The 71,344-nt window shown below is 44.9% G+C and overlaps 2 protein-coding genes across 3 annotated transcripts; one reads left to right on the top strand and one right to left on the bottom strand.

Moving 5' to 3' along the window:
• Positions 1 to 11,134: 11,134 nt before the first annotated feature.
• On the bottom strand, positions 11,135 to 31,455 carry SUPT7L (SPT7 like, STAGA complex subunit gamma). Its single transcript, XM_009931469.2, has 4 exons — positions 30,963 to 31,455; positions 23,689 to 24,013; positions 21,552 to 21,789; positions 11,135 to 16,340 (listed from the first exon to the last, which is right to left on the bottom strand). The coding sequence occupies exons 1-4, from the start codon at positions 31,373 to 31,375 to the stop codon at positions 16,078 to 16,080; spliced, it is 1,239 nt and encodes a 412-aa protein (XP_009929771.1). The 5' UTR covers positions 31,376 to 31,455; the 3' UTR covers positions 11,135 to 16,077.
• A 61-nt stretch (positions 31,456 to 31,516) lies between these two features.
• On the top strand, positions 31,517 to 49,460 carry SLC4A1AP (solute carrier family 4 member 1 adaptor protein). Of its 2 annotated transcripts, none has more exons than XM_075412823.1 (14): positions 31,517 to 31,657; positions 33,455 to 33,641; positions 34,353 to 34,475; positions 35,317 to 35,377; positions 36,239 to 36,378; positions 36,514 to 36,674; positions 37,436 to 37,505; positions 41,189 to 41,378; positions 42,222 to 42,333; positions 42,924 to 43,158; positions 43,885 to 43,959; positions 45,029 to 45,099; positions 47,287 to 47,359; positions 48,559 to 49,458. In XM_075412823.1, the coding sequence occupies exons 1-14, from the start codon at positions 31,520 to 31,522 to the stop codon at positions 48,606 to 48,608; spliced, it is 1,686 nt and encodes a 561-aa protein (XP_075268938.1). In that variant the 5' UTR covers positions 31,517 to 31,519; the 3' UTR covers positions 48,609 to 49,458. The 2 variants fall into 2 exon arrangements, with proteins under 2 accessions (XP_075268938.1, XP_075268937.1); XM_075412822.1 differs by lacking the exon at positions 31,517 to 31,657 and adding an exon at positions 32,190 to 32,703 and having other exon boundaries at positions 48,559 to 49,460.
• The last annotated feature ends 21,884 nt before the right edge of the window (positions 49,461 to 71,344 follow it).

A 71,344-nucleotide genomic window follows, 5' to 3' on the forward strand; every position in this document is an offset into this window, starting at 1 on the left:
ACATGGGAGGAGAATTCCAGCTCTGGAACACGTGTTGGACACTGACCTGTAAAAGAGGAGAAAATATACCACTGCCTTCCCAAAGCTGGCACGTTCTTTTTCCACACACAGTCTGGCCATGCAGAATCAGCAGGTAGGAAGAGAGAGCTGCCTGAAAGAGGGATGTATGCTCTGCCGGTGGGTTTTCTTCTCCCGGTGATTAAGAGAATCATTAACACCTGCTGAGCATCCGTGGTGCATCTCTGCTCAGCCATTGTGAAGTCCTAGTCACTAGCATGGGGAGGGAAGCTGTTCTTGCAATACCTGTTTGTGCTGCTGTTAGGCTCAATTTTGGTCTTCAGTTCGCAGAGCTAAATGACTACACTCAGGTGCAACTCTTGGTCACGGTTGGGTGAATTTCCCTAGGTGCCTGTCCTGGTTTCAGCTGGGATAGAGTTAATTTTCCTCCCAGTAGCTGCTGTGTTTTGAATTTAGGACAAGAAGAATGTTAGTACAAGTACAGTGTTGATAACACTGATGGTTTTAGTTATTGCTGTGAAGTCAAGGACTTTTTCCAGTTTCCCATATTCTGCTAATGAGCAGGCGTGCAGGAGCTGGCAGGGAGCACAGCCAGGCAGATCGCCAAACCGGCCAATGGAAATCTCCCACACCATGGATGTCATGCCCAGTTTATGAATGGGGGTTGAGCAGGGGGCAGGAATCTTTCTGTTTTTTCACTGCTGTGAATTTGAATCCTCTCTTGTCTGGGTGTTCAAACTTATCTTGGAGTTCAGTATTTTTTGGAAGTTTTGAAAAATTTATGAAATTCGAGAGTTAGAGCTTCTGCGATCGCTGCTCAGGGACTGACTGTGACTCGGCATTGGGTGGTGAGAGAATTGTGTTGTATACAGTTTGTTTTGCATATTCATTATTATCAGTAGTAGTCGTCGTTGTCGTCGTAGTAGTAGTAGTAGTAGTTCCTTTGTTGTCTTATTAAACTGTCTTTATCTCAACCCAGGGTTTTACCTTTTGTCCCTTTCTCCTCCCCATCCTGCTGGGGGTAAAGGGGAGGGGTGAGCGAGCAGCTGTCTAGTGCTCAGTTGCCAGCTGTTGGGTTAAACCATGACAGTGCTTCTGCCAGAAGAGCAGGGTCTGTTCTGATCATGTTCCCTTTCCATTCAACAGCTCAGCTGTTTGGAGTACCACCAATATATTCCCTACATCCCACTTCGCACAGGTCCATGTACTCCACATTCTCCCCATCTCTGTGCATGTTATTTATCAGTTCTTTCCTCATTTTCATTCATTCAAGACTTGGAAAAAGGCTTCCCATCTCTGTGCATGTTATTTACCAGTTCTTTCCTCCTTTTCATTCATTCAATACTTGGGAAAAGGCTTCCAGTCTTCCTTCAGGCAAAGCAACTACAGGTGTCCCCAGGAACTTCGTCCAAAGGTTGCTGCGTCTGCTTCAATGCTAGACATAAATTATGTGACTGTACCCCTGAAAACTGAATGAAGTTACTTTATTACTGTGTCCTACTGCATAGATGTGGCCCTTTTTTCTCACTTGTGAACCAGCTGAGGGAAAATTTAAACTGGTGTCTTACTGATCTGCATTCCCAACACGGAGTTTGTTGCTGTATGTTCCTAAATCTATCTGTCAGCTTCTATTATACATCAGGGCCCTTGCTGGAACAACGGCTCCTCCATTCTTAAATTAGCTTTCCTTGTTGGTGTTTAAATGAAAAGAGACATCTAATTTGTGAGTGAAAACATTTGTCATTTCTTAGGGGGTCCGGACACACAAAATACAATTAAAATCTCTGAAGAACATTGCACAGAGGTTCAGCAGCATCTGACAGGGAAAATGAAATGAAAACAAATAAAATCAGTTGTTCTAATACCATAACTTGAGTGGCAAGCGCAATCTTCTCCTTTTATCTGAGGTCGGAATTGCTTTCCTGCAACAGCTTTCATTATGAAAATGCAGCACTTCTCAGCACCAGAATATTAAGACAACACATGCCCACGGGGGCCCAGATCATTTTAACGAGCAACAAACAATCCAGAATGCAGCTTTTATGTTTTTTTCTGAGCTAACACCTGTTTTGCAGCAAATGAACAATGGTAATGATAAGCACGACAACTCACACATATCTGGGCTGAGATGCGCATTGCCAGCATCTTTCTCTTCCTACCGGCTACAGAAGGGCCTGGTGGCCAGTGTTACTTTTAGGACTGCCAAAACCCCGAGCCTGGGGACAGGCTGGGGACAAGGTCTGTGTTTCATCAAGCTGTCCATCTTGTGGGGTGGTCCTGAACTCCTCAGGAGACTGTAAAAGCAGCCAGACCCCCAAGGCTCTCCAGCTGCATATTTTCCCCCTCTCAGGATGGGAGTAGGAAGACACAGACAAACGAGGAAGCTACCTACTTACCCATAGTTTTCTACAGGTAGTTATTTCAGATACCACTCTTCAGGCCTGAGTGATAGATATCAGCACCCAGGAAAAAAAACATCCTTGTGAATTTACCAATTCTTAAATCCAGCTTTACTTCTTCTCTGAATGAGCAGCTGTCAGCTGTGGCTGTGAAACTTGTGTCAGAGCTCCTCAAAGTGGAATCTCCTATCCAGACCAAATTCGATATCTTGGGGCTGAATCCTGCCAAGGTTTACACCGTGGCACGTTTCCCACCCTCCTGGGAAGACCCCACGTTTTCTCCCACTGCCTCTGTCACTCAGAGAGCAGCGGCCACGCGCTGTCCCAGCTCTGGCAGCTGACCTGGGGCCGGTGCGATGCCTCCTGCACAGAGATGCAGCATGCTTCAGGGAGAGATAAGCCACCTGGATGGAAGGGACCCAAGGGCCGATCCAGGCTATGAGCTGAGCCATGTTGTCCTCTGCAATAACTGAAGAACAGTGAAATGTAATCTAGGGATTGAGATCCAAACGATGTGACAGCTAGTGAAAATATTATTAATAACAAATATCTTTAATTCAAACAGGGATTTCCCAGATAAAGACATCCTGGCACTTACTGGAAAAACGAAAACTATTAGCTTTGAGAATCATATGATTTTCCTTTAGTTATATGCCATTGCTGTTTTTCCAAAACCGTTCTGCATGTCTTGTCTTTGGTTTGCCTCTAGCTATTTTTTTCACCACACGGGATTCCAAGTGGGCCACGGGAGAAGGAGGACTACTCTGTTCATCCAAGCCCTGGGGATAGACAGAGGCTTGAGATCTGGGACAGCCAGGGGCACAATTAACCTTGTAACCACAATGGAATCATTACTGTGGAGCAAGCCTGGTGAAGTTGCCAGTAGCATCTGCAGAGAATCTAAGACTAACTTGACCTAAGGATTGGTTTTCCTCTAGTTTAGGACTGAATCACAGTTTCTGGTATGGCCAGTAAGATGACTGTCATCACTTAGGCAGTGACTTGCACAGGATTTGCAATGCTGTAAAGCCCAGACACTTAGAAAGAATTCATTTTCAGAGGAAACTCGTGTAACTGAGCAGCCAGTCTGTGATCTAGCTCTCCCTCTGCATGTCCCATTCCTAGAGCTTACAGATCTCTTACAGACCTCCTACCTTCAGCTCAGGTTATAAAGCGGGTCATGCTTTTAAGCTCTGGAAGTTGCCCAGTTCAGTCTCCGGTGTTAGCCAGCATAGTAGTCCCTCGAGTCACACTGCTGCTCTATTATTTTTGCTCTGTGGAGGAAAAGAGGATTAAAGTCTTCAGAGCTGACAATCCAGATTCTTTGGTAGCAGTCCACCCATTTATGCAAACAAAACCCGCAAAGCTGGAAGGAGACTGATACATAAGATTTAGCACGGAGTATGGAATAGCGATGCTGTGTTTTGCCAGACAGCAAATCTATGTGCATCTCACCGGAAAACCAATTGAAGACCTTAAAGAACGTGGAGGAGAGCAGAAAGGATGCCACAATTCACCCACACACATTGACAGCAAAAGGATAGGAAGACCCTCAGGGCCTAGAACTGACAAGATAAAGAGAGAATGCAAATAGCTTCAACTGAGAACAGGCTTTGAAAACATGTAAAATTATTTTTGTGCCTTCTAGATACTTCTGTTCCCCTAGGGACTCCACCGGAGTCGGTGGGACAGCATCAGAAGTGATAGAGGACAAAGAGCACTGTGTTTCTGTTGGCAGGACTCTGTTTTCCCTCTCTCATTTTTCTCAGAACAAAATTGTGACACTTCCATTCTCCACAGCCTGCTCCATTTCTGCTTTCTCAGAAGCAGATTTGAAGATTTTCTGGTTATATAAAATAAATAATGGAACCCAATTCAGATGCATGAACTGCAGATGTCAGCTCTGCCTTTCCCCTTCTCCCTCTGTCTTGTCCATATTAAAGTGAGAAGCTCATCACTTCTTTCAGCAAAGGATAGAAAAATTTCTTTGCAAGACAAAGGATGTATTTTTACTTAGTCTTTAAAGAATTACTGTTCAAAAATGAAGATGTGTTTCAGGATTACACACTGAACATCTACATGTAAAACAGGGAATTTCAAGGACAATTAGGGATTTTTCAGAAGGGTCCTGGAAGAGAAGTTTTTGTAAAAAGACCGACTCTTGCATGAGCTTTGTTCAGTCTGCCAAAAAATTACTAGCTTTGTCTTATTCGTCATAAGACATGATACATCAGAAAGCACGACAGACCTTAAATGAAGGGTGGTATTTTGCAGAAGCGACTGACCTCATACCAGCACCCATCTGCATTCCAACTCTGCTCACGTCCCGGATTTGTCTCTGTTGTTCACCAGGGCTGGAACCCACCCAGGGCATCAGACTGCACACACAGGCGTCCGCTAGCAGAAAAATATAATTGAAAGCAGACAACTACTAGTGGCAAGTATGCTTTAACTTCTGCGTGGGCAAACTCAGTCCTGACAGAAAATGATGAGAGTAGCAGCCCTGGCTTTTGAAAGCCTCTCTGTAGCAAGACCAGGGAACAGAATGTGAAAGCAGAAGTTGTTATATATTCACAGGTTGTCCTAGTGCCGTTCTGCGGGGAGATGGGCCTTCAGCTTCCATTCAGACTTTTCATGCTCCTCCGAGGGTACAGCAAGGGAGCCAATTAGCACTAACGATGGCAGAGGTGATTTAGCGATATGGACACTTGTGTATAAGAAAATGACAGGTGCTGTCAGATCAGTGGAATAAAAAATCATTCCTGGAGCAGCCCAGTCGTGCCACTTAGCTAGAGGCATCAGGTGTCCAGAGAGATGAACTGCAGATCCTGACCTAAATTTAGCCTAATGATTTTTTTTTATATATATATAATTTTGCTCATTACTCTGCTGTACTGCTTTTACCCAGCAAAGCATTGAGATATACTCATAATTCAAAGCACATTCACACCCCGTTGTTCATATACTTAAAATTACAGCTGATCTTATCCGAGTTGCTAGACGGAAGACTAGGAGCATTACATGGTTATCTCAAGCACCCAAAACTCTTCTGGTCACACCTCCCATGAAGCCAAGATGCTGGCAGAAGCAGCATGGAAACCACTCACAATCCTTTGGGAACTGTAAATGATGTGATGGTAACCGCATAGCCACACATATAGCTGTCCTGTACATCACTGCATAGATAGACACATATACAAGTACTAACTACATCAGTGTTTTCCAAGTATTTAGCTACATAGACTGCCCTCTCCGTCTCTTCAGCCTTTGCTAGGTCACTTTGAATCACTGAAATCTCACTGATACAGCAGAATTCAGGGCAGGGAGAGAGGGAGGGATCAAGACATGTAATTTTTAACTTTTGCAGTTCCTAGAAGAATTTGTCTCATCTTTCTCTCTTCTCTGCCCTTCCTTTCACTTTTAGATCCTTCATCCCTGTACGAATTTTCAGGAGACACTCCAAGACCTCACGCTTTCCATCTCGATCAGGCTGCTCACAGATTTTCTGCACAGACTGTCGCTGTCTCTTCCATCTGCCTTTCCAAAAAGAAACTTCAGTTCTTTCACAGTCCCACACTGGCGCTCACGGGTATGCATCTACATGCAGCATGACTTTGCAAAATTACCTCTGTGCCTCATTAAAGCACCCTAGAAACTCCCACGAACAGTACTGGAGTCTGCATGTGTAGGTTCTGAAACTACTGACGAGTCTGGAAGATGCCAGACTCATGAAGAATTTATGAAATAGAGTAAACGGAGTCTATGCATAAGGGCCTGTGCCAGGACAACAAGCAATCTCCTTTCTGGCACGCAATTGCAAGACCAGGCACCTTTAATCCCCACTTCCTTCAGGACCATTCAGTAGGACCGGGCGATCAGTTAGTACCTTTCAAGAGGTGATTCTGTCTAAATAGATGCCTTATAAGATAGGCATCTTACAGGGTATCTTTTTAGGTGCTCTGTAAGGAGAAGTACATTCATTCACTGTGGAAGTACATTTTGCACCCAACCCAAGAAGAACACAGCTTGTCAAAAATGAGTGCGCAAACAGAATTGCAAGACACAGAGAGAATAACAGAATCACAGGTTGGAAAAGACCTCTAAGATCATCAAGTCCAACCATCCACCCAACACCATCATGCCTACCAAACCACATCCCAAAGTGCCACATCTACACGTTTTTTGAACACCTCCAGGGATGGGGACTCCACCACCTCCCTGGGCAGCCTGTTCCAATGCCTGACCACTCTTTCAGTAAAGAAATCTTTCCTAATATCCAATCTAAACCTCCCCTGATGCAACTTGAGGCCATTGCCTCTCATCCTATTGCTTGTTAGTTAGAAGAAGAGACCAACACCCACCTCACTACAACCTCCTTTCAGGTAGTTGTAGAGAGCAGTAAGGTCTCCCCTCTGCCTCCTCTTCTCCAGACTAAACAGCCCCAGTTCCCTCAGCTGCTCCTCGTAAGACTTGTTCTCTAGACCCCTCACCAGCCTTGTTCTCTGGACACGCTCCAGCACCTCAATGTCTTTCTTGTAGTGAGGGGCCCAAAACCAAACACAGTACTCGAGGTGTGGCCTCACCAGTGCCGAGTACAGGGGCACGATCACCTCCCTACTCCTGCTGGTCACACTGTTCCTGATACAAGTCAGGATGCCCTTGGCCTTCTTGGCCACCTGGGCACACTGCTGGCTCATGTTCAGCCAGCTGTCAACCAACATCCCCAGGTCCTTTTCAACCAGGCGGCTTTCCAGCCACTCTTCCCCAAGCCTGTAGTGTTGCATGGGGTTGTTGTAACCCAAGTGCAGGACCAGGCACTTGGCCTTGTTGAAACTCATACAGTTGGTCTCGGTCCATCGATCCAGTCTGTCCAGGTCCCTCTGCAAAGCCTTCCTACCCTCAAGCAGATTGACACTCCCACAGAGCTTGGTGTCGTCTGCAAAGTTGCTGAGGGAGCACTCAGTCCCCTCATCCAGATCATTGATAAAGATGTTAAACAAGACTGGCCCCAAAACTGAGCCCTGGGGAACACCACTTGTGACCGGCCACCAGCTGGATTTAACTCCATTCACCACCACTCTCTGAGCTCGGCCATTCAGCCAGTTTACCAGCAAAGCGTACACCCATGCAAACCATGGGCAGCTGGTTTCTCCAGGAGGATACTGTGGGGAGCAGTGTCAAAGGCCTCACTAAAGTCCAGGTAGATGGCATCCACAGCCTTTCCTTCATCCCCTAGGTGGGTCACCTGGTCATAGAAGATCAGGTTGGTCAAGCAGGACCTGCCTTTCATGCACACATGCTGGCTGGGCCTGATCCCGTGGTTGTCCTTCACATATCCAGTGAGCGCACTCAGGATGAATCGCTCCATAATCTCCCCTGGCACTGAGGTCAGGCTGACAGGCCTGTAGTTCCTGGGATCCTGCTTCCAGCCCTTCTTGTAGATGGAACAGAAATCACTACTGAGAGCTGCAGAGTTCCACCTGTCCTGTTGTGGAAAGCCCATTTTTTTAAAGACTGGAAATTAGTGCAGGAAAGTCTCTGAGCTTTAGGCTGGAGGATCTGAATATAAGAAGCAGCGTGCCTTTTTATTCTTTTAATTTCTCTGGTTTCTTTGAAGTCATGGTGGAAGATTTGGATATACTGAGGTGTAACTGGTTCACTCACTCTTTCCCACAGAAAAAATCCATTCAGTAGAGAAACAATTACATTTTACCCTACCTGCCAGTTGAAAAATACACTCTATTATAGGGCACTTGTAGTTACTAGGGCAGTGACATTTCAGCCATATCAAATAAATCTAATTCAGATACCACAATATAAATGCGACTACTTTGCTTTCAATGTGCCCATCAGAGAAGCTGGGAAGTGGAGATGTGCCTTTGTTTCTTTAGAGAGTATGAGGAAGTCTTAGAATGGTTTTAGATACTAAAGCTTTTTAGATTAGAATTGTTTCATGTCATTTTCTCTAGGCATTAAGAGTTACCAGCAATTGGGTTCCTTGCTTCTTTTCTTTACTAGAGACTTTATCAGGACTGCTGTACAATACAAGAGTTTATATTGACTCAAATAATAGCAAAATTATGGTATTACAAGAGTCAAGAGAATGAAAATGGGGGAAGATGGAGAGTGTTAAACTGGTCTGGTTACATTCAAGTCCACCCACTACTGGGAACTGCAGATGAACAAGAATGGTTTTGCTAAAACATTCAGCTAATTTTTGCTAAACATTCAGCACTGCTGTCTGCAAAGGAGCTGCAGCAGCAGCAGACACATCATGTTTACCAAGCACACTAAATTTCCTCCAGCAAAATCAGGAACACCAAAAACAACGTTGTGACTACTCCATCCTTGGAAAATGTAATGAAAAGGAAAAAAAACTCAAAGGTCTGCTTTTCTTGTTTGTGTTAGTATTGGTAAACACTATCATTTTTCCAGCCTTTCTCAAAATACTCTGAAATTAATACCCAGAAAGGGTAAGCTTCTGTAATTCACAGAATCTTTCACAGAGTTACCTTTTAATGAACACCAGCTCTGGCACAGGGGGCGAGACACAGACCCCAGAGCATGTCATCCATGGGCTACGGGACTGTATAAAGCTCTTAACGGAGGGATAGCGGGTGACCTCCTCAAAGTTCCATCACAACCAAACTTGGCATTTTTAGCAGCATCTTTCCTTCAAAGCATATACAAGCTCCAGCTTCCTTTCCTCTACCGAAAAAAAAAAAAGAAAACTTGGGCTAAAACTAAGATAATCTTATCAGATTCTTTTTTCCACTTGGAGAAGAAAGTTGCTTCCTAAGTCTGCTTTGCAATTCAAGACGGGCAGCAACAGTGTGCCACAAGAAGCTGGGCAGCAAGGGCACAGAAGTGCCAGCAGGAGCTCAAGAGGAGAAGGAGCGATGCGAGTCAAGCGAGGGATGGGGACAAACCTGGGTGAAAAACCAGGCGTGGCACAGGGTGAGCAGAGGCAGGGGGATGCTTGGATGGGGCTCAAAGCTGAGTGAGGCACAGCTACTGGGACAGTTTGGGCTCAGATTTGAAGGAAAAGCACACAGGGCCCTGACAGACTCCAGAAGCAAAGAAGGCCCCCACATGACACCCATGTCTTTCATCCAGCTCACTGTCGGGGCCCCGCTGCCTCTTGCAATGACACCCCACACACCCCCTGGAGCAAAAGCACGCGCAGCCCTGGTGCAGCAGTGATGCAGCCCCAACTCCCGCTCTGATTCCCAAGGGGAAGGGCTGGTCCAGGAGCAGGGGCTGTTTCTGGCCTGCTGAGCCCAGAGGGAAAGGCCCCTGAGGTCTGCAAAGCACTGAGCGCCACCGCAAAAGGGGTGACCGCCCTACCACCCCCCCCGGCCACAGAGCCTCCAGCCCCACTCTCCCCGCTGCAAGGGTGCTGGGCACCGAGCCCACCCCAAAGGAGATTTCATCATAACTCATACGAGGTTATCTTCTTTCATGTGAGCATTTCCATAGCAACAGAGAGGCGATTCTAATCTCCAGTATAAAAGACGCAGGGAGAATGACACAGTTTGGGTTTGTTTCGGGGAGGGCAGAGGTTGCTGTTGCAGCTGCCAGCGGCCCTCCCTGGGCTGCAGCATCCCCCCCTCTGGCAGCCCCCCGGCAGCGGCACGGGGTCACAGCCGCCCCCGGCCCCGCATCCGCAGCAGGGCAGGGGGCAAGAGCCCCGGGCAGAGGAGAGCCCACGAGCCGGCACAGGGAAGCGGGGTCCCCCCACGGAGGTGGTCTCGGTCACCAAGCCCCCCCGCAGCCTGCGCAGTCCAGGCTGCCGCAGCACAGGTTGCTGGAGCAGAGGGAAGTAACACCGGACTGCAAGCGGGCTCGGGCTTCAGTCCAGCGGGGGGCAACACGAACGGGTGACTGCCGTCCCCTTCCTCCAGGCCCTGCCGAGGGAGCGAGTGGAAAGCACACCCGCAGATCTCACATGGCTGGGGAGTTAGTTCAGTAGTGCACGCTTCAGAGGACAGCAGTCCTGTGGACAGACCGCTCTCAGGTGTAGGGGTGATGGGAAGCACTGCAATTACTGTTACTCCCTCTCTCCTGGCAAGCCACGCAGGCCTGTATCCTAATTTAAGAAGCGCTATTTGCAGTTGCGTAGCAGGGCTACCAAGCATCAAACGTCCTCCCTGAGTTCTACTGTGACAGGCAGAGCAGAGGGGGAAATACGCTGTGCTTCATTCACGGTAGTCTAAAGCAGTCCCTGAGAAAAAAGCGGTACGCAAAACAAGCAGACCAGCACATAAAAGAGCAAAGCACAAGGCTTGGAGCAGGGCTGCTAGGTAGTCTGGTAATGTAAGTAGTAAAAGTATGTATAAGTAGTCGCTCCAGAAATAGTAACCTGTGTGTGCCAGATGAATGACAACACTAGCACTGTGGTACTAATATCACTTCTGGGGCTCACTAGCACTGGCACTCATGAAGGATAAGACTTCCATTTTCTTTGGCCACATCCTGGAATAACATCTCTTGCCTCCCTACTTGTGACATTAACATTGATATCATCTCAGTGCCTTATTCAGGCCTGCAAACAGTCTACTCCAGATCCCACGTAAGGGTAGACAGAATCCCAAGACTGGTCTTTGCATTCACAGCACCGTTCTTCACAACAAAGAATCCACATAACGCCTTTAGGATTTTTATTTCTGAATAATTTTTTTTTATATTTTATTTTATTAGAAATTACAAAGAAACTCTCTCCGGGAGAGCAAGGAAAAAAAACAACCCTGAAATATCTCCAGGCAATTTTGTTCCATATAAACACAATCAAATTTACATATTTCATTCACATGCATGTACAAAAACATTTTAAGTAAAACATCCCTCACACATAACGTGTGCATTAGTCTCAGAATTGAGCACATAATCAGATTGGCCTCACCTACCCTACCTAATCTCATTTTCCTGTTTTCTTTTCAAACTGTAAATTTCTATGCAGGAAACATCTCTTTTTCTGCACAGCATTAAGCATATTCAAATTAGTATGGATGGTCTCGGAATTAAACCACTAGGTAGCACAGTCCGACATACAGCTGTATCCTAAAGTGATTACGCTGCCGTTAATACAGTGGACTTTGTTGGATACCAGCTAAAACTCTTCAAAAGGAATAAAAAGGTATTGCTAGAGGGAAAGAGGAGTATGATACACAGCACGCTCTCAACTACAATCCTGTATGATTCCCATGCAAAAGACTTCAAAAGCCAAGTAATTCACAGATCTTGCTCTCCAAATTGATATCAAAGTTCCCACCAATTTCAATCACGGCAAAACAAATCACTGAAGACATCAATGCTACTGGATATGGATGTGGTCAATACTCAATATTCCAATTTGCCACGCACTCACCTTCGGAAAGAGAAGGGTGAGAGATGAAAGAGCCAACAAACTGCAGATTACTGACACAGGCGGGTCGGCAGCTTGCTTTACCAGCAACCACCAAAAAACGACAACTGCGAGAGCTGAGCTTCATTCCAACCCACTGCATAATCTAACCGTGGCTTGAAATTTGGGGATTACATGGTCAATGCACTCCTCACTAGGCCGCATTAACACCTAGCAAAATCTGGTGTCACTCATCAAAAAAGCATATTGTTTGTATCCGACTCTGTGAGCTAGATTTGAAATTTTACTATTTCACGCATGATGAACGCCACTGTAAATCTAAGGGCAGTAAATGTTCAGAGGGGAAGGGCCCACCCGGAAGGTAAAGCTTCCACACACATAAAACCAAGCGTCAAGCACACAAATGTCAGAAGCAACACGCAGCATAATGGGGGGAACGGCAGGTGCAGATTTTACTCTGCCATCATTTTGAAACGCACAAGCACTGCTGACGCATTTCTCATCTCTGCATAAACATGCATCCTGAACAGAATCAGTAACACCTCCCTCTTACACTGCAACAACACAGCTGAATCAATGGAGGGCGAATTTCCACTGTATTTAAATATAGTTGAAGCACTCAGGCTTGGCTTGTTGCAGAATGTGTGTTACAGGGTGAAATGGGTGCGCAAAAGGGATGTGAAATACAAAAACACAATTAAAAGTAAACCAGAGCATCTGTACACGAGCAATATAAAGAAAGCACTTAAGACTGACACTTAGCAGGTTTAACCAAAGCTCTGGAGAACAGCAGATTTTCATTTTCAGCCCACTTGAAATCTTGCAAACGAGCAAGCAACGCTGGCAACTGCCACTCTGTCCTCTGGCCCCTGAAAATAGTGCAAGTGACTTCACTTTTAGATGGCCCAGCCTCAAGAATACTTTACTACAACAGTTTGACAAAGCACCTGCGGAGAAAGGCCCAGGTGTTCTCACACAACAGCAAAAACACAAGGGTGAAAGCAAGCTGGGTCTCATGGCCCCAGCCTAGCACTTGTGTGTGTGGTAGAGAACACTGGATCTGCTGGTTTAGGTAGGATGGGCAGTGTGCTGTCAGCCCAGTACTACCATTTCCATGGCAAGCGCTACAAAACACGTAGAAGAGAAAAAGCACCGGCCCAGGAGGAGGAAGTCTCCTCTGATTCCCAGACAGGAAGGGCTAAAGTCTGGTCACTTAACTCAGACACTGATGGTGTGGATGCCTTCAGCTGAGGAAGTCAAGTTGAACTCACTTTATGGACAAACAAAAGAAAACCAGACATTTCTAAAAATGCCATTCATCTGACCGGCTCTATATTTCTACTTCAAGGCCAGATGAACGGTGACCTATGAATGTCTATTTCTCTTCAGCTGCAAATGGGGCCCAGAGGAACAAATTTAGCTGCAGACATCTAGGGCTCAGTGAGAAGATACCACCCCAAAAGCCTTCCTTGTACCCGGGCAGTTGAACAGCACAACTGCGCTGTATTTCTTCATGATAAGCAGTTTTGCTTAAAACCAGTAGTAACATTTATATATATTAATATTTATATTAATACCAGGTCAGTAACATTTCAGTGTCCAGCTTAGCATTCTCCAGCAGCAACAGTCCTACCCAAATGGAAGAAAAGCTCACAACTCTCACCAAACTCTCTGAAGGATCACAGTGCTTTTTCAAATATCATTAAATCTCAAATATGCTTCCAAGAAGCAAATACTACTATTCTCTTTTTTACAGCTGAGAAAACAGGGACATTTCAGCATCCTAATGGTGACTCAGAGGGAATCAAAATAAAGATTTCCTGATACACTGGTCCACTGTTCTACTACCGATTATGCGTCAAATAGCTAGAATTTACCCTCCCCCAGGAGAAACCTTTAAAACTGTCACGGACAATTTTAACTTCAATGTCCACAAAAGACTGTGGTCACACATTCTTATTAGACACTGAGGAATTTTATGTTTGGCTTCCACTCCTATTAAGTGGAAGAGAAATACAGCCAGGAAAAAAAGAATTAAGGCTAGGTATGTTATCCAGAAACAAAAATACTACGCCTGGAGCTCATTCTTTCAAAAGATAAACTTGCAATTGTAAGGACAAATGGGAGGTTTGGTAAATCTCCCTCAAACATCCCAATGGGGCATAGGTATAAAGCCAGTTTAAGTGGCTGTTCATTCTTGATTCATGTTCATTCTAGCTTTTTTGAGAGAGATACTCACTGAATCAAGTTAAAGACTGAGTTGATCAGCTGAGGACTGTGCAGAACAAAAAAAATGCCATCAGTCAGCTGAGCCATAAAACCAAGCAGCAAAATAGATTCTGTTTCAGACTAAGTTGTCAAGATAACAACTTTGAATAGGAAACCTCAGCCAGCCTGAAGCTGCTGCACTCAATCCAATCAGAGCAAAGGAAAAGTTTGCATGGCCAGTACTGGCTCACACCAGTAGTAAAAGCTGCTTCACGCTCTCCAGAAAACCACACCAACCTCCCTGACTAGATGACCAAGAAATCAACTAGGGAATAAGCTCTGCTGCACTTGTTACTAACAAGGAAGAACTGGTGGAGAATGTGAAGGTCTTGGCTGCAGAATTGTGGCATTTCAAATCCTGAGAAACATGTACAAGACAAACACAGTCCTGCACCTGTAGGACACAACATTTTTTGGTTTATCCAAGGAATGCCTTGGCAGGATCTCATGAGGGACTGCCCTGGCCTCCCAAAGAGGCCCAAGAGCACTGACTTATCTTCAAAGACAGCTTTCTCAAAGTAGAAGAATACTCCTTTCTCACGAGCAGAAAGTAAAGCAGGCATGACAGAAGGCCAGCACAGATGATCAAGGAACTCCTTACTGAGCTCAAACACACAGAAAAAGGTACACAGAGGTGGAAATGAAGATGGGCTGGCCAGCAGGGACACAGCCCAAGCATGCAGGGACAGTTAGGCAAGCCACAGCTCAGCTGAAGTTGAAACTTGTAAGAAATGTGAAAGGCTTTTTCAGTACACTGAAAGAAAGGTTAAAGAAAACATGGGTTTACTGTTCAACAATGCAGGCAACCTGGTGACAAAGGATGCACTTTGTACTTTGAGGTTGATGTACTCAACACCTTTTTATCCTGTTTTCACTGGAAAGGTCTGGCTTCAAGCCTGCCAGGTGCCTGGGTCTACCAGCAGTGTTAACCTTCAGCAGAATAAGATTAGCAAGAGTTAGCAAGAACTGAAGCCAACTGGACATACCTAAGTCCATGGAACCAGACAGGATGCATCCGAAAGCACTGAAGGAGCTGGCTGATGGCACCGTGAGGTCACTCTACAACATCTTTGCGAGGTCAGCAGCAGCAGCAACGGCTCCCCGACCAGTGAAATATCCTGACTTAAGTCTGTCTTCTTGCCCACAACAGTTGGCAAGAATGTAGCCAGCACACTAAGAGAAATCATTATTTCTCTCTACTCAGTATTGTGAGACTGTATCTGGAGGATTGCATCCACTTCTGTGCTCCCCCTTACAAGAAAGGTACTGCAGCAATTTCAGCGGAAGGCCACAAAGCTGGTTATGGGGCTAGAGCACAGGACGTACAAGGAGAGGCTCAGGGAGCTTGGTTTCTTCAGACTCAAGAAGAGAAAAGGCTAAAGAGAGAGCTCATTGTATACCACCACTTAATTGGCAGGTTAGAGAAGACAGAGTCAGACTTTTCTCAGAGATGAACAATGAAAGAACAGAGGCAGTGAACACAAGTTGGAACATGGGAAATTTCAACTGGATGCAAGAATGTATTTTTTCTGACTATGAGGGTAGTCATATATGGGGAAATGCCCAAAGAGGTTTGGCATCACCGTCCCTGGAGATATTCAAAACTCGACTGGACAAGGCCCTGAGCAACCTGATCTAATCAGCTGTGCTTCAAGCAGGGGCCTGGACTAGAGACTAGAAACCTCAAGACGTCCCTTCAAGCCAAATAATTAAATGATTCTATGACTTAGCAAATCTCCTCACAACTACTTTCCACTGATTACTTCCTCATTAATCTGCCAAAGCCAGCCATGACACCATCAAATGTATAGGGTGATTGATCTTCAATTTCATAAGTCAGGATGGAGTACAGAAGCCAGCAAAGAGAGGAGCTGAAGTGCATTACACATCAAATGTCTCACAATAATTTTATGCAAGATCCCTCACACATGAGGGCCATCCCTGTTTACGAATCATAGCCATCGTAGTGCTCTCTTAGTTTCAAGTCTATTACACACCATCCGGATTAAATAAAAAGACTGTCTCTTTTCACATCTTCTTCATCTTCTTCTTGCAACGTTGGTTGAAGACAGGCGAGGATCCCATCAGACTGTCAGCAGAATGAGAACCGTAGCTGCTCTCAGAGCCATTGGGGCTCTGTGGCATTCCAGCTTCGCTCATGCCTGACATTGGTTCCTCAAAGACATCGCTGCCTAGGACCCCGTGGCCATGTACATTGGCCTCCTCATTTTCCTGTGGCTCCATTTTCACCTGTGCCAAGTTCCAGAGCGGGGAAGCATTCACCTCAGCCCCTAGAGAAAGAAAAAGTACACAGTGTTAACTGAGTCAGAAGACAAATTACAAACAGCATGCAGATGCAAGGGACAGTAGCACTGGTAAAGAAGAGCAAAAGCAAAGCTACACGTGAACTAGGCTGGGGGGAAAAACTGAAACACACCAACCAGTGTGAATCAATAAAAAAAGAGTGTAGCTGGTTTTTTTTTAATAGCCCAGTAATTGCCGCTCTAAAACATATGATGCTATTCTTTCACAGCACTCCTCCACGAGGTTTTCTCCACGAGAAACAACAACTTGAAGACTCCACATCACTCTCCAGAAGGAGTGTCTCAGCAGCAATGAGTATACCAATAGCACATGGACTAGACCCTGCATAAGCAGGACTTAGCAGCAGGCCAGAAGCCATTCATGATGACGAGGTCTTTGCAATTTCAGCAACCTCCTTTAAACTGTCAGACATACCGGACCTCTGGTAGTTCTGCAGGGGAGGGTGAAGTGAGAGGGCAGAGGACTAGGCAGATGAACAGTCTCTGATACCACTTCCAGCACTGAAATGCACAGACATCAGACCTGCAGTCAGCCATCCAACTGCCTGCGTCCTTGTACACAACACCTGCAGATCTCATCCCATCCTTCAGCAGAATGGAAAGAAACCCTCTTGGCTCAACCTCACAGATACCCTGCTAGAAAACAGCCTCCCTTCCCCTCCTTTTTTAAAAAAAAAAAAAAAAAAAAAAAAAAAATTTGAACCAGTGTGCAATCTGAGCAGATTGAGGATTTTCTGTACAAGATTACAAAACCATATTTCTTGATAACACCAAATGTTTCTCTCCCCAAGAGCAGTAATTACAGATTACATTATTTCTGCTTATTTACAGTTTTAAGAGAGACAAAAATCCTATTAAAAATACACTAATTGGGCCCCTTGCTGAGATGCGCGTAACAACCCAGAACTGAAGAAAAGCCTGAAATCTTCTCACTTTTAAATCTTGTCCCTCTCATGTGGGGTTAAATTCACACAAAAAATAAAAAACCATAGGAAACCAGTTATAGCTGTTTTAGTAGGTTTTTCAAACTTCGTGTCTCAGGGAGCTTGGCTACAGTTTGAAAGCACAACCAACCCTCTTGTACTGAGCCAAACCTACTGCTATTCCCTATTACCAATATACTACTATCTATAGTCTCTTCTTACTAGCCATTACAGAGAGAACAAACCTTCCACCACATGTTTGTACTGTGAATTCTCCTGTATGAGGGAGTCAAGAATCTTTCCCAGAGCAGCTTAGCCCAAACCAGGGTTTAGGAGTCAGCTCGGCAGTTAGACAGCAAGCCAGAATGAAAGTGCTTGCTGGTGTCCAGCTGCTTTAGTGACATGTCCTTTATACCTTAATTATAAGTAAATGTGTTCCTCTCAACAACAATGGACACATCATTAAAATGCTATCAGTTCCACAGAGCTGCAGCTCCAGTCTACACAATAATCAAAGGTGCTAGCTAAACTCACTGTCTGTCTTTCATCAATTGCTCTTCATTGCGCAGCCTTATTACTTTCAGCTCCATCACCTGTCATTGAGAGTGTCACTAATGACTAAAAGTACTTAAGCATCAACACGGGACATTTCATCTTCAAAGCACTTTATCTTCAAAGTACTTTACAAATGAGCTAATCCTCACATTATCCCGCTGGGTGGAGGAGCAAGGTCCCCAGTTTTGACTCCATTTCCCCAGCTGCAATGAAATTCAGCAGCTAGCCCACAACCATATAGGCATAAGCAGAAACACAAGTAGAATATGGAAGGCTGTAATGAGAGTTTTGCTCCTAGACACTGAAGCCTTGCTGCCCTCTCTATGGGCCTCACACTTGTATTTTTGAGATGGTGGTGTCCTAATTGCAACAGCTTTTTCTCACTTATTGCGATGTTACGCTCTCCAGCCTGCCCAGCTCTAGACTGGGACATCTCACAGTGATGAGATTTCCAAAGGCCCTTGTGAAGTGAAGAGGGATTTTCAGGGAGGAACAGAGCACTTGTATTCTTAATTAGAAAAAATCAATTCGGTATCAGAGAGGCAAGAGGCATTTAATATACAGCTAGCATGCTAACCTCTGGGTCTCAAGTGGTAGATGCTAATACAAAGCTTTCCAGATGACTCACTCGCAACCCCACATGGGCCAGAGCAGTCTGCTGTACTCTCCCACAAACATGCAGGCTCTTCACACTTCAGAGGTACTATGGAAAACATTAAGAGCTTCCAGAAAAACATCAGATGGATTTGTGCTTTTTCAAAACTCAGCAGAATGTGCTACTTAAAAAAAAAAAACAAACAACTAATGGACTCAGAGGTATACTCAACCTCACTATATACGCTACTTAGTTTAGGGTTAATAGGAGGACAGATTTCCAGAGTTCAAAAGGTTCCATACAAAAATCAAAACTGGCTTTCTTCGGGAGAAGAATGTCTTCTTTATTTTCCAGAAAATTTAGCACTACTAAACAACGCACAAAATAAAACTTTTATATAGTTATAGAAAAGGCACAGCAGCAGCAGATTCTCCCATGCTGGCCACCAGTGTGCTTCAATGCCAACACCAAAGGATGACACTGATTAAAAGAGTGCAGCCTCCACATTTCACCATTTCACTTTCCACGGACTCAGCTAACTACAGCTCCCACGAGCTTGCTATGGACTCCCACGAGCCCATGCCACAGTGCTGGTCACTATTTAAACATCACTTCCTCCATGCTCAAGAGCGGTGCATCCCCCTGAGAAAGAAATCGAGCAAAGGAGGCAGGAGACCTGCATGGTTAAACAAGGAGCTTCTAGTGGAACTCAGGTGGAAGAGAAAGGACTACGGAATGTGGAAAGAGCGACAAGCCACTTGGGAAGAATACAGGAATGTTGTCAGAGCATGCAGGGATGCGACAAGGAAGGCCAAGGCCCACCTGGAACTGAAGCTGGCAAGGGATGTCAAAAACAACAAGAAGGGCTTCTTCAAGTACATCAAAAAAAGGGAGCAAAAGGAAGGCTAGGGACAATGTGGGGCCGCTGCTGAATGAGGCGGGTGTCCTAGTGATGGAGGATGCAGAGAAGGCAGAGCTACTGAATGCCTTCTTTGCTTCAGTCTTCAGTGCCAAGGCAGGCCCTCAGGAATCCCAGGCCCTGGAGGCAAGAGAGGAAGCCTACAGAGAGCACGACTTTCCCTTGGTCGAGGAGGACTGCATGAGGGATCGCTTAAGCTATCTGGATGCCCACAAATCCATGGGCCCCGATGGAATGCACCCACGAGTGCTGAGGGAGCTGGCGGATGTCATTGCTGAGCCACTCTCCATCATCTTTGAGAGGTCCTAGGGGACAGGAGAAGTGCCTGAGGACTGGAGGAAAGCCAATGTCACTCCAATCTTCAAAAAGGGCAAGAAGGAGGACCCGGGGAACTACAGGCCAGTCAGCCTCACCTCCATCCCGGGAAAGGTGATGGAGCAGCTTATCCTGGAGGTCATCATCAAGCAAGTGGAGGAAAAGAAGGTTATCAGGAGTAGTCAGCATGGATTCAACAAGGGAAAATCATGCCTGACCAATCTGATAGCTTTGTATGATGGTGTGACTGGCTGGGTAGATGAGGGAAGAGCCGTGGATGTTGTCTACCTCGACTTCAGCAAGGTTTTTGACACTGTCTCCCATAACGTCCTCCTAGGGAAGCTCAGGAAGTGTGGGCTGGATGAGTGGTCAGGGTCCTGCACCTGGGGAGGAACAACCTCAGGCACCAGTCCAGGCTTGGGGCGGACCTGCTGGAGAGCCGCTCTGCAGAGAGGGACCTGGGTGTCCTGGTGGACGACAGGTTGACCATGAGCCAGCAGTGTGCCCTGGTTGCAAAGAAGGCCAATGGCATCCTGGGGTGCATCAAGAAAAGTGTGGCCAGCAGGACAAGGGAGGTTCTCCTCCCCCTCTGCTCTGCCCTCGTGAGTCCCCATCTGGAGTACTCTGTCCAGTTCTGGGCTCCCCAGTTCAAGAAAGATGAGGAACTACTGGAGAGAGTCCAGCAGAGGGCTACGAGGATGATGAGGGGAGTGGAGCATCTCTCCTATGAGGAAAGGCTGAGGGAGGTGGACTTGTTTAGCCTGAAGAAGAGAAGGCTCAGAGGGGACCTAATAAATTCTTACAAATATCTGAAGGGTGGGTGTCAGGAGGATGGGGCCAAGCTCTTTTCAGTAGTGCCCAGCAACAGGACAAGGGGCAATGGGCACAAACTGAGGCACAGGAAGTTCCGTCTGAACATGAGGAAGAACTTCTTCCCTCTGAGGGTGACAGAGCACTGGAACAGGCTGCCTAGGGAGGTTGTGGAGTCTCCTTCTCTGGAGATATTCAAGACCCGCCTGGACAAGGTCCTGTGCAGCCTGTTGTAGGTGACCCTGCTTTGGCAGGGCGGTTGGACTAGATGACCCATAGAGGTTCCTTCCAACCCCTACCATTCTGTGATTCTGTGACAAGCTTTCATAAAATAATGACTGTCATCACTAGAGTGACTTCCAAATACAGAGGACTGCAACAAGTATCATTAATATTTCCATAACTCAGTCAGTGACTAAACTATATAGAGGCTTGAATTTACTCCAGTCACAAGGAACATGCCCTTCAACTTTCCCATAACATGAATATCTGGACAAGAATCCAAAACTACCCAAGAAAAAACAAAAATGAAAAAAAAAAAAGAAAAAGTACTCTCCTTACTAGAACTAAGGATAAAACACCAATGTCTTTTAATCTAAAATATATACATATATAAAAACACCAAAGTTATTTTTGCCTTTGTTACATCAGACTGGGAAAAAACCTCTGGTACACACATCTGCAGCAATTATCCTAGTTCACAAAACAACAACAAAGCCTTTGGGCTGTCACTGTAGAAAAACAATCTACCTCACACCAATAACAAAGCTAAGAAATTTAACGATCTCCTAAAAACAAACACCATATACAGCATTTTGTGTTCTACAGGGTCCAGGAATGGAGTAAATATTTAACAAATCCTCATAATTGATACCTTTGATTCTTTGGTGCTGTATTTAGAAAGCAAGCAAGGGTTCCTCTCCCATCCAAATCTTTTTTTCAAAACATAAAAATTTTTTCTCCCTCTCCTTCCTCACATTGGGACCTGCTATTAAAAATGGAAACAAGATCACACAGAACAGCTGACAAGACTGTTTCCAGCAGTAGCAAGAAACCCCTACCTGAAGTCTGCGGGGAAGCTTCCACTTCCAAGTTAGCAGAGAAGCGCTCGCTTTGAGCTCCAAGGACTCCAACGGGCAAAGACTGGTCACCAGAAGCCAGATCTCCTTCCAGCTCCTCACTTATGGGGAAAGTAATATCGCTAACAGGTTCCTCCTTAATCTTCACAGGCTTTGTGTCTTCTGCTGCCTTTTCAGGGTTGACAATCTTCTCATACTCTTCAGAGAGCTGCTTGCTAACCTGTCAAAGATCAGTGAGGGTGAAAAAGAGGCCAGAAAGGTCAGTGTGACTTCAGAGACTCTGATGGTAATTACATTGCAGTGTGCTCTGTTGCCAGAATACTATTAACATTTGACCTGAATGAACAAGTAAACAAGTTATCAGCTACACAGAAAGACTTTTTTTCCCCTTAAAGAATACCTTCTGTCCTGCAACAAGGGACTTCAATAAGAGGTTTAATCCATTAACACATCTGCTTGATAAATAAGAGCACCTTTATTTCACAGACAGTGATGATGAGGCCCAGAAATTTAAACAGAGCATGAAACAAACGCAGTGTCTCAGTATTACTTTTTGGGTTTACTTGTAACACTAAGACTATCCCCCATGCGCCAGTAACAAATTTACTCCAGCATTAAAAAACCAAGCAGCTCAGACATTTATCAGCTCCGCAGTCACCACTGGGCAAAGCTTGGGTACCTTCTGTCAGATTCACAGCAAAAAACACACAAGTTTTTTCCAGCCAAAGAAATGAAGCAAATACAGGAATGAGATTTAGAACTAACCTGTACTTCTAGAAACTTAACAACTGTAAGCAAGTAAATTAAAAAATTCAGATTTCATCTGCTTCTAACAAATGTTTGTTTATACCACTGAATCTCAACAGCCAGTGAACTGAACTATGCTCAGGAAAAGCCCAAGGCTTTTTAACATCAGAAGCAGGCAGGAAAAATAATAGCAAATCCTATGTCCGCCTTCTACATATACCTCCAAATACAGAGGCTACTGTGGACCTCAGCCCTGCATGAAGAACAGAACAAATAAGACAATGACCAGCTGCAGGACAACAGCGAACTGTATCCGCAGAATGATGCAGAAAACTCACATTCCAAAAACAGACATCTGAACAAAAACACTTGAACAAAAATGTTTTTAATTAAAACAGACCTTGGTGATGTTATTTTCATGCACTAACCTCAGAGTCCATCACAATTTACACACTACATGCACTTACAGGTGTCTCTGATTTACGCTGCCTGTGTAAGCCACACGGTGCCAACCCTGGGAAAAGAAGGAGCAGAAGGCAGCTGCTCCAAGTTGAGTCAACTGGCACTCAGATAATGTGACAAGGAGGAAGGGACGGCAGGTTTTGCCTTTGGTCATGGGCTACCTACTTAATTCAAGTCCTGTTTTTTCATGAGTAGGAGTAAAATTCCCCCTTCAAATCCTTGCATTTCTGTAAGTCCACAACAGGCAGACAGCCTTCTATCTTTCAAATAAAATGCATATGTTTAATTTCACAGAATACCTGGACGAAGAGAAACTATACCCTTATTCTTACAACCTACGCTGACAGGGCACCTCTTATTCCAAGGAATTTTACAATTCGTCGACTTTCTCCACAGAAGCACAGTGCCCTCTAGAGTGGAAGGCAGCACCTGTGTGACAACTCAGATCAGTACAATACTACCCTATACTCTTAAAGCTTAAGCAAGTTTCCCCCTGCTTAAGTGAAAACAAGCCACTGTACAGCCAAGTAATTTTTGTTCATATGCTTATCTGTTTTCTGAAACGGTAAGCAGCCAAATATGCCATTAAATCAGAAAATACAGTTAATCAGCCAGTACTGATTTTACCTCTACTTGATATTTTTGTCTGGGCCATTCAAGAGCTAGGGGCGTCCTCTTAAACCCAGACAAACCATCAGCAGGGCATTCTTGGCCTCAGTAGGGACACAGTAAGGGTTCTGTCTTCCAGTTAAAAGAATACTGTTTCTCTTTTCCCTGATGACTCCCCTCCACACCCAAGAGGTTTTCTAATTGGATTTTACTTCAGTAAGATGCGGGACGTGCTATAGGAATAAGAAATGTAGTGGGGCTACATTTATTGGCACTGTCAGACCCCTGCTGCTCTTCTCACCTGAAGCATGTAGCTGTGATAATCCTTAATGCGGTGTTGCCAGAACTTCTGCAGCGAGAGCACACTGCCAATGCCCACTTCATGGAAAACCTGCTCCATGACATCAGGGAAAGGGGTGTGCCCAAGCCGAGCTTCTCGATCCACAGCAAAGCGCAGCAGCTTGGTGAACTTCAAGCAGTACTCATGGGCAATGTCTGTCAGGGTCTCCAGGACACTCTCATTGGCACACTCAAAGCCTGTGTGAGCCAGGATGGTGGCCATTGACTGGTAGAGAAGCTGCCGGCAGGAGGACCAACTCAGCTCAGTCACTGGCTCCCCTTTTCCTCTAAAACCAGTAAAGACAAAATTAGCACACCTCCAAAAACTGGACGGAATGTATCAGTTGAAGAGATACTGTCAATAATAAGGTGATGTACAAAGGGAGAGAAGATTGTTTGGGGTACTCCATAGCTTCTCCATCACATACAAACACTACCTAGCAAGAGTTTATCTGCTTTCCCTTCTTCCCCTCCCTCCAAATCAGCACTGCCAATTCTGATTCTCCTTTCCAATGCCAGAAGAGTCCTTGGGTGATGCATAAATGTGGGATGCAAATCTTATGAACCCTTAAGCAACTCCCTTCCCACCCAAGAGCTTTTCTCCTGGAGATGTGAATTAAATGGGTCCTTGACACAAACAAAAAAAGGCATTTTAAATAACACGAATGCAAATCATTTCCCCTCTCAGTTAATTACATTTCTCTTGCTTATTATCTCTGATGTCACAGACCTAACAGTCAGACACAAAGGCTTCTGGGATAGACAAGATCTGAATTTACAATGCAAAAGACACATAAAAAGCAAGAAATGGGATACACATACATTTTATAAAGGTACACTGCAGCCAAAAAGACCATTTCCCTGCTGTCATTTCCAGCAGTCACTAAGCACAATACTGAAAGAAATATCCCTGTATGCAACCTAAGAAGCGAACCCCAGGCCTGGAGAGCTTGTGCCATAGAGTTTCAGCCTTGGGTTTGAGACCTCTGCTTGCTGTTGGTAAGAAGGAAGGAGTGTCCATGCAGGATGGAAGAGATGGACAACAACTGACATGAGCACTTCAGACACCATTTGTTTACAGTCAGGCAACTGAATTCTTCATCAAGATGAGTTAACGAACAGAAATTCCACACAGGAAAATGAGAAGATGAGATAAGGCAAGGTTTCTGAAAGCTAAACATATTTCTACCAGATTTCTCAACTCACAATTAAATGCATGTGATGTATTTGCCTGTATCAGTAACACGGTCTTCAAACACTAATGGCAAAAAATCAAACTTCCTTTCTGCTAAGTATGGTATTTATATACTGTTTTACACTTCATTCACCACCAATGGCAGAATTAAGCTAACAATTTCATCCTTCATTTGTTTCTGATCAATTTCTCTCAACGTCTTCCGCAGCCCACCCTGACATTCACCTCACTCTCACCCTATGTTACTTGCATATCACCACACACTCTTTCCAGTAAAAAGAGCAGATTAAACAGTACAGAGACAGCATTGATGCCTTGATAAAATTTTCACTACACTTGTTTCTCCGGCGAGTGCATTAGGTACCCTTCAGCCTTGCTGAGACGCTGGGTTACAGAGCCTCAGCTCCGCCTGATCCTCAGGACTGACCCATAGCAAACCACTAAAACACAGCTGTAAAAAAGGTAACATTTCAGGGGAGTGAAAATGGCAGGTTAAACGTAGAGCTATCAGGACCAAAATCATTCATTTTCAAGAACACTAGCTCAGCACTTTCTGATTATCCAAATAAAGGAGGGGATCACACTACATTAAGAGCTGCAGATCATGATATTTCTAAGTGGATATTAAGAACAGCATGTGGATCTCAGGTCGTGGATTCATCCCAGTTATTACTTGCTTGAAAATGACTCACATCCCTATTCCTACTCAATTATGTAATCACTTTGCAAAGAAGACAGCAGGCGCCCTGACAAGATGAATTAAAAGATCATCAGTTCCTTTATAAACCAAGTGACACCCATACTAGCTTTACATCTCCCTCACTCCCCCCTCCACCTCCCAGCGACAGATTTCTGAAGTTCACAAACAGCCATACATTTCATACAACACTGGGACCAGGAGGTTACAACAGAAAAAAAGAACCATGAAACAAAATCAACCAGAAAACAATCATCAAAATTTATGCCCATAGAAAAGAATCTCTTCTTTTTTAACACGTATAAAGGACACACCTAGCCGTCCAGCAGCCATCAGTTGAGAGCATCCGGTGCTACCAAAAATACCGAACACCAGACTACTATTAATACAGAGACAAATAAAGAACCATTACTGACACTCTGCCATTCAATCAAAACACTGTGGACAAACTTCAGCTAGACAAATAATTTGGTAAGCCCAAGCAGGATACTCAGCCACTCGTAAAGTACAGCACAACAATTTAGCAATCCATATCACTGCTCAAAAGCAGAAGAAAATGTTACATCTCTTTTAAACTCCTAGAGGGAAAGAAACTAATTGCCAGCATTAAAATGCAGCTAGGTCACTATGCTGAAAGTGATATAATCAACTTGCAATCTAATCAATCAAAGACTGAGAGAAAAGAAATTTCAGGTACTGTACTCGAATCCAAATCCCCACCTCTTGTTCTTGGTGAGGTCAGTCAGTTATGTTGTTTTTCTTACGTTTTCTTCTCTTGTTTTCCTGTTTCCCACAATAAACAATAGAGGAAGATGATTAAAAGTCTGATTAGACAGCAAAAATTGAAATATTGTTGTAGATGTTAATGGAAAACAACAAATGGGAAAATATGTTTTTTCTTCATCTCCTTTAACCTTCAGGTACTGTCTGATAAGAATGCACATAAACAATAACAGCCATCGAGACACATTTAAGCTGAAAGCAGCTATCTAATGTCAAGCCCTCCAAAAAAGGAGCTGCAAACTTCTTTTCCCTGATGACCACAGGTAAAGAGCCTTGGTCTTCGATCTCATCTAGCTACCCAGCACCTACAAAAGGCCCCTTCCAGATACTATCCTTCTGCAGAATGCCACCCTCTGCAGCACTTGCTGCTTTCCTGAAAGGCTCCCCACCCAGCTACTACCCAAAGCCAAGCCTATTTAACACATTCCCAGGGTCATACAGCTGCAAGTAAACAAGATCCCTTTAATCCCTAAGATTCTGTCACCAGAGATTAACATGACTGGCAATTAGGCCTGTGACTTGGATGTGATCATCTCTACAGAATGTATAGTATGAAATTTATCATAAATACTGGCAAACTTCTCAATCAATTTTGTACTGATTGTTGAATTTTGTATCAATTTTGTATATGATCCAATAGGATCTATATTTTTATATATGGGTCACCAACACTAGACGATATTCCAGACAGAAATCTACCTGCCAGCCACGAATTCATCAGACCCAAAGCTCAGCCTTTTCTCACTGCCACCAGCAAACCTGTGACATGCAGAACTTCACAACAGAAAAAAAGTGTTTGTTTATACCAACCAGGCTTATTTTCAGGATTAATAAGGTTTCAGAACTCACAAAAGGCCCATCTTCTGTGTCAACACAGGCACCACAACCCATTCACCCAAGCTCCTCTCCTGTAAGGCTGTTTTCCTCAGAAGGAAGGAGATCTCGTGGTTCATTTCCCATGCAGCTATACTCAAGGGAAAGTATTTGGGCTATGTCTGTACAAGGATCAACAGCCGACGTTCACACAACTGCAGTAATGGATTGAAGTGCTCTGCTCCCTCCTAGCTGAGCATAAGCTAGCAGCAGATGGAGGGAGGGATTGTTTTTCCTATGAACACGTCAATTTTATGAAACATTACATTGTGAAGCTGAATTTCTACCAAATGACGTGCAACAAGGTCACTTCACAGTCATTGTCCCCAAAACATCAGAATAAAGGAGAACGTTGGAAAAACAAGATACTAGTCAGTGCAAAGAAGACAGCACACTAAATCAAACCTGAAAGCTGTTTCCTTTTTGAAAAGGGCCTCTCTGCACCTCATCCTGAGTAAGTCTCTTTTGAAATATCTCTGCTACGTCTACAGAAGGCCACACAGGCATAAAAAGAAGCTGCTCAACAGATAATGGTTAGAGGTAACAGATAAAGTGTGGAAAATAAACCGGGTCCCAGCGGCCCAACCCAGAAGGCCCGATACTTTAGGGGCTAAGCCGAAGTGCTTAGTCCAGCAGGGGAAGTACGTTATGCCTGCTCTAATTTCCACTGCTTCAAATCCTTCCCAACATTAAACCTGCTATCCCACCAACACGTGCTTCTCTATTTCTGTACAGACATTTCTTAACTACAAGCCCTTCTGCCATGAACTGCCTTCCCACTGCAAGCTCCCAATTTCGTTCACAGATTATCTTTCAGTGCAAAACACATATCGGATGTGGTCAGGAACTCAAATGAGAGAACGGCAGAGAAATCTGTTAAGAAACCAACCATGCACACACAAGAAAAAGCATCTGAAAAGGCAGATAATGAGTAGGTTAGGTTTCCTTTGAAGACGGATCCATGCTAATCAGAGGAAGCTGAACAGAGAAGCAGGAAAAGCCAGCAGCTGTATTATGGTAAGAGCCTCCCGTTCAAACGGTAGTTTCAAGTCTATAGTTCCTTACTCCTTCTTCATCTATTATGCTTTAAGCTTACCTTCTGTTTCTATACCAACCAAAACCAAAAGTTAATCCCTTATTGTGTATTCCAAGAACATCATCAGCTGCAAATCACCAGGACCAGATGGTAATTCATCCAGGAATACTAAGGAATTCAAGGATGAAATAGCTGAATAGCTTTGGTGAGTCACCTCTTGCTTTAAACTACCTTGGACCATGAGGACTAGAAGACAGAAAATGTGAAAACATTTTCTTCTAGTAGCTTCAGAAGAGATGTGAAGAACTGCAGGCTGGGAAGCCTGATACATTCTGGTGCATCAGGGAAATTCAAAGAGATTATAAGAACAGAATGAGAGGACAGATGGATAAATACGATACACTCGGAAAGAGCCCAGACGGCTTTTCTAAATGGAAAACCTGCTTCACAAACCTACCAGAGTCCTCCAAATCCATCAACAAGCAAGAACATAAGACATATCCACTGTGGAGCCCAAGTCTTCCCTCAGGGATCTGTGCCAGAACCAAGGTTCATTTCAACATATTTACAGGAGGAGAGGAATAGCATCATGATTAAAACTACTAGTGGTACAGATTTTGAGGGGTTGAAAAGACCGGAACAACTGAAAAATAACAGTAAATTAGGTTCTGCCTCTTCCTTATCTCAAAAGGGATGCCAAGGTAGGGGTTACAGTTATAGGGCGGGGCAGAGGGGAGGAAAACCAAAATGAATCCAGGGAATAACCAAATAAAGAATAAGCGTGTGGAGTCAAAGGATGAAAATGAATAAACAAGGAAACAGAAGAGGACATGACTATAACAAAGAAACCTGTAGTCTGATTCAGCCTGGCCGCTCTTATCTTCTTTCTTCCTATGTCTAAATATACCTACATACTGCTTTTCAGACCCAGCTTACTGCCAAAGAAAATGGAATTAAAATACGGATTTAGTTGAACACTCTGACAATGGCACTTCAGAAGGCAGCATAAAATTAAGCACTACCGTGTTTTACCAAGAGGAAAAATGGTCTTCCTGAAATTGTTTTTACACACTAAGAACAAGCGTCAGCAAATCATGTAACTTTATTTTTACTACGATAACAGCAGCTGCTACTCTTAATTCATCTAAATGTCTTTAAACAGTTAAGAACAAACATGCAACACAAACTCAAAGCTTTCCTCTTGGAAAAGCATACATGTGCTCGGTTTAGCAAGCGCTCAATTAAATTCTAGTCTACACTGCAGCTCATTATAAATCCACTCTTCAACAGCCACAAAACATTTCAGTTCAAAATTGCCTACCCAGCTTTCACAACCCAGTCCTTAAACTCCCCCATGTGGCTAACTGCTAAATAACATTTCTTTACTCAGACCCCAGAAACTCGCAAGGGACAACAAAGACAAAGCAGCCCCCAAAACATGGACAGAGCCACAGAAAACTGAACTTGAAGCTGAAGCCACCGGAGAGGACGGAGCAGAACACTGCTCAGTTCTACAAACCACAGGGCCAGAAAGAGCAGGAGTCACACCGCTCAGACTTGATCCTCACAGGAATGGATTTCCCTTCACCCCTCTAGGCTAATTACTTCTTCCAAAAACGATGATGGTGTTCCTCCACAAACAGCACTAAAGAATCACTCTACTGTTCAAAGAGACTATGTTATGAAAAGCAACATCTTTCAATAAAATGTATTTTATACAATCTCAGGGCATTAAAGATCTCAGTAGCATTCAACTGATACATTGTATTTTGTTGATGCGTATTCTCCCCACTTTAAAAATTAAAACGTATTATCCTCTCCCACATCATGTTCACTGGTGAACAGTCTTTAATCTAAGAACAGGAAGTTACAGTAGTGAAAATTAATCCCTGAATTTAAATACACATAACCTACAAAGTATTGTGAGATCCTCCTAGAAATGCAACACCTCCTTGTGAATTTAGTGCTTGTCTGAGGAGTAGACAGGGAGGTGGCAGCAACACTTTAATCAAAGATCAACTGCAGAGGTAGAAGCAATGCAGCCTTCCTTTACACTTTCTCCGGCCCTTGGCTGGTGAAGCCAGTATCAGAGAAAAGAATTCCCTTCACGCATACTCATCGCCACCTCTGACCAGAATAACACCAACAAACAGGGTGAAATGCAGTAGTTACTATGTCACAGGTCCTTGGCCACTGAAATCTGACAAATATGTTATCAATCATCTTTTCAGAACCTACAACTAAACAGCCAAAACCTAGTCATGCGTCTTCTGGATTTTCAGTTACAGTAAGGCAAATTTAGCTGTAAATGACCTAAGTAGAAGAGACTTCACATCCTATAACTGAACTTGCCAAAATACCATTGAAGACAGCAAAACCATTCACAAACATTTACTGTAGCACTAACAAGACAGAAATCAGCACTACACATCTATATTTTATAGACAGGAAACCAAAGCACATTTATTTTAAACTATGTGCATGTTATCCACACGAGAGAAATCTTAATCCTTCCTTTTCAAAGCCTCTTTTATACTTTACATACAATTGTTTGACCCTTACAGCCTAAGGGAATCAACATAACTACATATATATTTAAACACACTCAGCTTTCCTTCAGCCAAGAACTAACCCAAAGAAATATCAACACACCTGTAGAAATCACTCTCTGGGTCACTATGCCTCAGCTGAAAGGGCATTTTGGGGGTTTTGCTATCCAGAGGAAGCAGGTCATCAGGGAGAGGTGGAGAGGCCGGACAAGACGGCAGGGGTTCGTTGTCTTCAGTTTTTATGCCTTCTGCCTGCTGCTGGTTTTGAGCCTGAGCCATGGCAATCAGGCTGCGCAGCCGCCTGTTGTGCTGGATGAGCTGAATGGTGTGAATCGTGAGGCTGCAGGGCTCTGAGGGGATGTCCAACATGGTGGTCGGCCGGGGTTTGTTGGCGGATGGCTGATGCAGCGGAGGATCTTGGACTTCCACGGTACGAAACTCGCGCTGAAGCAGGTCAAAGGAGCTGCGGTTGGCCTGGTTAGATGAAACCGGAATCTCGCCCCAATATCGCAGCATTTTTACACAGGCCACGTATTGTCCTCTGAGCCCAGAAGGCGGCCACCAAACACTGTGGCCCAAAGGAGTCTGGTGGCAGGGGAAAGCGCCAGGCTTTGGGCCACAACAGGCGCTAGAGCTGGGGTGACGCTCTGAACCAAGCCAATGGCGAGGGTCAGGAGAGCTCCGGCTCAGCGCCTCGCCTCACGGGGCAGCTGCCGCGACGGCACCGGGGCGCAGCTCCGGCGTTCATCAGACTGCACTGCTGCACCTCCTGAGGGGAGAAGCGGACAGAAAGGCACGGTGAGGCGGTCGGTGCTTCTGTTTGTAACGGGGGCTGCTGCGGCTCCGGCTGGGCACCTCGCTGAGCGGCCCCCCGGCGCGCCCTGACTTCCGTGGAGACACTCCGAGGGCCGCACTCGGCTCGCCCGCCGCCCCCACAAGGCCCCGCCGCCTGCTCTCCCTCCCTGCTCTCCCTCCCTGCTCTCCCTCCCTGCCTCCCTCCCCGGGTCCAGCCCCGGCCGCGCAGCCACCTCTCTCCCCGGCCCCGCGGCCCGGCCCGCCGTACCCGCAGGGCCCCCGCCGCCCAGCCGGAAGTCGGCCCTGGTCCGACACCAGGAGCGGCTCCCCCGCCACCGGCGCTGCTTCGCGCCGGGAGGGGAGAAGGGGCCGCCGCCTCCCCTGTCGCTGCCTCTCTCCCCGTCTCACCCCTTCCGCTACGCCGGGCCGCGGCTAAGGCAGCGGCGCGGCCCCCCGCAGCTGCGCCCTACCCCCGGTACTGCAGCCGCGACAGCGCGCGTTCCCGGAGGACTCTATTCAGCGACGGACCCGGGAAGATGGCGGAGGACGCGGAGGCGGCTGCCGAGCCCGCCGGCTTCAAGCGCCCGAGCCGCCCGCTGCCCGCCTCGCCCCACTCCGCCGAGGGCGCCGAGCCGGAGCCCAGCCCGCCGCCCCCCGCCCGCCCGGCCGCCGCGCCGCGCTACGAGGAGCCGCCGTGGGGCAGCCGCCCGCCGGCCGGCGCCGGCTACGGGCTGGAGGTGCTGAAGGGCGGCGTGGCGCGGGGCTCGGTGCGGCTGGAGGGCGGCAGCTGGTTCCTGGTGGGGCGGCTGCCCGGCTGCGCCCTGGCCCTGGAGCACCCCTCGGTGTCGCGGCACCACGCCGTGCTGCAGTACCGCGGCGCGGGCCGCTCCCCCGACGGCCCCGACGCCGCCGGCTTCTACGTGTACGACCTGGGCAGCACCCACGGCACCTTCCTCAACAAGGCGCGGGTGCCGCCCCGCACCTACTGCCGGGTGCGGGTGGGCCACGGGCTGCGCTTCGGCGGCAGCTCCCGCCTCTTCCTCCTGCAGGTGCGGCCAAGGTTTCCCCGGCGCCGGCTCACCCGTTTCCCTGGCCCCGTCCGCGTCTCGCCGGCGTCTCGGGGTGTGAGAGCTTCGGGGCTGCGGGGAGGTTTGGGTGCGAGGCAGCCCAGCGCCCTTGTGGTTGTTTTACTGGGGAAGAGCAGTCAGGTGTGGTGTCCGCTGCTCTGGGGTGAGGTTTGGGGCGGTGGGGTCCCCCCCGGCCGGGTGCGCAGGGCACAGGGCAGCTCTGCCGAGGGCTTGGCCTGAGAACAGGCATGGCATGGGGTCAGCACGCCGGGTGCTTCTCTCCGTCAGCGTGATGTGCGGGAAAGTCTCTCCGACCGTACGATGCGCCCGGAAAGTAAAGCAATAATATTTCTTTGTGATCAAGGGGAGCTTTTGTTAGTAGGAACTTAGAAAGCACTGGGAGTGCCGTACATGGGAGGTTTTAGTTGCTCGTTCATCAAATTCTCCCATGTGGTATTGCTAAAAAATGTATTTTGCCTTCTGCCTTGAAAATGCAGTTATATTGGAGATTGATCTCCCTACAAGTACACAGAAATGCTTGTTTCTTTTTTCCTCCTTTAGAAACAATATTGAAAATAATATATGTGGGGATGCAAACCATAACAAATGGTCCACTTTTTGAAGCACACCATAATGATTTGTTTATGTTATTGTATATAATCTGCATGTGTGTAGAAAATACTTTTTTTTTCTTTTAAAAAACACTTTTATTAAGTTACTGTTTGTGACATAGGGACCTGAAGAGGACCAGGAGTCTGAGTCGGAGCTAACTGTGACGCAGCTGAAGGCACTGCGTAAGCAGCAGCAAGCAAAATTAGAAAAGACAATGTTGGGAGAGGACTCTGATGAGGAAGAGGAAAAAGAGGAGAGGAGTAATGAGAAGAGTCAGAACAGTGACATGAGCTGCTTGTGGGGAATGGGTAAGTGATGATGCATAAATCAGCCGATACACCTTGGAAGGTCTTTAAGCTGGTTTTCAGTGAATACGTAAATTGAAATTCCATCTGGATGCCAAGTGTCCCAATCCAGTAGAAGTTCCTGAGTACAAATTAATACTTTTCTTTTGCAAAAGAGTAGAGCTGTGATGAGGCAAGTTTGTGTCTAGTGAGAACTATGGGAGAGCTCCCTTTAAAATCAGGGAGAAGGTAATTTGCCTATGCCTATAAAAGGACATGAAACTGAGAATTTAGGTGAGTGTTTTGTTCCTGTGATGATGTCCCCACTTTTGCCCGAGAGGTGAAATTTGATTGTTTGAGATGTCTATGCAGTATAGGTGTCTTTAAATTTTAGCAGCAAGTCCACATCTTAAAGCTAGATAAATTGCAATTAATGAGCTTTTCAGTACAAAATTAATTGGTTTTTTGAATGGAAATGTATAAGCACATAAACCCTTGAAAGTGCTGGAACTGCAGTGATGTTCATTTGCAAAACTGTATCTTCTAATGGAATGACTAATAGCAAAAAAGAAGCTTTTTTTAATTGGATGCAGAGATAATCATAAAGGGAAGTAATTCTAGGATGATGTACCTGATACTTTTTTCAAACTAGTGAAAGCTGAAATACACTGGTATTCTCTTCCTAATGTTTTGGGTTTTTTTTCTTTGTTTTGCACTTTGTATGTGTTCTGGTAGGGGAGGATGCTGAAGAAGACGAGGTTGAGGAAAACCCTATTGCTATTGATTTTCAGGATGTACAAGATGCCTTCTATATGAAAGATCCTAGGAAGGCTTTACAGGGCTTTTTTGACAGAGAAGGTACTTTTTCTTTTATTTTTTTTTCTGTTTTAATTACATTTATTTTCTGTTTAGCAAAGTATGACATTTGTGCTCATGTTTTCCTTTGGGAATTAAGTTGTGGGAGCTAAAGTTCTCTGTTACATTATGGGTAAGGTTTCTTGTCTGGTCAAGTTTAGGGGCAGGGAGCTGGTGGTGTTTGCGGTTGGTATTTTTTATTAAAACTTAGCTCACTATTGTAGATCTGAGACTTAGTTACTAATTTCCAAACTGGGAGTTGCAGAGAGCACCTTGTATTCTTCTGGATTGACGCTCAAACCACACTCATGTTTTGAAGCTATGTTGAAAAGTCCAAACCCATCAAATTCCAGACTGTTCTGGTTGGAAATGGCTATGATTATGAGACAGAATTGGAAAGTATAAAAAGACAAAAGGCAATAACGAATTGAACTAAACTTTTGAAGGTTGCTAGCAAAACTTAGAGATGAAAAAAGTGAAAAAAGTGAAAAATTAATCTTCAAGACAAACAGTATCTTTGAATCCAGACTGCAAACTGTCATTACTTCAATGTCATTTGCTTCAATACAGAAGATGCAAGATTGTTTTTTCTTTGAGCTACATATTCCTGAATAGGCCACTTCCAGATTTTTGATCTGAAAAAGCCTCGACTGTGAAAAACAACCAAGTGAGCATAATATCAACTGAAGATCCTATGGCTTAAAAAAAAAAAAATTAGTCCTTCGATGTGTAACAAAAGCATTTCATCTCTCTTGTTTAACCATGACATTCCTCTCTGCTAGAAAGATTATTTCTGCTTGTTTCATTTTTGGTAACTATCAACTTACTTTCTTTTCATCTCTAGGAGAGGAGTTAGAATATGAATATGATGATCGTGGGCACAATAGCTGGCTATGCAGGATCAAGTATGTATATCTCCATTCACTTTTGTACATAGAAGCTGGTTGCATTGAATGCACAGACAAAAGCTGAAGGAATTGCCTTGTCCCACTTGCCAAGGAGGCCAGCTGGAACTGGGCCTAAGCCTTGATACTGAGACAGAAGTTCAGGGATCAGTGCCTAGTTCAGTGTCTGCACTCCTTGCTGGTCTCTCAGCATTTGGTGTTCCTCAGATGAAAATCAGGAAAGCAAGAGTCTAGGTTCTTTCAGTTCCCCTTTTTTTTGAGAAATAGATGAAATTGAAATAGAAGAGAAGAAACAGGGAGACAATATTTTTTAATTACTAATGAGAGAGAGAAAAAAAAAATCATTCTACTGTGTAGCTAGTTTCAGTTCTTTTATGGAGGCCACTAACATCATTCTTTTGTTAGAGAGGAGAAGATGGGGTGGAAATTTAAGTCAATAGGATAGATCTCAAAAGGATAGGTACAACATTTCAATGAATGTGCTGTTTCAGAAACCTTTGCTTCAGTGTGGTGTGAAATACTTGCTACTGGTGTTACATAGATGCAAGATACTAGTGCTTAAAATGATTCAGGTATTGACATTCAACCTTATAACTTCTTGTATTCCCAATGGAATTAATATAGGAAGAATTGTTGTTTGGACCAGTGAAATAAAAATTTACTTGCGTGCTTTAGCAAATCCATGCTTGTGTTTTGATTGGTACTGTGTGAAATGAAATGTGAAAATACTTAACCCACAAAAAAATACTAGGGGGAAAGAAATGGAAAGAACAATGCCAACATGGTAAATACAATACCTGAGTAGCATCCTTGCAAAGCTGTTTGTGCTGGAGCTGTTTTCTGATCCGTCAAATTGAATAGGTTGCCTGTGGATGATGCATCAGGGAAGCAGCTGGTGGCAGAGGTTCTCCATTCAGGAAAGAAGAAGGAGGCAATGGTACAGTGTGCACTGGAAGCTTGCAGGCTGCTTGATGCTCGGGGAGTGCTGAGGCAAGAAGCAGGTGAATAACCAGTCAAATGCTGTGATCATGCTGAAGCCCTAAACAAGGGATTTGAGATTTCTGTCTTGAATTTGTTTTATTGCTCAGTGGTGTGCAAATCGTTTTGTTTCTTGCCTTCTCCCTTACCTTTCCCAGTATCACGAAAAAGGAAATCAAAGAACTGGGAAGATGAGGATTTTTATGACAGTGATGATGACACTTTCCTTGATCGAACTGGTGCTGTAGAAAAGAAACGACTGAACAGAATGAAAAAAGCTGGTAAAATAGAAGAAAAACCAGAGACTTATGACTCCCTGGTAAGAAGAATTAATGTGACATGCCAGGCTTACTCTCTCACGCATGTATTATTACTAAGAAGGAAAATCAAAAATGTTTCCTGATCTTTCTTTGTTAGCCTGAACTCTACTCTAGTATCATTTCAGACCTTTAGCTCTCAGTTGGCCAAGTTAGAATAAAATAGTGGTTTTTTGATTTGTGAACAACATTTATAAATACCTGAAAATACTGCTTACTTTATTATAGTGGAAGCATGCTACTTTGCTTTTGCCTGTGTAGTATTGCCTTCTACTTTGTTGATCGTGGCAGTGGGTGAATGAAATACCAGGACGGGATACTTCTAAAATAGTTTTAAAGCATCATAAAATAATTGCAAGTTTTCAGGTGCACAGGGCACATCCCAAAGAAGGATCTCATTCTTCTTCAAAGAATAAGCAGCCTGGAGTAACAGGCATATGACAACTAAAAGTCCTGCGCAGGCACTAAGGTGTGTGGGAGCAGGGATAGCAAGGGTTGGAGGATCACAGTGGTGGTATAACATTGCTGCAGAAGCATTATACATATTTTTTTTTGTGTTTCAAAAAGTAAGTTATCTGAACAGTATTGGAAACGACTGATAAGTTTTTTAGGAACAATCTAGACTAATTTTTTCAGCCCAGAAACTCCTGGTCAAAGATCAGAAGTAGAATAGTGGAGGCAATTTGATAGGATATTTGAGTAACTCTTAAAAGGATATTTTAAGATGATGAAAAGATCTTCTAAGCATGTTGTTCTTTCATAGGTCACAAAGCTGAATGAAGCTGAAAATGAGCTTTCTGAGATAACGGAGAAGCTGAAGGCTTCAGGGAAAGGTACAGCATAAAGTTCATTTGACCATGGTGCTTTCCATAAAGAACAGTAAAGAGATGAAAATGTATCTTACTTATGTCTGTCTTAAGTGCTTCTTTTTTTAGTGTCTGCTTTTCACAAAGGGGTGGGAAGATTTGCAGGTCACTGAGTTAGCTGGACAGGATACTTAACACTCTTCATCTAATAGGTTATGTACTCTGTGTATAGTCACTTGTTAACGACTTCAGCTTTTTCCAAAGCAAGGAGCATCTAAGTTAAGGTAAGGAGCCGAGTGTACAAGCTCCTGGAGGTTAAGGGGGTAAGCATTATTACTATTTCTCTGCCCATGTTAGTGTCACGGACCCAATTTGAGGAGCACGTTTTTCCATTCCTTCCATAACCATTGGTAAGGGAAGAGCAAAGAATTGACAGGAAAGACAGTAGCTTTTATTTCATGTCTCTCATTGCAAATGCACCTTATAAAGGAAAGGCTGGAAGAGAGAAATGTGGAGTTAAAGCAGTTGACGCTTAGTCCGTATGTTCAGTGAATTTACTAGCTTATGAGGGTGCCATTCAGGTTCTAGGATTATGCCTTTGGGTATGAAGACAGAGCCTTTTCAAAGTGGGCATCGTATCTGGTAGTGAGTTAGACTTAAAAGCTTACTATACAAATAGGTGCATTTTGCTTTCTGTTACTGCTCATGTCTTGTGGAATAAAACAAAGGCATGAAGGAAACGTGTTTAGGCTGGTTCTTCATACAGAAAGCTTTATAACAGAGTTGGCTTTAATAAAGATTGCAACGTCAGTTTGTCAGAAGAGCTTCTCTCCAAGAAGCCTAGCAGCAATCTGACAGTTGGGCTATCTTTTGTGCATTATATGGGTATGTTTCTTTCTAGTAATTCAGCCCCACACCAAAACTCATTTGTATCAACGTTTTTGTTGATGATTGATTATACCAGATCACTGTTCGGCAAACAGCACTGTTGCACTGAGCATTCTAACTGATGAGTCGGTTCAGTGTGTTTGAAGGAATCGTTTTCAGCATGACTGTTCTGATAAGTAGTTAATGATTGACTACCAAGAGAAGCTAATGCTTTATATTGTCCGAGACATGTAATTCCAAGCTTTCATATGTTATGATGCCTTTGTTTCTGCTGATACTGTTTCTCAACAAGACTGCTAAATCGTGTTGTAGTAGAGGCTGGGAGAAGGAAGAATCAGTTCATTTATAGGCTTCTACTAACAGCTTGTAATTCTAATGTAGGTTTTCATGGTTTGGTAAATTGTAACTGGTTCCACAGCTAGTTTAGTGCCTTGGAAAAATTGCAGTCCCAGCCCTTACTGCAATACAGAGTAATTCCGTATTGGATGGGAATTTCTAGAACTAGGCAAGGATAAAACATAGCAAATATTGCCTCATCAGTTACTTGTGTGTGTTCTAGAAAATTGTATCTTCTCCAATTTCTTTGTATGCTTCAGGTTAATCACAGGTGTTAGGTACAAGTGTAAGCCAGGAGCATGCATATTGATCATGGGTGATTGTTGCCACTGTCACGAGCTGTCTGGCAAAGCTGCTGCATTACATACAGTTCTGAAACCTTAACAAGCTTTTGCTTGCTCTAAACGATTATTTGTAGCCTAAGGGCAGGAGTGTAGAGAGACCAATGAGTGAATGACAGGCTAAATTGCAACACCTCTTACCAAGAACTTGGCGAAATTAAGTGGTTGTCTAAAAGATTGTAGTAGAAGTTCACAAATTTTTCCCTGGAGTTCTTCAGAACTAACTACTGATGGACTGACTTGGTATCTCTCATTCACTGATGCAGATGAATGATAATCAGATACATAGAGCTCTTCAGTTTCATCTTTGGTTGCCTGTTCAGAAGAAAATTATCAGTAAGTTGATGGTGCAGTAAATAGCCCTATAGCTTTTCTCACTGGAATATAAAGTATAATAGCCATGATTGATTTGCCTCTTAGCAATGTCAAACTTTACTTCAGAGTGTGGAAAACAGCTGCAACAGATACAAAATGCTAACAGGAACCCTGTAAGCTGAATTACCTGATCTTAGGCATTATTGGTGGAATCAAGCAGAGAATCCGATTTGCAAGAAGGAGTGATCTGACTCAGTGAAGATCACTCGCTGAGTGAAGCACACATACACTGTTCTGCCGATAAAGAAGCAGCTGTGGAACTGTACCTTTGATTGTTCTGAATTTAGTCTAGACACTAAACTTTATCTTTGAAATCTGGTGTTTAAATTAAGTGATAATTATGCTCAGCTCCTGCCTGCTAGGAGTTTCAGACTGTTTGTTAAAAATACCTTTTAACTGATGATTTTTGTCTCAGCTAGTACAAATAGTTAAGAGGAAAAAGAGAGTATTTCTATATGAATTTCTTTTATGACATGTTTTGTCATAATTTGTATTTGCATGGAGGTGGATGCTGCAACTCTTTCTTATCTTTTGGAGCCTTTCAATTCTGTATAACTTTGAACAGTTACTTAGTGGCTTTCTTATATTTGCAAATTGTAAACTGTTTTGTTCTAGATAAGAAATACCCTTTTCAGTTTAGTCCATTTGTAAATGTGAATCTCATTAGACTTTTCTCTAAATATTTGAGTTGTGTAAAACTGCTTGAATATGTACTTTTAACAACTTACACTATTTTATTTGTACACATTTAAAATTTCAAGTGTTATTTAACTCACACTGAACTGAAAATAGCTCATTGGTCCCATAACTGTTCTTGTACATATATACATAAATGCTTGTAATGCAGCAAATATATACCAGATTTGCCACTTACCATATCGTATGAAAAGGCAGAAGGCTCCCTGTCAAAAGGCTTGTCAAAATTCTAGCAACAACATTTTTCTTTGTTTGCCTCCAGGTTATTTTTTAACACAATACAAAAACTCATGCAGTATTGTTCAAGCCCAACAAAGGAGTCTTCCTGGACTCTTTTTAAAAAAAAAAATCCATATATTAGAATTCTGTATTTATTTTTCTTAGTTATTACAGCTTTGGGTTTCCTCCTGAGTTTTATTATAATTGGTCAAATATGCATAGAATTATTAATATTTGAAATCAGGTGGCATAGAAGGGCTATCATTACTCTTTTTCAAGTACAGAGCGGTGTTTTCTTGTGAGAAAATCAAGTCAAAACAAAGGTCAATTTTGTGTGACTGGCCTAAAGTACTAAACTAGTCTTGTATGCACTCAGTCATCCAGGGTAGGAGGCAGCATCACGTGTTGATTCAATTCAAGCTCTGCAAATGTTATTACATAAACATTCCAGGAAAGCCAAAATGGGATTTCCCATGCAGTGGTGTGGGATTCTTTGTAGCTGTGTTTATTTTAGTCTGTGACTATAACAAAGAACCTGTAAGTCACTTTTTTAGGGACAGCAGATCTTGAAGTGAGAGGAACAACCTAGAATAGAGACACTTACTCATAAAGAAACATTCAGTTTTAAAAGAAGTTTGGTTATGTAAGTGGATTAAGGTTTGCTGTTGGGCTTTTATTAGGAGAAATGCTTTCATCTTTCCAGGTCTAACAACCTCCACTACTTCACCATCCAACAGAAACTTGCAGAGAGGATAATGGTTCCTATATACCTTATCCCCTATAGACAGGATTTGATGAGTATAACTCTCATCTCCCCACCTGTAACAATATGTATCTTTCCTTTATCTTGCCTAGTTCAGTCCCAGCCAGCAGCTCAAGATTCCTTGGACGAATTCATGACTGAAATAAAATCAGGTTGCACCTTAGACAGCGTGGCACGAAAGAAACTTCATTTGCGGTCATTTGAACTGAAGAAAGAGCAACAGAGACTGAAACGCTTAATAAAGCTTGTCAAGCCTGCAGAACTGCCCGAGCTGAAGCCCCAGTAAGTCTCGGCTGAAGTGTAAAATGATTACTTTTACCGTTGTTATTGTCCATGGGCAGTTGTGCAAGCCCAGTGCGTAGACAGCTTTTCAAACACAAAAGCAGGACAGCCTTCCAAACTACCTGGCTCACCTCTTTAGAGAACGGCTGTGCCTTTTGGCCCTTGCTGCATCTACCGTTGAGGCAGATCCACCACGACAGTGGAGTAAGATAAGCCCACACTGGGAGGATGGGAAGGAGAAGGGATTGGAAACGTGGTGTCAGCTTTCCTGATTTTTTTTTTTTTTCCCCAACCTACATCCAAAAGGAACTGAAAATATTTACAGTTATGATGTACAACATGAAAACCACTTTCACACCATGAAATGTATGTGGAAGTCGGGTGTAGTGGCTGTTCAACTACTGCCTAGGAACGCTGCTGCAATTCACGTGGGCGTGTACTGGGTTCATCATTTGCTAGTGGCAGCTTGATTAGAGGTTTAATTACTTAATTTAGTTAAATTGAGATTTGGCATCCAAGTGTGTTATTACATATAGATGTGTATTATATAGGGATGTAAGTATGTGTGCGCAATTGAATTCGAGGGAGTCTGTGTGACAGATTTTTTTTTTCTTTCCCATTTATTTTTTACTTCCTGTTATGGCAAGTGTCTGAATCCTACAACATGTATGTAGGATGAAAGAGTCATCTCCCACAGCTTCTTCCTTGGATGCTGCAAGTGAGAGAGAAATGAAAGGATTTTTATACGTCCACTTCTAACTTGCAGATTTTTTTGCGTTTTTAAGTGTAAGACTTCTTTTTATACTTTATATACTGTTTTCCTTTGTATCTAATTTTTATTAGGAGTGGGAGTTACAGTCTGGGAGCAGAGAGCAAGCCTAAAAAGATTACCATGCCTCTCTTTGGTGCAATGAAAGGAGGGAGCAAATTCAAGCTGAAAACTGGAAGCCTAGGGGTAAGTTGGACTCGTAAGTGCTGCAAGTCAGAGGCGATTTCTCAGACACCTGCTAAGGCTATGGAGATTGTAGGTGGCAACCGTGCCTTCTCACATGCATGCAAACAGCATGGAGGCACAAGCCTGTGACAGTGGAAGGTGCACAGGGCAGCAAGCAGTGGCTGTCAGACACCGTTTGCTGCTAGGAGCTGCCATTCTGTGCCCTTGTAGAGTCAGTCTCCTGGGGTACAGCTGTGGTCAAAAGGCAGTGGATCAAGTGGAAACAGTCTGGGGGCACCAGGCTGAACCACTGCTGTATCTCAACAGCTGGTCCTTTACTTTATTCTGTTTGTCCTGATCCAAGATTGATTCAGTTTCCAGTGTCCTTTTTATGAAAAGACTGCACTCCTGTCTATGGACTAGACACATTTTTTTCATCTTCCATCTCTACTATTAACTTTTCCTTAAAACCTAACTGTTCTTCGTCCTGAGAGTGTTTACTTACCTGCTGTCTCTATGACAGTAATACGTGTGCTTTGTCCTGTAATGAGTATCTGTGACATCTACCTCTGTATTATCTTAGCACTGATGCACAAGTCTTTCTCCTGCAGAAGTTGCCTGTTAAGCGTCCAGACATCCCTGAAAGCTTGTTAAAAATGAAAGATGATGGACCAGAGGAAGAGGAAGAAGAGGAAGAAATGGAGGAGGAGGAAGAAGTAGATGCAATTAACAGCAAAACATCAAACCTGGAAATTAAAATGACAACTGAAGAAGAAACAGGAAACGAAACTAATGCTCCCGAAGGTTCTCCCTGCAATAACAAGAATCTAGAATCCTTTCAGGATGGTAAACCATAGGTTTTGATTTTTCCAGTAATGAAGCTGAGTCTGTTACTGCTGAATTTTTCAGAGCTATGTGAGTCTCCCCAGGTTTGAGTCGCAGGTTCTCCAGAAGATTTCTCTTACATAGATTTTTGCCATGAGCCCAGAGTCTGTGTGCCAACAGCTGAGTTTCACATGGTTCAGGTTGAAACTCTGCTTGGCAGTCAGTTTTTCATGCTTTTGGTGAAACAGAAGAAATCCCCTGGACACAAGAAAGGTCCTGTTTTTGATAAGCCCTGTTTTCATTAGATTGAGCGTCCATATGGTAACAACTTCTGGTAACAACTTCATTGTGTTGTTGGCAGGGAGAGTGACTTCATAAGAACACAAATGTCTCTGTAAAGCTTCAGATCTGTTTGTGAGGAGGAAAAATAATTATTAAAGTGGTAATGGAGAGGTATCTTCCTTGTATCTGTGTGGTTTATCTCCAGTCCATCCTTTTCTATATCAGCTTGGTGTATTTGAAAACTCACTACTGATGTTTCTCAGTAAATCATGTGTTTGATGACAGAAACCCGGTTCTAAGTTATTGTCTTAATGCTGGACAGGTCGCTCTTGAACAGTATGTTTTAACCAGTCACAAATTTTTCATTAATATAGTATTGTGCTGGACTTGGTGGATTAAATACTTTGGAGGACTTTTGAGAGAAGAGTTCTTCCTGAGACAAATGTATCTTTCTTATTTTTACAGGGGTTCATTTTCTGCCTGAGCCAAAGGTGCTAAGGAATAAATCTCAGATGGGACCCTCGCAAGAGAAATCTCAAGGTGAGCAGTACAATTTAGACTCTATGATACAGTAGCATGGGGGTTTAGAAACTGTCCAAAGAAGCTGTTGTTGTCTGTCAGTAGAAGGAAAGCAAGCCTCATCTAGAGCCTAAAGTAAGAATCTAAAATTCAAATGAAGGATTTTATTTTGGGAAGTGCTAAGTGTATGGTGAAGACAGGTCACTTCAACTACGTTTCATTTCTCTTTGCTTTTCATAGTCATTAATTACTTTGAGATCCTCTATTTAAAAATAATAGCATGAGAAGAGAAGAAAAATTATTTTTATTTAGGAGCATAAACATAATGCTTTTTTTTCCTCCCTTATTTTCTTGCAGTAGCTCTTAGCACTACAGAAAGACAGAACTTTCCATTTATAAAGTGACAAATACTATGTAACATTATCTAGCACTCTGTTAATGACCCGGATGACCCCTCTACATATACACCAAAAAAACCAGATTCTCTAAATGAAGACTCTGTTTGGTGTACTGAATATTTGGAGATCTGTATAAATTTTCTAGGTTTTCATAACTCAGGCTCTTATGAATATGTTGTCCTGTCCTCATTATCTTGTCCACAGACTTAAGCCATAAGAGTCTCAATATTTCACAGATGAAGTGGCACTAAAACCAGGCATACTTCTATCTTTCTGTCTTTCTCTCTGCTGTGTTACTGTGAAATTACTTTTTCATTAAAAAAAAAAAAAAGCATGTTGGTCGTGCACATTTCCTACTGTTTCCTTCCAAATCAGTCACTGCAGTGATTTCAGGTAGAGAATATCTTTTTAGAAAATAAACATCTGGCATTAAGTAAAAGTATGTTACAGAATCCCAAGTGTAGGATCTTACTCAATTGCATTTGGGTAGGTGACTGACAATGTATTAAATGTAAGTTAATCTATGAAAAACAAAAAGATGTGCAGCAGTTTTAAGTATGAATTTCGTTTCAGTGAGCCGTCTTGGATTTCCTTTTAGAAGTATCAGTTTTTAGGTGAACTTTCTATAAGCTGATTTCTGATAGAATTGGTCATTCATGATGTGTCATAAAACAAATCTTCTTTCTTCTCAGCATCTGAGGCAGTATGTAAGGAACCTGAAGAGACATCTGAGAAAGTTAAGAAAATCAATAGCTCAAGCAAGGTCAGTGATGACACCATGACTCCTGCAGCTTAAGAGTTTCGAGGAATCATTTACTAGGCTCTTTATTAGTGAAATATAACAATTTGATTGAGTATGACTTGGCGATAGTAGTGCTTTTCTACTGACTGAGACCTGAACTTAGAATCAAACACTGCCATTGGACACAGATTTTGGAGTCTCCCATGAGAAGGAAAGCACAGCATTTCAAGCACGATAGAGGCTCTCAATTCAGTCACAAATTTATTTTTTCACCTTTTCACTTGGCAGTTAGTCTCTGCTAATTGCTATTTCTTCTCCTGTATCACAAGTGTTATAGAACACAGGTGCTCTCTGGGCTTTAGGAATGGCATTACAAAACTTTCCTTGGAGAGTAGCTTGGGAAGCATGTATTGGCTGGCACAGAACATGCTGGATCAAAATTGTAGCTAGTCTGTAGTGTCAGTACCAAACATAATCCTTCCCTGTAGATGTGGAAAGAGAGAAGTCTAAGAGATTATTGTATTTTGCAACCCAGTTTTTACTAAATATGAGTAGATGTACCAGACAATGTTCCTCTTGTGCATAAGATTTTTGAGCCTTGCTCATTCTGGGACATGAGCAATTGTTGCATTCCTGGAGCTGGGAAGGAACTTATGTGACAGTGTGCTCTTGGCCTAATGATTATTGTGAGGTTCTTCTCTTTAGAGTGCATCCCACCCTTCTGTTGACTGCTATCAAAGAAGATTACTGTACTTGGTAGGCCATGAGTTCTGACCATTTTGACATCTTTGTGGTGGCCATCTAATTTTAGCCCTGCACCACTTGCTTAAAGCAACTTAACTCCCTGCAGCCTGTGTCTGCTAACTGCTGCCTTGTTAGCCCTGGGAAAGGATCCCAGGATTGGAGAGGCACAGCCTTGAGAGTTGTCCTTTGTTGCTGGCCTAAAAAGCATGTTGATAAAGAAAGCAAGAGTGAACTTACACTGGTAAAGCCCAAGTTGTACCATTTCTATGAATATGGGAGAACAAGGCAGCTTCTCACGCTGAGGCAGTCAAGTCAGCACCTCTCCTCAGCACAGTTCACTCCAACGCTGAGCATTCTCCAAATACCAGATGGCTTAGCTGCATTCTCTCTCCCATCACAAATCACTTTTTCCACATGCTGTCTCTGCCTTTGGGCTCAGATCTTGCATGGAAAATATCAACCAGAAGTCAGCTTTTTTTTTTTTCCTCTCAATATTTTGAGAAATAGTTTTGAATCATGTAAAACTGGAAAAACAAATTTAAAGTGACTGTTCACAAGCCATATTTAAAAACTGTTCAACTCTGCAGTCTAATGTTTTGGAAAACATTAGTCTTTCAAAAGAACTGGGTTAGAGGTTAATTTGGGGAAGGAGTTTTTGAGGGAATGAAAAATTGCTTCAGCTGCATAACTTAAGACTGTGTCATGATACCACAGAGTAATGCAAATCAGTGCTGAGTAACTTGGCTACATTTTCAGCTGTTTAAGTCTTGCACTCTACAGTTGTATGAATTTTTTTTGATAGCTACCTGCAGTTATTGAAAACAAAAATTCTGGAGAAAATGATGGTGATGTGGCAAAACTTAAAAATCTAGGAACAAAAAGACATTGCTGTGTCAACATTTGAATTGGAAGTGACCTGTTTCAGTTTGCTTTAAACATTTCTGTGATGCCAATGAGATGTGAAAACATTGGATTTTCTTTTGAAAAACTAAGTTACCATTATACAACGGCTGAACTTTTATATCCTCCAGTTTGAAAGTCACCTTACACCTGACGTTTTCAGTGGGATTGCACGTGTAAATCACTAAAGCAGTTCTTGAAAATCCTACTCTAAAGCCTTTCCCTGCATTAAGAAATTCTGTGTCAAATGACGCTACCAAACATTAGGATGACAAGACTAAACTGTCCAAAAGTGTCCTGTTTTGATGGGGAGATTGGACTGGATGACTTCTGGAGGTCCCATCTAACCAGCATTTCTATTATTCTGTGACTCTACTGGGAGTAAACTGGACCTATTTGTGGGTTTGGTATTTCTTCTTTCCTCTGTATTATTGTTTTCAGCCCTGACTCTTGTAGAAATAACCCTCACCTTTCAGTATTTGTCACTGAATTATGCGAGATTTAGTGGCTGTGACACATTGCTGGAGGGGTGAAGCACCTGAAAAATCTTTCCTCCTTTTGCAGGTCCAACAACATTTTTTTTCCTCGCAGTACCCAGATGATGACCCAGACTACTGCATATGGATTCCTCCTGCAGGTATCAACCATTTCCTTACTGTTTTTAGTCTTATAACTCAAGAATCTACCTAATGAGTAGTCAGGGTGTCCTTGTAACTTCTTGAGATAGAAGTAATTCCGGAATACTTTACCCAGAACCTGATGCTTTCTGACATGTTATGCTCCATTAGATGTATCTCCATGCAAGTCTTGCAGTGAAATGCAGACCATATCTGTAGTAGCTTCGTCTGAATGGACAGATACACATGAAGTTTGTTTTTCAGTTTTGTAACACCTGAGAGCGCTAACTCCGTTCACACGTAGTTGAAAGACAAGCTCAGACCTTCACTAGGGATAAATGCACCAGTAGTCTTAGTATTCTCAGTTTTCATAGAAGTCTGTGAAATCTGGAAATCTTCCTTGCAGATTTTTGCAAAAAGCATTGGAATACAAACTTTGGGTCATGTGTTTTGGAGAGAAGTCTTGGTAATGCTTTGGTAAAGGCACTGAATATAATTGATGCAAACATCCAGTATATGTTAAAGTTGAACAAATTTTTTAGTTTAGTTCCAGAGTGTTTTTAGCTAAGTGAGGTTATTCTTAAACAGTGTAATGAATTTTGAGTTTCTCTAAAATGGAAAATTCATTTTCACGCACTGAGGTTTTCATAGTAAGTTCAAAGCTTAGCTTTCATTTGGTAAATTCATTACTATAATTTTTATAAGACTGTTGCAGGCTTATATTATAGGTAGGCTCCAAAGGGAATAAGAAAAATGAGAATAAATTTCACTGAAGAAAACTATAACCTGGTGAATCATCCTTCAATGAGAAGACTGCACTTCTCTGGCATATGAAGCCACTGGAGCAAAATACCCGATTCAGTAACTCAGAGGTCTGGTCTGGGATAGCCAAGCAAGCTGTGTCCATAAGAGGGAGCTCCTTTTTCTGTCTCTGCCTGCTGATAATCAGACTTGCTGTCTGTCTAAGCTGGCATAATGAAGACACTAGGAAAAAAAAACAAATAAAAAACCACACCAAAACCAGGAATATATGATGTAGTCTTGACACTTTTAGTAAGGTTAAGAGGAATTATAAACCAAAATTGTAATATTCAGTCTTCCTTAACCTCTTTGTGCTTGTCTGACTGGTGCTGCCTAGAGACTGTCATACTTGGGTACAAATTTATCTTGGATGGGGGGGTAAAAAAAAGCACTGCAGCTCTTCCTCTTTGTCCATTAGGTCAAAGTGGTGATGGCAAGACTCATCTCAATGAAAAATATGGCTACTAAGCTTCGAGCGCCCCAGAGTACGCCTGAGGTTTGAAGGACTGCTCTACTTTGAACTCTTTCACCACACGTTAAGTGAGGGCTAAGAGTTGTTTTTTCAGACGCTGTTCCAAATTCAAGGGCATCAGCAGCCACTCCAGCTGTTGGCTCTCCCTGTGTGTCTTCTGTTTGTCTTCCAGATACCTTTTCAAAAGTAAAAGCCCACGCATTCTTCTGTCTCTTCTTCCACTTTTAACCTTGTCTTTTTATTTGGCTTAAAACCATAGGCTCGTTTTTCCTTTTGTAAATAAAAATATACAAAAACTATTAAAAAAATACACCTCTGTATACGTATGGGCTTGATGAAATTTATTCATGTTGGTTTTATGCAATTAAAATGAGAAACACTGCTGCTTTGCTGCTGTGGCTGGTATTTGAAAATACTGTCATGGTAAACGCCACCTAAAACTTGAGGGTTTTGGTTTTTTTCTTTCCTGTGGAAAAAACCTTCTATTTTGTAGGAAAACTGTTTTCACCACTCGCTGGTGTGGCTGCAGGAATCAGGCAGGTCAGCGCAGGAGGCCCCCTCCCGCTGCCGCAATGGCGGCCGCCTCCTGGCACAAGGCCAGGCCCCACCTCTTTTCATGCTGCTCTGTGGTTGGCTGCTTGCTGTTTTATTTCTGTGATGGTCCTACTCGCGTGATCTCAGAGCGCCCTCTGATTGGCTGCCCGTTTCCTTTGGAACCAGGAAGTGCTCCAGTATAAGGATATTGGCTTTTCCATCTCACATATGAATATCTGTATCTGAAGTAGGATGTAAATATTTGTGTTATTTATTCGTGGATCCAATTCCTAAAGGTATTTATGTATGTGCCTAATTAGTGTGTATATGCTATATATATTAAAAAAATTTATGATTTGAACATACATCCATAAAAGTGCGGGTATAAATGGGATAAACACTCTTTAGGAAGAGGTACTGAAATGAATAACGGCAGTTTAAATGCGAATGGCAATAATTACACAAAAGCAGAGGGTGGGTTTGTGCCCCCGTGACGGGTACGTCACCGCAGGGCGCGTGAGACACTGGGGAGCAGGGATAACCGTACCGCTCCTCTGGTTCTCGCAGTGATCGTGCTGGAGCGATGGCGCCCACTCCAATTTTACCCCACAGAGAATGTGGAGCAGTTTGACAGCTTGGCGTTTTGTAGGGTTTTACTTAATATTCTCAAGCTGCAAAACAGCATCTTCTTTCTGCCTGTAATTTTCAACATATTTAGGGGTTTTTTGTCAGCGTCTGCGCACCAGGCTGGGCAGCCTAAAGCTTCCCGCTTCTGGCAGAGGCGTAGCTTTACATCATCCAAGGAAAGGCTGTTGCCGCTGCGTTCGAAATGCCAGACCTCAGACGCTTCACGGACTCGGTAGCCCTTCTCCAGAGCCCTGTTCCATGCCAGGGTGCATCAGGCGTCTGCAGGGGACTTCTTCATCGCTGCAGACACGGAGAGCCTGGTGGGTGTCAGGCAAAGCACAGCACAAGGGGAGCAATAGTTTGCCATTTGTACTCGTGAGAAGCATAGGGAAAAAGAGCCCACAAGGTGCGTACACCTTTACCTGGACCATCCCAAAGCAGGTGATCAGTGTGTTGAAATCCTCAAAAAAAAGGAATTCTGGGTTCCCAAGAAGCTATTTTTTTTTAGTTCTGCTGATGAAAGGATAGAGGCTAGCAAAATCATGGCGACCTATCTTTTTATCGAGGGCAGCTTTGTAGTACAGACAGATGGTGTGTGTCCTGCTGCCAAAAAGCACATCTCTGGCTATCAGGGATGGGGCAGTTTGGTCCTGGCTCAGACCACGAGCTCCCCATCTGTTTCTTTTTGTAGCAGCTCAGTTGTGCTCCCGTACAGAGCTGACATTAAAATCTTCTCTCTTTAGGTGGTCCATCTTCTGTTGCACTGTGTAACGTGAATACCCAAAGGTGGTTCCTGCTGGGTGGTTCCAGTCATTTTCACAGCAGCATTCAGTACAGCCGTGGATAAAAGCACCCATTATATTTGAAAGCTGTTGGCATCCCATCAGTAATCACTTAGTCATCCCAGCAGTAGGTTCCCACTTGAAACTCGCACCACTTAACACATGACAGGTTTGAATATTTTCCTTCTTCGCCAGGTATATACGTCATTGGTCAAATATCTCTTTTTCCTCCAACGATAGCCATAAACCAGTGTGTGTACATGTCAAGAATTGCTTTTTTTTCCTTAAGCACCATGCTGTATACCCTGTCGTAATCCTGTTGTAGGAGAGGGCCTACATAGCTTTGATTTTCAGCAGCGTTGAAATAATGGAGGAAATAACTTTTGCAGATCTCGATACCCAACACTTAGGGAATACTGCTTAGTTTCGTGGGTAAAAAATTTAAAGAGTGTATGAAAGTGAAAAGTCTAGTTGCATATCAATTTAGCACCCTGGGCGATTAATTACACACCCATTTTTTCTTTCAGAAGCTGGCTGACAACAGAGCAGCCATCATAGCCTTTGGCGTTAGAGCAACATTGCCCTGAAACTTTGTGACATTAAGCAGCTGAGTAAAGTCTGCATTTCCTCTTGAAGCTCCCATTCTCCTTCAGTTTTCCTTCCCACTCCTTCTTCATCCCATGGGGCATCTGGCACTCACTCCATGGCAAAAACGTAATTTGGGCCATGTGCCCGAGTTTCTGCATGCGTCCCATCTCATAAAGAAGAGAGCCATGCCTGGGGTTTTGATCGTGGGCACACAGTGCTGCTGCTGGCTTACGTTGCAGGTCTGTTCATGGCACAGACTGCGCCTCCAGCCTCTAGGTCCGAGATGCTTTTCAACGTAGATTTTGCACTTTGTTTGGCTCTGATTTTACATGAAAATCTGGGTTCCCTTGAGCTGCACAGCAGTCTGCAGCTGGGGCACCTTCTTCTTGTGGCGGTGTTAGGTGCACAGTCACGCAGCAAGCAGAGCCAGCAATGATATTTACAGCTATGGGTATGATTATAGCCTATCTGGCAAAGCTCACAAAGGTTTCTCACCCCAAATACCTTTCCTGACCTCCCTAACACTATAATGATGTTCACTGTGTCAGAGGAGAAAAGGAATCTTGGGACATTTAGGACTGTTGCTTGGCTTAAGAGTCCCCCAGCATTGTTCTGCTCAGATAAGAGGACAATGAGTATGTTAACAAGCAGCAGGTCCGAACAAGGGAATCCTGCTCAGCCTGACCTTCCTGTGCACAGCCCACTCTGTGTTTTCACGGAGCTCGTTTGCTGTGCTCAGCAGTTCTGCATCAGTCAGACCCCTCACTGCTGTAAGCGCCGTGGGACCTCCAACAAAATGGAGGTCGTTGCTGGCGGTTTTGGGCTCAGTCATAGAGCACCAGTTTTTGTCTGCAGCATTCGAAGGGGGAGTAAGAGCAGCTGTGTGGGAAGTCTGATCTCATCTCAGCTCTTATTTTGTGCAAGTGTACTGACCCAGCCTGAAATTTTTCTCTGAATTCGTAGTGCTTAAATTAACAGTGGAAGACTCTAGTTGAATCTGTGCATGCAGGCAGCTTCATGACAGAGCTGAGCGAAATCACCGGGATTGAACATCTGGCATAAGCCATCAGAAACTTGCTCTACGCCCCAAACAAGCGCGTCGTGAGCTTCATGCAACAATACCTCATCCAAATGAACAAACCTGTAGGTTTGCGTGTACTGCCTAGCCCTGAACCTCTGGATGGGCTGCTCCCACTGCCGTGTGTGCTCTGCAGAAGCCACGGGTTGGGCTGACATCCCCTCCACCACCCTCCTTATGTTTGACGGTGGGGGTAGAGACAGACTTTCAAATACACACCCTGGGGACTTGGGAGGGCAGCTGCTCCAGCCATAACAGGACAGTCTTGACTGTGCTGGGTTTTGTGCCTCTTCTTTGCTGCATTGACCAATGGATAAGAAAACATACAGCAAAGGCTGCATCTCAGGCGTAGCTGTGAAGTCCCCCACCACCAAAGGCAAATGGAGCTCGTCCCACCACCCGCCATTCTCTGCGTGACGTCCCTGCATCACCCGGCTCATCCGGTTTGCAAGGTCATTTTTTTTTCCAGATGCCCCTGGGACTGGATGATTTTGACCCAGTGCTGATGCATCTTCTCTCCGCTTCTTTCAAAACCACGGATTAAAGCAAACAACCTCCAGATGGAGCTCATGGTGCGCAGACCTCACCGTACCTTGGGTCTCCTCCGACCGCAGGGAGGGAGTCCCGGCGGTGGCTGTGGGTATGGTCCCCTGAAGAATACTCTCTCTTGCTTATCTCGGGAAACCGAAGCTACATGTAACACTCCACTTTCTGGAACGGAAAGGAGCATTCAAAAGGTCCTTCAAAGCATTCAAAGGTGCGTAACACCTATTTGGTTACCTACTCGTCGAGCTGGGTTTACAGCAATATGAAAAGCTACGGGACGCAGAGAGATGTCATTAACAAGTAGACCATCCTGTAGCCAGCTCGCAGGCATTGCTCCAGCATTCAAGAAGTGATTGTTTAAAGCTGCTATTGCCTGCACAGAGCACACAGATTAGTTGGTATTTTCTTTGCAACACGTGTTTACCTCATTATCATACTTACTTTCCACTGCTACAAAACTTCCAGTTCTGTATTCACCTAATAAATACTCCTAAATTTATGGGGCATCAATGCCCTAAGGCCCACGAGAACCTAATATTTGGGCAGCTGGCAGCAAGACATTCTGGTTTACAGTTCTATGCGTAAAGCGATACATATTTTCATACCTGTATAGCAACACATTCTGCTGTTCTGGGGCACAGAATTATACATACGCACTCAGCATAGCTGTAGACGTGATATGGGGGTTTTTTTAGGTTTATTTTTTACATTCTGAAAGTGATGTGCTGTCTTAGGAGCTCTCAGTTTCATTTTCAAAGTGAATGTCAGGTAAGATGCAAAAAATGTTCTTTAAGTTACAGGAAAGGTGTTTATATCAGCCCAATTTACTTAATTATGCTTTTAAATTGTGGAGGTGTTTTGTTGATTGTGCAGCTGTGTGGATGTATATGCAGATGTATGCACACTTTCAACCATGAATATATTACTCTGTTTCTCTGCTTTGACCTGTTAAACCACTTGAAACTCAGGTTTATGCTTTTGTTGGATGCAGTCTGCTGAAACTGCAGTCTTCGGGCATTTCGAGTGACTCGCCTGTTTATGCTGAGTACTTGTTTCAAATCCAGTTTCTTGTAGCACCTAGAAATGCGATACACAGGCTAAGAATAGTATATGATATGAATCCACCTGCAGGTGATTGCTCAAGGGAAGTCTCATTGAGATTAGGCTCATGGAACAGTGGATCAAAACTCACCTGTGCTTGCGCAAGTGATGAGAGCTCTTGGACGCACTGTGGAACGCTCACCAGCTCCCCCAGGCTCCAGGCAAAGACCCCAGGCCTCCCTTTTTATAGGGGTCATGTTTATACCCCTGTATATAAGGATACACCTGCTGAAGTCTTGACCATGTGGTCAGTATGCAGTGTGTGCACTACTTTGGTTTAAATGCAACACATGGACTCTGGCAAAAATTGATGTTCATGTGAACTGCAAAAATCTCCATACATAAGGAAATTTTTAAGAGCTGGCTCATGTAATGCAAGTGGAACAGAGTCTGCTCCAAAGGGCAGTTCCAGAAGGGAAAGATTTACCTGGTGGCTTCTTACCCTTTCTTCTGTTTGGTAATCGAGTATTTTCTTATCATGCAGAAGCCAGGGACTTGCAGACACCTTCTGAAGCCATCCTTTGACAACAGCTTTTCCTGTTTTAATTTGATCTTGTATCTTTTCTCCCACCAGACTTGATTGGGTCCGTTTTGCTGCTGCTGGCACTCCTCTGTTCTTCCACTGCTGTATGTTGAGTCCAGTTCAAGGTTCATTGTTGCCCATGGGGCAGAACCACGTTGTGCTGAGCTTCTTCCTTTGATCATCTTCATCGTCAAGCTCACCTCCACCTTATCCGTACCCCAAAACATCCCTTTCATACTTTTGTCCTGCCCTTGAGTTGCACAGGTGGTTTTGCTGGTAGTTGAACTTAACCAGAACCCAGCCTGAACCACGATTTTCTCTTTCCCCCAAGCAGAAACTGAATCTGAATCTGTATTTCAAAGTTTTGAGTGGGGCCTCCAGTGCCAGTGGAACCTGAACTGAATGTTTTTTTGTTGGGCTTCTGTCTCCCAGCTGCCCCTTTTCTTTGAGACCCTTCTTTGGATGTCCATCCAGTGCAGAACAAAGGGACAGCATCTCTGGCTAAACCCGGTGTTGCCTGGTTTAGCTTCAGCCCCAGCATGGCTCTGTAGGCTATGCGCTTGCCCCTGCCAGGAGTCAGCTGAAAAGGGCTGGCTCCCAGACTGACAGCTGTCCTGGGCAGGAGGTACAGTTGCCATTCGAGCAGAGCTGAGCAGACTGCTGGGTTATGAGCTGGCAGGACAAGGAGGCACAAGACTAGGCAGCCAGGTAGCCAGATCTCCCCCTTCTTGTCCTCCCTAATCAGAGCAGAGTCAAGGAGGGTCTGAGATTTGCTTTTATAAATTTCTTCGGGGAGGGAAATGGCAGAGCCATCAGCTTGTGATAGGGTGGGATGACGTTGCTTTGCAAAAAGCCAGAGGAGTATTGATGTGAAATCTCATAACTTACTCATTCATCTCCTTATTCCCCAACCATAAATAATCACCCCATTCCCATTACACCTCTTCAAGAAACAGCAATCCAGACTGCTCCGTAACAGCAAGGCAGTAACATCCTAATTGCTCTTACATGCTAGGGTAATTATAATGGGGTCTGTGGTGGAAAGATGATTTATTTTCCGGTGTTGAAAGCACAGCTGTAAGTACACAGACCTTCTCTGTGCTTCCTCCTGAAACAGCTCTCTCGACTTCTCAGGTGTCTCACCGCAAAACAGATGAAACCGTTTTCTGTCTCCAAATTAGCAGATTTGTCTGAGAACTGTCATCTGCTCTTGTGAAGCAGTCAGACAAGGAGCCATGCTGTGACGCGCTGATGCTCTGCAGATTCTCTTCCGCTGCTCAAAGCACATAGACAAATATTAGACAGTTTAGGCTCAGGCCCAAGCAGAATCGACTACTGAGATCTCATCCTGACTCACTCCCAGCCTCTGGCTTTCCGATGGCATTTACCTCTTGCTGCCCAACACGCCCAGCAGTTAAATGTGGCTAATTTCACAGAAATGCAGCTGTGCTCAAGGACTGAAACCGTGATTCCTGAAAGATGCTGGCACTAGGTCTAGGACTTTTGTGAAGAGCTCTGTTAGCCAGGATTGAAAGATGCCATCAAATGTATCTTCCTCCTGAAGATGGGGGTGGTGTTTGGGGTGGGAAGGAGAGAGGGGAGGATGACAGGATGGCTCTTGTGTAGGAAGAGGCAGAATTCAAGCTGTGCTTGAAATGGCTACAGGAAAGCTCTCTAGATACTTGAATGGGTCACTGAGTTACAGCAAATGGGCAGGAGATACAATTTCATTATGCCAAAAAATTACCTTGGTTAGCCGTTGTGGCACCTGGGTAATTGAAATCCTGTCTCGGACCAGGCCTAGGTTGTTCCCCAAATGTGAAGATGTGCTCTTTTTAGAGTATGTGGTAATGGTTGGAGGTTGCAGCTCTGACTGTATGATTGCTTCCATCTTCTAAAATGAGAAATGCATGAAAGAAAAAACCTCTTACATCCATTAGGGAGAGAATTGGCTGGGTGGTCCACAGGTACAGATAGCTGAATCTCTTTTATACTCTGTCAGAAATAGATTCCGTGCCTGTGAACACTGGCCATGTGTTTCTCTCTAATTATGCTTTCACAGGCTAGATCACACCATCTATGATCTGTTCAGGGACAGAAGAACTGTGAAATCTGGAGTGGCTTCCCCAACAAGAGGACCGCTTCACAATCAAGCAGCTCCCTCATTTTTTGTCTCTATGCTGGGAGATACTTGGGCTTCATTCTTCTTGTGGCGTAAGCCCAAGATATGTGCAGTTGTGCCCGAGAAAGTCCTGCATCCAGCAGCGCTTCATGATAGCTCTCCTCCAGTCCCGTAGAGCTGATCTGTGGTGGCTAAATACAGAGAGAGATGTATTGTTATCTTGTTTAAAAATGCTATAAAATATACAGCAAATCAGATTTCATTGTTGTATCCTGCCTCCCCTGTACCTGAAATTTACTGAAATGCATCGTGACTGTAAGGTTAACCCAAACGAGTTAAACTCTTTTTAATAATGACTTGTCTTTGTCTCTGCTAGCTGAAAAAACTTGCTTAATGTTCTGTTGTGTTTATTAACAAGCATCCAGTGTCAATGGGACTTCGTTAGAAGACATTTTTTTAACTACAGTTCTTGCTCCACTTTGTATTTTGTAATAATCATGTTTAAAGAGGAAAGAAATGTCATGTCTTAAGCCACGAGGGGGGCATGTGTCTAAATAATACAAAGGAACTGGAGCTGTGCAACAGCAGGAGAAGCAAGAAAATGCTAGATCCTCTCCACAGCCACTCGGAGTTTACTAGAAATATGAATAGCTGCATTGGGCCAGACCAAGGCTCTGCTTAGCTTGTTATCGCTTGGACGCATAGAGGAAGAAGCGAAAGAAACCATGCGTGTGTGTATGTATATATACACATATACGTCAGGCTGTCCTCAGAGGTCCACAGTGGTAGGACAGAGGCAACAGTCACAAGTTGCGAAGGAGAATTCCAATTAGACGTTAGGAAAAATTCTGCATGCCTGGAGGGGCTCAGTACTCACCTGTCCATGGGCCTGAGCGATCTGACCTAGGTTGGGCTGTTTTCTGGAGGTTACATGATCACGTCCAGAGGTATTTTCCAGCCTGAATTATTCTAATTCATATGTTTGTATATACATGCACATGCACTTACATGTTTTTAAAATACATGAAGATACATATATGTATGTATGTGGTACACTCCCTCTTCATATTGTCTATGGAAAAGGGTGACTTAACCTGTTGCACTGTTAGCTAGTCTTTTCAGTGAAAAGAGAGAAGACCTTTTGGACATGATCCTCCAGACATGCTTGTTCAGTGGTGTTGCTCATGCAAATTTCAGTGAAGAGATTGGTCCTCCTGAAATGAGTGGGGTTCCTGGCATGGGCCATCCTCATGAAAGGGTTTGCAAAATCTGACTTAGAACTATAATTTAAAGTCAAACTAGAGAAAGCATGCTACAAAACAGATTTCCATGACCTGCTGGATTGTTTGTCAGTCTGAGTGTTTGGCCAACAGATGAGGATGGTTGTTGTGGAACTGGAAGGTCAGATATTGGGGAAAATTATGACCTTTCTTCTGTAAGGAATCATAGTGTGAAATGAGCGCTGTGCATGACGGAGTGAACAGGCTGTTGTTTCTTAAACTCTGGTTTTAGTTCTTTCTTTGGATCCTGTTACCTTTTGCACAGAAACTTAGTTTATTTCTACATTCCCTTCAGCCTAAAGCAATTTATAGCTCTTGTTCTTCCCCTTGTGAGTGGGTGGGAAGCTCTTATTTCAGAATCCTTTAAATAACCGGACTCAATTTCACCCTCATAAATTTGATCTCCAACACACATCCCCTTACTAAAGAAGCAAATATTTTTCCTTAAACCAGTTTGGCTTATTCCTAGGTTGACCTTTTGTCAACAAAACATGAAGATATTATCATAATTGGAAACACTTCTCTCAGGCCCATAAACCAGGCAAACAAAAAGGGGAGAGGGGAGGGGGGAAAGGCTAGGGCTTCAAAACCTCGTTTTTGGAAATGTCAACTGGGCAACCAAACAGCATGAATCATAAAGAACAGTGAAAGAAGCAGAGAAATGATGTGTGAACAGTTACTGCAGTGAAAGAGCCGGTAATTGATTGTATACATAACAAATCTGTCTGTTAAGCTGGGAAACAATATTTCACTTAATCCCGTGGCACAGCCAGGGGTTTTCCACACAGCAGGCTGGGTTCCAATGGCACGGTCTCCTCAAGCACCCAGGGCAGGGAGAAGCTGTCAGGGTGCCTTACAGAGGTCCTCAGCTCATGCACCGCCACAAAAGGCCCGCACCATCTTTGCCAGGAGGGACACCATGGATGCACAGGGTTCCTCCTCCAACCCAGCTGTGGCTGCCAGCCTGGCAGGCAATTTTCATGTGCCGCAGGTGAGCGGGCAGCTTCTCCAAGGTGCCTGTCACCTTCCTTTGAAGTGCAGTTCAAGGTAAGGGGTGCTCTTCATTCCCCAGACAGGAATTATCCTGGCCAGGGATGCTAGTCCTGCTGCCTCCTCCAGAGATCCTCCAGACTTCTTCTGCCTCCACTGGTCCCCAGACATCCAAGCACAAAGGTTGTGACAGGGTGTCCCAAAGAAGCCAAGTGTAGCTGGTGGGCACAAGCTGGTCTCTGTTTTTCCTCTCCCAGTCCAAGCCCAGGCAGGTGTCAAGTGAGGTGAGTGGTTAGGCGTAGCCTGTTCAAACAAGCTGCCTCATAAACCTAAGTAAAGATCTTTCTAGAAGCTAAGAAATGCCATTCCCATGAATTTTGCAGTTTTAGTGGCATTGCGAGGAAAGGCCTGGGGTAAGTGCAGAAGAAATGGTTCAGTAAACTTCATAGTGACATAATTCCTACTAAGGAAAGCTTGCTACTCATCGTACAGGTCTTCAGTAGCAGCAGGACAGGGTGACCTATCTCAGTGACCTTCCTTGGACGTGCCCTTTCCCAGGTGATTTGAATCCCTCCCACCACAGCAGCACTGCTGAGCCAAGAGGCAGCATGGATTGCTGAGTGTCGCGGAGGATGAACTGGACTCGACATGACGATCAATGTGATCAGGTACAAGCTGTTTATTAGCCACAGATAGCTCACATTTAAGTTCCCCATTACATACGCGGCGATCTCCCATTGGCAATAATCAAATTAAATCACATAGCAACCCGATTATGATTGGTATACATTACTTGTTCACTCGCTGTGCTCGTGGCTTTCTTGCCAGGTGGTAAGTTCCGCTTCAGGATTCTGGACTCATTTTTCTTTGCATTCATTCCTTTGTTTACACCACTGTTTGTCCTCTAGATGCCCTTGCGGCCTTACGCTAAGGCTTCATGGCCTCATAGAGAAAATGCTGGATTGCTCACATGTCCCCAGTCCTTTAATGCTTCATCCTCCACAGCTGAGTATGTGGTGTTGGGAAACTGGGAAGGACATTACCCACCACCAAAAGAAGTCCCTTTTCGAGAGATTGGGAGGCAGTTGGACGCCGATACAGCCTTTCCTCACCAACCTCTGACACACCAGCCTGCTGGATCAACCAGCAGCTACTGATCCCTCCTTTTCCCTATGATACTGATGGGGTTGAGTAAACCAAACAAGGTCTGGTGACCAGGAAAGTCCAGTCTTGGCTGTGACCTTCTGGACCAGTCTGGGTGTCACATCTGCTCAGGTAGCCATCCTCGCTTGACCTTTGCTTGTGACTTTTCACCTCGCTTCTGGTGACACACACTTGCTCTGAAATACACACAGGTGGGGCATCACTGACCAGAGCACAGCAAGTGAAGGAGAAGGAACATGCTGGGGTCTGTTGTGGGCTCAGCTTAGGTCTGCTCCACCAGCAGAGCATCACAAGGAAGAGGCCGGCTGAGCAGCCGCAGGGTCAGGCAGACCGGTGGCTGTTTGAGCTGACTGCTCACGTAGCTACTCCGTCCTGCTGCCATCTTCCCTTCCTTGCCGTAGACAAGCTGCATCCTGGGCTAGCCCCTGTGCATTGCCACCAGTGCCATCATCAACTCGAAAACAACATAGGAGAGTTGGTGGAAGAACCAAACAGTGCGGGTACGGTGCTGCACTAGACAGTCAAGATACCACAAAAAATATACCCAGGATCAGGCACAGGGCAGAGAATGCCCATTACCTGCTGTGGTCAGGGGAGTGACAAGGGTCTGTCTCTGTTTTCACGTCCACATTACAGCGTGCTATGCTTTTACTGGGTGTCTCTCTGCCATCGCAGAGGGTAGAGAGCAGGGGGAGATGAGAACAGTTCTTAACAGATTTAAGGAAAGGCTGAAGCTGTAAATCAAGATCTTCAATGCATTTCATCTCCTTCCCTTTCAGTATTTAGCAAGAAAACGAATGCATACACAGGAAATAAGGAACAGATGCACAAACACATCTTGGGACAAATAAATTTACATGCAAGTAAGCAGGCAGGCAAGAGTAGCAATAAAGGGTAATTAGACCACACAGGCACCATCAACATGGGGCTGTGTCTTCAAGTATTGCCAACACCTGGGAAGGCCACAGCAAAGTGAACTCTTCCTTCTCTGGCTGTGGTGGTCCCAGGCCAGGACTTTGGCTATCAGTACCTGATGCTTTGATGTCTGGATGGGTAGTGATGCTCCTCAAGAATCACTGACAGACATGGGAGAGAACCAGAAAGGCCCCCCCTGCAGTTTGCTCCTTTGGGGCCAAGTTCCCTCCATCCAAACCAGACAGAACTTAGGGCAGGAACTGGAAAGCCATCATATCCTGTAGCTGCTCTTGGGTTTGAGTGTGGCCAGAACTTTTCATCTCTCACCCTGTATACAGAAAGGTGGGGTTTTTTCTACTGGATTTATTGAGGTTGAGACATTCTTCCCTTGTCACCAGCACTCCATAAATCCTCACCCAGCAGTGTCCCAGGGCTCCAGCCCACAATGCTGTGCAAGAACACAATCCTGCAGCACCCACAGAAGTGTAGTGCAGCCCTGATGAATGCCTCAAAGGCCAACAGCAGCCTTTAGGCACTATAGAATCTTAGATGGTAGGGCAGGGTTTGGCTCTGAGCTCCTGGATCACCTCAGGACCATATCCTTACCATGGTCCCATCTTGCTCGCCTAGTTCCTGCCTTGCACACCTTAGATCAGTATCTCTGTATGTATTTTACTCGAAGGTCTGCCCAGCCTTTTTGGAGTAAACTGAAGGGATCACATGGCACAGTCACCACAGTGATTTGTACTTAGGCCCAAGCGATAATTAAGCTCAGCTTTGAGTGTCAGTTTATTTCTTTGCATCCCCCCCCCCAGTTTTGACTGCACACAGGGGACTGCATCTCCAGGAAGGTTACAGTTTGTACTGTGTTTTGCCCCATTTGCTGAGCACCTTCAGATGCCTTGAGAACTGCATGGCCTGCAGGCTGGCAAACACTGCTGCGTGAGAGGAGAGATGACTGCCCTGCTGTAGGGACACCCGAGGTGCTACAGCTGTCAGAAACAGGGAGAAGCTGCGAGACGAACGCAGCAGTGCCTGCGTGGCACTTCTGTGCCGGGCTGTTGGAAAGGCAGCTCTGCTTACCAAGCGCCATGGAAGAGCTGACCCTCTCGGGTCAGCAGAGCCCACCACAGCTCCCAAAACGTCCTCACCGCTGCACCATCGGGCAGTGCCCACCCCTCCATGCACAGCCCTCCAGGCAACTCCTTTCCAGCCATGCCTGGGGAGTGAGATGACATTTCTTTATCCAGGTGCATTTGCAAAGTTGCCCCAATGTGGTGTTTGATGCCCGAGGTGGTGTTTGACCGGGGCTTTCACCCAAGGCTGGGGAAGTCCCCGCTGCTGGCCCCCATGGCCCTCTGCGGTGCCCCTGGGATACAGGGAGACCGGACAGCGATGTCCCCTAGCCTGGTGAATTAGAGAACTGGCGAAAATCCTAATGTCATCCCTGTGACCAGCCTGCCTCGCACTGCAGCAGGGAAGGGGTGGTCTGCTCCTCCTGCCTCACTTGCTCCAGATAACTGCGCTCTGCTAAAGCATTTAGTTAATATCTGAGTTAATGCCTATGTTCCCCAGATAGTGCAAATGTTGAGCACTTGGAATAAAATATCTGCAGGAGGCCTCCCTCCCAAGTTACAAATGACACAAGCAAGCTCGCTCTCTTTTACCCCTTCCCTCCTACCACAACACACATTGTTCCTCCTCTGCCTCCTTTATCTGTCATCTACCTCCCCTGGACCTCACTTTTCAAGTCCTAGAGGCATTGTCTTTTCTCCTGATCCTCCCTCGTCTCCTCTCTCGCCATACATTATACAGACCACTCAACCATGCACTTGGCAGGAGCTGGGCTTCATTAGGTCTCTTTAGTTATCGTGATCTTTCATTAGCTGCCCAGAGACATGCTGGAAGCACATTGCAGGCTGTTCTTCAGCGGTCAAGCACTTTGGTGGGGTGTTGGCATGAAGGTCTTCACAAGTCAACAAGCACAGTCTGAAAAATAAGTAGTACCAAATGCTGGCCATCTTAAACACAGTGCCGTGTGCCAGCAGGAGGGAGGTGGTACTTTCCGTTGTCGGAAGGGCATTTTCCTCCACGTCCTCCAGCCTTTGCTGGGGGAAAATATTTCTTTTTTCCTCCATGTCTCCAGATCAAAAGGACTACTGCCTCTTCCTGCCAAACAGACCATCTTAATGCGCATACATGTGGTCTCACAAGTCATTTCCCCACAACAACCTCCGTTGAAGGTTTTTGCTGCTGTGTGGAGGATTCCCTGAACAGCCTGCTCTGGTAAGCCTTGCTCTTTAACCACAGGACAATGCGAATGGAAGGGACCTGCTGGGCTGTATCTAGTCCTTTGCTATCACAGGCAACTAGGTCATAAAATCCCCTGCAGAGACCTATCCTTAGTTCCGTAGCGCTATTCCGGGGAATGTTTGGTTAGCAAAAGCAATGTTTATGTTAAGTATGAACGAGAATCAAACCTCACACGCAGGTTTCAGTTCTGGTTTGGCTTCTCCTGAGCCCAGTCCCAACAACATATGAAATCTCTAAACCTTCAGGTTTGCATGTCACACTCTCACTTCCGTGAGTGTGTGCCTCCAGGCTATCTTGGTATTCCGCAGTGTAGACATAACAAGCTTGCATTTAGCTGAGAGACCCTGCCCAGGACTCCCATGTATCACGCACTGAGTGGGTCCCAAAGTGCATGACAGGCTATGGAAAGGTTTCTAGAAACCACTTAGGGGCCTGCTGAGAAGCAGCCACCTCTGAACACATTGCAGCACTCACTGAATGGCTTCCAACAATGCAAGAGCTTCATTTGTGAGACTCCTAAGGAAATTGCATCCAGTTGTCATTGCAAAAGAGTGAATTTAAAGCATGCACAGTATAATTATTCCCACTGGGAACTGCCAAAAGCAACAAGGATGGCACCCCATTGCTGTGAAGAAAAAAGAACCGCTGTAGAATATCTGCTGCTGTGTGTGGCCAGGACTTTGATGTCCCATCTCCTCTGAGCACAGCCCTTTCCTGCGGCTCTCCCTCCGCCAGCCTCCCAGGCCCTCCAAGTGCCGCAGGAGAGCACGGACCAGGCTGGAGGCAGAGGCGAGCCCCGGCAAGCAGCCACAGGCTACTTGGCTGCATGGAGTGGGAGCATGGACCTGTACTCCAGCAGAAAAAGATGCCTTGGGACTAGGCCACCAGCTAAAGGTTTGGAAGGTCAAAATTTCATTTAAAACAGGTTATCAGCAAATCACTTAGATCCAGGTAGGCACTTAGGTACTGAGTTCTCCTGGTCCTAACTACGAGTTTGATGTCTAAATAATTCTGAGGATCTGTCTGTAAAATGAGGATAACAGCACCTCAAATTTTCACAGAGGTTTTGTGAGGAGACAGGAACTCTTACCTGGTGAAGTGGTCAGCACTGGCAGACAAAGAAAGGTATGCATTAGGGGCATTGCCTTTCTTCACCAGGAGCTTCCGAGCCAGGACCGGAGCAGGAGGGCCAGTGCCACCATACTGCTGCTGCCCTGCCATCCAGAGGACTTCCCACCAACATCCACAAGCTGCAAGGCTTCCTACTCAGGTAGGTTGATGCTTTTGCAGAAATTCTGCTGCAATTAGCCAAATTCAACCAACACTAGGCTGTCAGGCTGGAAAGGCCAGGGATATCACTCATCTATAAGCTGTCCAAGGCTTCCCCACCACCCTCTGGGCTCTGCAAAACCTCTTCTGGTGTCACCAGAGTTTGAAAAGACCTGGGAAGCAACACCTGGATCAGATCTAGGCTTCATTAATCTGTAAAATGTCCTCTTCTTTTTTCTCTAATGAAGCTCTTCTCCTCCCAATGTACAAAGCAAAACATAGCAAAGAGCTCTGGGGGAGGCTGGGTCTGGAAGAGGCTCAAAAGAACCTAATCTCATTCTTCTGTGTGTGTGTTTTTGCTTTGTACGGTCTTTTGTATGTGCTTTTGCTCCAGATGTCAGCAGCAGAACTGCACAGCCAAGCTGCGTGCGACCAAGCAGCTGGAGAGGTGGTAGGGCTGTCACGAGCAGGCTGACCAGGCGGGGTGGGCATCCCACCCAAAGGCAGCATCGCCCTCACTCTCCCCCACGGCAGCATCCGGGCTTTGCTGGCGTTTGCAAGGCTATTCCCAGCACCCAACTGTTAAGAGGAGCTGTGTCTCATCTGATCTCCCATGAGGAGGACAGTGCAAGTGAAACCACGGGATGGGTCTGACTGATGGCTGGAGCTGGATGTCATGGGCGTGGCACAGTCCTGCCAGCTGCCAAAATGCAGGAAGCGTCCCACAGATAATCAGTTGTACAGTGAGATGGCCGAAACCCACATTGATTAATCTCCAGCATCAGCTCCAGATTTCAGTAGTTGTTTTGATCTGTGTGTTAAATCATACCAGTGCCTTACTGAAAGTACATTTGCAGAGGTTTAACGGCAATTAAACTCATATGTGTCTCTCGCATGGGAGCTCAGCTTCAGTGAGTATGGTTTCAATAATCAAGTGGTATTTTGTTTACATGCCATAATTATGATATTAAAATCTATACACAAACCTCACTGAAGACAACAATCTTTTAATGTATGGTGGTCTTTGCAACTGGCAGCAGGATGCAGAGGTAAAAAGTGACAAGATGGATGTGGTGTGAGCGTCCGTAAGATTAACCAACACCACAAGCACAACTGAGGGAGGTCCCTGGCATCCGGCAAGATGGACATGGTTTCCAGATCTTCAGCTGAAAGCTACTAGATGGCTAGCTGAAGTCCCCGAAAGATGAGCACTAGCGCGAGACCAGTTTGGGATGCTCTGTCACCCAACACGGTCACAGAATTGATGAAGTCTTTATCCTCACAGCTGTGGCTGTAAGCTTCACACAGTGAGAGCTCACATCTAGCACGAAGATGATGCTCCCCCCAAGCAACAGGTTGTAGGATGCCGAATCTTATGCCTTTAAAATTGCCTAGGGCTTCCAGAAAAGGCCCAGAGTTGCAAAGGGGAATTTACCTTGTGGAGTAAAGCTTTTTGGAGAACCAGAAAAAATTTCAGAGGACTGACAAAGACAGTAAGATTCAGCATCAGCTGCCATAAATCAAGCACAGGTGGCTTAGTACCAGTTCTGGTTCAAAAGCCTTCAGCACCTCACTTTCCCTCTCTGGGTTCGTATCTCCCACCTCGTTGCTGTCTTCTCCAGGTGCACTGTAAGCTTTTGGAGAAAGAAGCTCTGTTGACACTGAATGCTTGGACCAGAGATTTTGCCTAGCAAGTTATAGCCAGCACACCAGTGAGGACAGAGCCAGCACATTCAGCCTAGGAGATAATCGGTAAGAGGTGGTGAGGAGAAGTATTTTGAGATCTTATGTTTTCCCTCAGCTCTGAATGTAGACAACCTTGCCCTGTTCCAGGGCAAAATCAGATCACGATGGCATGAACAAACCTCTGTCTTTCCACTGGAACTGGGGGAAAGAGTTCAATGCGGGCAAGTAAAGATGAAAAGAAGTTGTATTTATTTCCATGCTTGTCACCTTTTCACATCACAGCCCATGATTTTCCCTGCCACCCCCATTGTCACCCCAGCCATGCTGCAGAAAGGAGTGACTGGAGACTGGCTGTTTCAGGTGTCCTGCTCCGGCCTCAGCCCAGGGGTTTTGTGAGGGAGGTCAATGTACGAGGCCTAAGTAGGGGCAGAAGCTCTGGGCAAACCCCCTGCACGGACCCAGGCAGAGGGTCTCCTCAGTAGTGTGGGTGCCTGCTGTGTCCGTCCGTGGGACCGTCACAGCCAGCATCTGGGTACATCCCACTGGGGACACGTCAGCCTTGCCACGCTGGTCAGCTGGGCACCACTGCGCAGATCTCAGGGCTGCAGTGCACGACCGGCTGAGCAGGATCCAAATGATTGCTCCTCTCTTTAAAATCTGTGGCCACAAAGAGAGTTAATTTCTTTGTCATGTGTTGAGTCGATGACTTTCCTCCAAGCAGAGGAGTTGTGGGGAGAGAAACAGTCAGGGGCTGAGATTAAACTGTACCTCCAGTAATAAAAGCAAAGCAGATTTGCCTGTAGTGAGTTTTCCTTTCCGAGAGCCATGCCTGGATAATCTCAGTTTCTACCTAAGAGATAGCAGAGCTGTCAGGACATACTCCATGTGGCCACACAAGAAAACACAGACCTGACCCCTTGGCTCTTAGGAATGAATGTAAGGGGGAGGGGGGAAAAGCACTGGCAGGGGAAAAGAAAACAAGAAAATCCAAATTCATAGAGCAAACAAATGTAAGAGCTCCTATTTTTTACTCAGTAATTTGCATGCCTGCCCCCTTCCTACGTCTTCCATTTTTAATCTGCAACACATATCTCTGAACTGTGCTGAGGCAATAAATCTGGGCCCCTTTGAAGACCTTGGGCGGCAGTGCAACAACAATACACTGTATAAACTAAACATTTGAGAGATGTGTTTTGCCTTTGATCTGCAGCATGGCACTTCCACTGCACACATGTGCACACATCGATGCACATGCACATCCTGCTGAACCCGCCACGCTGTGGCCTGTTGTTCCCCTGCCACTGGCGATGGACATCAGAGAGGTCATAGCTGGACGTAATACACAACACACACCCTCGCAGAGACGCAGAGGTGAGCAAAGCCCTTCTGGTAAAAGAACTCCATAAAAGATGTGACCACTCCAAAACTAGTAAACAGCAGAATTTAAGGTCACCATGGAAGAATTAATTGTTCAATGGTAGGGGCAGGAAGTGGTTGTAAGCAATTTTAGAGTTTGTTTATTTTTAAAGCAGAGTGAGAGAAAAGGAAAGAAACTTTATTGCATGATATCTTTCTCGTATCCTCAGGGACCATCACTGGGGTCACGTCCATGAGATCTGCTATGCAGACTTCAGCCCCTGAACTAGCAGAGTAAGTGAGGGCAATAGCTATTTGTCATCCTTTGTGTAAGCCTGCTCTGGAGACTTTGCCTGTGGGTTTCACAGACAACTGTTGACAGTGAAGAAAGTAACGAGGAACCGATCACTTTGCCACTCTAGTAGCTGTACATCTGAGTCCATGTGCCTCCCACACCATCGAGCTGAAGGGATGCAAAGTATTTATGTACTGCACGTCACTCACTGGCGCATCATCCACCTAATTCCCAAATGCAGTTCCCCTGCGCCAGCAAAATGGCTGTAGATCAGCAAGCGAGCATGACCTCCAAGCACAGCAATTCAGGGCAAGAAATAAAAATTCCACAGCTCAAAGAAAAGGAGTGAAATCTGGTGTGAGAGGAATGCGTGGCCCATGTTCAAGTTTCCTGGTCATGGTGACGTGTCCCATTTCATCAGTCCCCATTTCATCAGAGCAGTCTGCAGGAGTCGATATTTGTAGAGCCCTGTAGCAGTAGGCTAGGGTGATCAATCTTGGTGAGCCAGAAAAGAGGTTGTCATGTCTGGTGACATTGTGGCTTCTTGTCCGAGGACTTTCAACCAAGAGCTGACCTGGACCAAACCTCCTTGACTTACGTGAACTGACAGGATCACAGTAGAAGCAAGGAGATCCATGAGATTATCCCCTAAATTGCAAATATATCAACTACAGCCCTTGCTGTGTAATATGTATGTTGGAGATTGAAACATGGTGTTAAATCCTGGCGAACAGACAGGAGGTCACTGTCTCTCATTCTTACTCATTTTCTTGATAGTCCAGCCTCTCGCTACTATGCCATTCTGCAGGTAATGACCCAGACTCCATAACACCAACTTCTACTGAAGGTGAAGAGTTCAGCTCTCGCATCTATAGGAAAGCATGCTCAAAGTGTGAGATGAGGTTAATTAAAGCAATGTTGTCTTCCTGAGTCTGAAGAGAGGCTGAAACGTCAGCTCTGAGAGGTGGAAAAGCCTTTGTTTCACATTAAGTTGCTAATTCTGGGACGACAATTGATTTAAGTATCAACATTTGACTTGCTAGCCTTTTCGCAGAAATAACCAGCTTAGATATTCATGCCAGGTCTTCAGCAATCTCCTACACTTTTCCTGCTGTCATATTGCCTTTTGCTTGGTAATGAGATCTTCGGGTTCTTCTCTATGATTTTTAATGGAGGTACAGTTTGCCAGTGCATCAGCCTGGTAATGTGTCAAAACTTGGAGCCAGGCAAAGGAGTGTAGGGGGCAGGGAGGAGAGAGAGGGAAGGGTACCCAAACCCCGTTCCAGAACCAAAATGCTTACTTTGGGCTTATTCCTGCCACTTGCACCCAAAACAGCTGGGTTGTCACCAGGAGTTTTCCCCTCACTTGCTGACTGGGGAAGAGCTGCACCGGGCTCATACAGCCACAGGGCCAGAGGAGCAGGGCAATAGCTGCAGCTTACTGAATCAACAACATCCTCCAACCCCTGACCTCCAAAAAGCAAAGGAAAGACACAAACCAATCATCTGACACGAATTAATTTCCTGGGAAGACTGCAGAGTGAGTTAAAAGCACAGGCGAGCGCACACACGCAGAGCCCAAACCCTGAAACCTGACCCGGCACAAGCTGCGGCGAGCAAGCCTGACGCTGGGGGATCCAGAAAGCTCTCCGTCCCCACGGGAGATGGATGCAAACGTGCTGCCCCCTCGCTGGTTCGAGTCGGCAAGCAGAGGGAAGTGCCAGTGTTTGGACAGATGCAGGCCTGTATCACAGGCAGAAAGGCTGATCAGAACGCTGCGTGCCCTGCTGCCCATTATGGGTCCCCCATAGTAATTTTCCAGACCCCTTTTAGCCATCTCTAAAGGGCTTGCTCTCCAGCTGCTTCTCAAGTTCCCCTCACAGTAGCCCTGCCCTGGTGTGACACAGGAGATGTTAGCAAGGACATCCCTGATTTGCCAGGGCATTAGCAAGAAATGATTCATGTCCTGGATTGCACTCTGATCCTTTGAAGAGGAGCCACAGACACCAAAGTCTTAAATAAACACGTTTCAGGCTTTTCCATCTTGCTTTCAGGGTCCAGAGAGGTGACAGTCTTCAGGGCCCAAACACTGAATTTTGCATCCCAGGTGTACCCCCATAGTGAAGTAACCCTGAGAAACTGCAGAGAAAGTCCAGACTGCCTGCTAGGTCTTTTAGCCACCAGGACTGTCAAAGCCAAGCTTCAGGCGACTCTCCCAAGCAAAATCAGAAGATCCTTCCTAAAATGCAAGATTTTTTTTTTTAAAGGGTTGTTATTTGTTTTGCTTTCTTGCTTTGAAGGCTACATGCAAGATTTCCTCTCCTTTCAGCAGCCCTGCTGTCACTGCTGGTAGGATGTGAGAGATGAGAGCCATGTGTAAGCGTAGCTCCAAGAGCAAGTATGCAAAGAGCAAACCCCGAGGGCTAGCAAAGGGGGGTAAGTTTGTCTCTGGTGCCTCACGTTGCATACTGAGGATGGATCTACAGTGCCTGGGAGTGGTTGGGGTGTCACCAGTATTTTCCTCCAAACAATTAATTCTGTTTTCAGACTGTTCATGTGGAGAGTAAGTATGAGACTAAACACTGGCTACATCCTCTGTGCAGCATACACTTTAGGGGAATGTCGCTTTTGACCCTCTGCTCATATTTTGCCCCCCAGATGCCACACCAGCACACCAAACCGTTGCACAGCAGTGGCTGGATGCTGCACATTGAGGGTATGATGCCCACGAGCACAAGGCAGCCATCAAAGTATGATGGGCTGCTGCCACTGGAAACACCTAAAGGCATTCCCAGGTCCTGGCTGTTGTGCTTTCTGTTCAGGATCAGAGTAGGTCAGAAATTAGTGCTGGAAAAGACCTCGGGAGATTGTTTAGTCCCACACTGGTCCCAAGACACTATCAGCTATCCCTACACTGCTTCTGATATGTTTGTCCAACCTCTTCTTTAAGACACCTCCACTAATGGACTTCCACCACTCCCTTATGTGATCCATTAGCAGGGATGACCTAGGACATGCTTAACAGATTGGGCAGGGAACAGAGAAAGTAAACACTGGAGTGACTTTACTCTGCAGGCCAAGAGAAGAGAAGACAGGAGCAGCAAAATAATCCACAAAGATTTTAATTTGTGTCTCCTTCAAACCTCCAAGAGCTACACAAAGCCCAATCCTCCTCTCGTCACATCTGGAGGCCCAAGAGGCTTCCAGATGGTCGGCAAATGAAGAGTCAGAGCCACTTCAGCACTCCACTAGGTCACATCACCACTGGGAGGTGATGGATGAGAGTGTGACTGTGAAACCCAAGTCTTTGTCACAACCCGGCCCTGACCCCAAAAGCAAGGTCGCCAACTGGGGAAGACAGTCACTCGCATGTGGCACTGCTCCCTCATATTAAAACAGCCTCTTCAGGTCATCAGATCTTGGTGGTACCAATGCCAGGGCCTCAACGCCGCAGCAGCTCTCTGGCAGTTGGCTTGTTTCAGCCCAAGGTTTCCAGATTTCAGTGCTGTAAAAGCAGAGCAATTCCACTCAGTACACTTCGACATTACCACTGCTGTTGATCT

The sequence above is a fragment of the Opisthocomus hoazin genome, chromosome 2, assembly GCF_030867145.1.
Source record: "Opisthocomus hoazin isolate bOpiHoa1 chromosome 2, bOpiHoa1.hap1, whole genome shotgun sequence".
NCBI lineage: Eukaryota > Metazoa > Chordata > Aves > Opisthocomiformes > Opisthocomidae > Opisthocomus > Opisthocomus hoazin.

Bases quoted from the DNA above. Each gene is read 5' to 3' on its own strand.
- SLC4A1AP (XM_075412822.1), top strand. From the start codon at position 32,191: ATGGCGGAGGACGCGGAGGCGGCTGCCGAGCCCGCCGGCTTCAAGCGC. The intron at 35,378-36,238 runs GTATGTATATCT...CAAATTGAATAG, and splicing joins AGCTGGCTATGCAGGATCAA to GTTGCCTGTGGATGATGCAT. The intron at 36,675-37,435 runs GTAAGAAGAATT...GTTCTTTCATAG, and splicing joins CAGAGACTTATGACTCCCTG to GTCACAAAGCTGAATGAAGC.
- SUPT7L (XM_009931469.2), bottom strand. From the start codon at position 31,375: ATGCTGCGATATTGGGGCGAGATTCCGGTTTCATCTAACCAGGCCAAC. The intron at 21,790-23,688 runs GTGAGAAGAGCA...GATCTTTGACAG, and splicing joins ATCACAGCTACATGCTTCAG to GTTAGCAAGCAGCTCTCTGA. The intron at 16,341-21,551 runs GTAGGGGTTTCT...TTCTTTCTCTAG, and splicing joins AGCTTCCCCGCAGACTTCAG to GGGCTGAGGTGAATGCTTCC.